This window comes from Pipistrellus hanaki, assembly GCF_964339955.1.
Source record: "Pipistrellus hanaki genome assembly, chromosome: 4".
In the NCBI taxonomy this organism is placed as follows: Eukaryota; Metazoa; Chordata; class Mammalia; order Chiroptera; family Vespertilionidae; genus Pipistrellus; species Pipistrellus hanaki.
In genome coordinates this window covers 67,750,419-67,811,366 of record NC_140506.1, presented here as the reverse complement: position 1 = coordinate 67,811,366, position 60,948 = coordinate 67,750,419, and the positions used below count along the sequence as shown (strand labels likewise).

General features: G+C 40.5%; 1 pseudogene across 1 annotated transcript; it reads right to left on the bottom strand.

The window, feature by feature from the left end:
- Window positions 1-379: 379 nt before the first annotated feature.
- LOC311621732 (lysine--tRNA ligase-like) lies at window positions 380-15,205 on the bottom strand (annotated as a pseudogene). Its single transcript has 4 exons — window positions 14,910-15,205; window positions 8,839-9,027; window positions 5,941-6,004; window positions 380-1,997 (listed from the first exon to the last, which is right to left on the bottom strand). The product of its transcript is annotated as a lysine--tRNA ligase-like (transcript).
- Window positions 15,206-60,948: the final 45,743 nt, after the last annotated feature.

Genomic DNA, 60,948 nt, shown 5'->3' with positions numbered 1-60,948 from the left:
GTTTCTTCTTCTTCGTCTTTGTCTTCGTCGTCTTCTCCTCCTCCTCCTGCTCTTTCTCCTCTTCCTCCTTTTTCTTCTTGTTCCTTTTTTTCTTCCTCTTCCTTTTCCTCCTCTCTTCCTACTCCTCCTGCTTCTCTTCTTTTTTTCTCCTCTTCCTCCTTTTTCTCCTCCTTGTTCTTTAGAGACAGTCTATTTAATAACAAGGAGTAAAACAGGAATTCTTAATTCTTTTTCCCTCTTTTGGTGACTGAACTACAATAGTCAAGTAGATAGCAGTATACAAGAATTCCCTGCAGTCCTTGATCTTTTGCAGAAATGCAAAGATGCCTGAATTATGTGATTTGCAATTATAATTTTCTAGATAGTGTGTCAGCAATTACTACTTTTCCTTCTTGTCTTTGGGTTTCATGGCAGGAAACAGAAGTACTTCCTTTATGTCATTGGCATCTCTGAGAAACATGGTAACTCAGTGGCTGCCCATGCCCGAGCCAGCTGTGGGGGGCAGCCCGTATTTCAGAGTGGAGCATAAGTTTTCATCTATAAACATGGCCTCATCATTGCCAGGGACCTTGGCCTGTTCTTCAAAAAGTTGTTGTTGCCACGTGGGATTATTCAGCTTGGTGTAGGCATTGCATATTTCCTTCATGACAAAGCATTCAGTCATATCCAGAGACCTATTTGGCCAAAGGTCTCATTATCTGTGAGTGATCACAGATGAATATAGGATTGATGTGTGCTACTTCCAGGAATCCTCAACAAGCTTATGAAGAATCCTGGCTACTGTCTTAGATGGGGGCATTCAACAGGTTTTTCCACACTGATATCATCAAGATTTTTGAGAGTTTCTTCAATTTTGAAGAAATTAGTGTCTGGTAGCTTCTCCCCCAAGGCTTTCTCAGGATCTTCTATCTTGCTGATTCTCTGGTGGGGTGGAGTGAATCAGTCTCATAGACTTGGCCTTCGGAGCCATCTGGATGGTAGGTGATTTAGTAACGGCTGTTAATGTGCTTCACCATCCCCGAAATAATTTCTCCATGATTTCTATGAGATTGTGATAGCTTGTATAGGCTATGTAGAACTCATAGGTGGTGAACTCAGGATTGGGAGTCAAATCAATTCCTTCATTTTGGAACTGGCATCCAGTTTCCTAAACCTGGTCAATGCCACCAGCCATCAGCATCTTATGGTAGAGTTCTGGAGCAACTCTCATAAATAAACTCACGTCCAGCTCATTGTGGTAGGTGATAAAGGGCTTGGCCACAGCTCCCCTGGGATGGTGTTCATTATGCGAGTTTCAATTTCTAGGAATCCCCACTCACCCAAGAAACGTCTTATAAATGTGATGATCTCAGAGCAGATGATTAATTTCTGCCTTACAAAACCATTCAGAATCAAGTCCAAGTATCAGATAATATTGTGTTTCCTTGTCTTTAAGGCCAAAGTGAAGATGAGATAACATATGCAAGCAAGGAGACAGCTGTGTGATCTCATTGGGAAGGATGTTCAGCTCACCCTTTTTGGTTTTCACAAGGTTCTCCCCACCCCAATTATGTCTCCCTGACATAGTTTGTTATTGACATGAATAAATTCTTCTTCTGATTTATAATTCCTGTAATTGGCCATAACTTGCAAGTTGACCCCCTCTCCTAAAAGGTCATAGAAGATGAGTTTTCCCCTAGAAGCTCTTTTGTCCTGGATCCCACCAGCCACCTTTAAGGTGATGTCCCTCAGGTGGCCCCTAGGCTGCAGTTGACTTTGTTCTTGGATGAAGTGAGTGAGCGAGACATCTACATGGAACTTGTGTGGGTACAGGCCTTCCCCAATGACCTTTAGTTGGTAGACTGCTTGGCTGCAGATCTTGTAGTATTGGTTGAGTCCAGGCTCTCCTCCTTGGCAGCCACATTGTTGTCTGTGGTGTGATTGGAGGCAGAAGCATTGCCCTGGCTTCGTTGTTTCTCATGAGCTCCTTCTTCTTGGCGTCCTTCTCTGCTTAATTTCTTCTCAATTTCAGGGTGTCTCTTTAGCTTATTTTTTGCTCAATTTTGGCTCACAACCATATATATTCACTTCAGATCTGTGTACCAGAGCCATTTCTCTGGAGGGCCTTACCTGAACGGTCTCTTTTATTTAAAAAAAGATTTGTCACTCTGCTATTATTTTACTCTTTTATTTATTTTCTTTGTTTCCTCCCGTGGTTTCTCCCAACTAGAATGCAGGTGCATGAAAGCGTCCATGTTATTGTTTTGCTCAATCCTGTATTTCCATGTTAGTATATAACACAGTACCTACTACCATACAGTTACTAAATAGATACTTGTAGGGTTAATAGAATAAATGCATTATTTGTCTTGCTGAGCTTTACTCCATTTCTGTTCAAAGCACATTTGCAAATAAAAAGTATTGAAATACATGCAAGGCTACATGTGAAGCAAATTTCAATCAAATGCATTCTTTAGAAAAATTTTGAAATGAGATTATCATTCACACAGGATTTTTTTTTAATGCGAAAGAAATCTGAGAAAGAAGAAAGGATAAAATTGTTAAAGAAGTTGTCAAATACTTTTGCACAAAAGCAGTGGGAGTTAGAAATAAGTAAACTGATGATTCTGGTATGTTTTTGAAGTCATGGTTTTGAATGGCTTTCAGGAACTTGTCATTTCATTCTCTCCTATCCAATCATTCATTGCTGACCAGGCACTATTCCCAGTGGATTTCCTTCTTTCTAACATTTGCAGCCAAAAAAGAAGATGCTATGGGCAGGAGTGCTGAAACACTGCCCTATAGTCCCTCAGAACAAGCTTGCCTGTCATAACCAAATTGATTTCAAGGAAAAACTGCCAAACTGATACTGAGTGACATGTTTATTTTGGTGTGACATAATCCTTTTCTAAAATTTTGGGTAGATGTGGAGAGAGAAAAAAGAAAATGAGTACACTGCATACTGAAAAGGAAATACATGTTCCAGAAAGTTCCATCTTTGATAACCTGGCACCACCTAGTGGTTAATGAATCTTGTTTTAGAGATCAGTCATTTTCTTAAATGATGGTTCTTAAACTTGCCTGGTTGTCTCAGAATCACTCAGTGACCTTGTACAAATACCCTACTCTTATAGATCCTGATTCTATAGATTTGATATAAGGCTTGGGCATCAGAGTTTTAAAAAACAAGTTTCATAGGAGATTGCTTTGGGTGATTTTAAAACTCAGAATTACATCTTTGGAGACTAGCCTTTTGTTTGTATGATTTCCTCTTCCCCTCCACCCCTTTTGAAAAATATTTATTACTAGGGGCCCGGTGTACAAAATTCATGCGGGGGTGGGTGGTGGATGGGGTGGTGGCTCAGCCTGGCCTGCACCCTCTTGCAATCTGGGCCTAAACTGGCAGTTGGACATCCCTCTTGCAGTCCGGAACCACTGGCTCCTAACCATTTTGCCTGCCTGTTTGATTGCCCCTAACCACTCTGCCTGCCTGCGTGATTGCCCCTAACCACTCTGCCTGCCTGTCTGATCTCCCTTAACCACTCTGCCTGACTGTCTGATCACCACTAACCACTCTGCCTGCCTGCCTGGTAGCCCTTAACTGCTCGCCCCTTACTGCCTCTGCCTTGGCCATGACTTTGTCCAGAAGGATGTCTGGAAGGTTGTTCTCCCCCCAACCCCCACCTTTGACCTTCCACCCTGCTCCCATTCCCTTCTCAGGTCTTTGCTGCACTATCGTCTGTGTCTATGGGTTATGCATATAAGTTCTTTGGTGAATCTCTTTCCCCATTCCTATTTCCCTCTGAGATTTATCAGTCTGTTCCATGATTCCATGTCTCTGGATCTGTTTTGTTTGTCAGTTTATTTTGTTCATTAGATTCAACATATGAGTGAGATCATGTGATACTTGTCTTTCTTTGTCTGGCTTATTTCACTTAGCATAATATTCTTCAGGTCATCCCATGCTGTCTCAAAGGGTAAGAGACTCTTCTTTTTTACATTTGCATAGTATTCCATTGTGTAAATGTACCACATCTTTTTAAATCCATTCATCTACTGATGGGCATTTAGGCTGTTTTCTGATCTAAGTTATTGTAAATAATGCTGCTATGAACATAGTAGGGGTGCATATATTCTTTCTGATTGGAATTATTAGGATATATTCCTAATCCTTTCATCTTGTAACAAATATTTATACAAGATATTTTACACTTAAATAAAAGTGAATTGTGACTAATAATATTTTGAAATTTCTTGAGAATTTTATGACATATAAGTCAAAACAAAAATGAGAAGGTTCATGTGTGTGGGAGGCGGGGTAGGGTGGCCCTAAATCAGTGTTGCAAATCATTGCTCTAATCAGCCAATAACCAACTAAATATGACAGATGGTATTTGTAATTTGTCTCATTTCAAGGGTACTCTTCAACTGTCCATCATCTTCCATTCTATTGACTTTAATAATGAAAACTTATTAACTTTTCACTTTGAAGACTTACAATAGTCATTTCAGATTTACAAAGTAGTCGCAAACATACCAAGAATTTTCATGTGTCCTTCATCCAGTTCCCCAAATGATGAAATCTTACATAACCATAACACAATTATCAAAATCTGAAAGCCAACATTGACACAATACTATTACCTGATACATAGACTTTATTTGAATTTTTTAGTTGTTCCACTAATGCTCTTTTCCTGGCCTGCAACTGAATCCAACCCAAAATTTCATAATTGTCTATCTTCTCTGTTTCCAATCTGTGACATCTCCTAGCCTTCCTTTGTTTTTCAATAGACTTGACTTGACTCTTTTGCAAAGGTCTGAACCATTATTTTTAGAATGTCCTTTACTTTGGGTTTTTTGATGTTCCTTCTTGATTAAAGTGAGGTTTATGATTTTAGTGAGAAGTGATGTCTGTGTTCTTCTCAGCACATCAGATCAAGAAACACGATGCCAATTGTCCCATTACTAAGGACGATGATTTTGATCATTGAGGGTTATAGGAAGTTCCTTTGGTTGTCTTTTTAAAATAAAATTATGCATCAGGTGGCTCTAGAGGAGAAATTTCTGGTTGTCTTGCAGTAAGTTTGTCCTAGAAAGAACGCCCTGGCCACATGTAAGTCTAGTTGAGATAACATTGTCTGAAAGGAGAACATCACTTAATTCATGCATAACCATCTCAGGGATGCCTGGCACTTCAGACATTTCATGCAAGATTTCCTGAGGCTTCTTCAAATATGACCTCAGGCCTGGATCAGCAGGTACTGCTGCCACATCGCTGCACATGAGCGTGGCTGCCCTCTGCTTTCAGCTGGGGCTGCTCTGGAAGCGGTGCAGGCTTCACTCATTTTAAGTTGGCACTGTATCCCATTAGGTGCTTCATCTAATGTCTCTAGTGCTGCAGATGCTGTAAGGGACTTTCTAGGTCATGTGATAATGTCCAGTTTGGAAGCAGAGGGGAGGTTGACACTTCTGTGGGAAAAGGCCCATGGCTAAATACTCTTGCCTCTTCTACTTCCGGCAGTGCCTCATCATGAAGGGGTCTGAGGGCTAGGCTCAGGATTTTATCCCGCAGGCAGAGTGTGCTTGAGGGAAAGAGTGATGGCAGGGAGAATTTTAACCTATCCTTGATACTTTGGTGGCAACATGGAGGTTCACTTGGCATGGGAAGCAGTGGGGCAGGGACAGATTTCAGGAGTCACTTACAGTTGTTCTGATTAGAAATAAATTTGGCCTAAACTGGGCAGAAAAGTGCTGTAGAAGTTTAAAATTTGAGACCTGACAGTAAAACCCCACTGTTCTTACTGAATTGGTATATTACATAACCAAATGGGTTCTGGGTGTCCATCTCATTTACTTCTTGCTGCATTAACAAACCGTCCTCAACTTAGTGCCTTACATCAACCATTTGTTCATAAAATTGGGCTGGGATCAGCTGGGCAGTGCTTTTGCTTCTCTTACCTGAGGTACATTCATGTTGTTTTTATCTTCTTGGGGTTTGCTCGTCATTATATTAGCCAGGGTTCTCCAGAGAAACAGAACCCAATAGGATATAGATGATATAGATATACAATAGATATAGATATAGATATAGATATAGATATAGATGATAGATATAGATGATAGATATAGATCTAGACCTAGACATAGACACAGACAGATATAGAGATAGAGATAGACATAGATATATCTGCCTATCTACCTACTTGCCTATATATAATAGGAATTGGGTCACACAGTTATGGAGTCTAAAGGTCTCACCAACTGCTGTCTGCAAGCTGGAGAGGCAGGAAAACCTGTGGTACAATTCAGTCCAAGTGTGATGGCTCTGATGCCCAAGAGCAGGAGAACATGGACATCCCAGCTCAAAAAGGAGAGAGAAGCTGCCCTTCATTCACCTTTTTGTCCCAATAGATAGGATGATGCCTGCTCACATTGGTGAGCTCAGATCTCTTCACTTAGTCCACTGAACCCAATGCTAACCTCTTCCATAAATACCCTCAGAGACACCCAGAAATGATGTTCACCAGCTATCTGGCATCCTTAGGCCAGTCAGGTTGACACGGGAAATGAGTCGTCACAGTCAGAAACTCCAGCAAAGACGGCTTGTCTTTGCTCCACGAAGTGTCCTCCTCCAGAAGTCTAGCTCACCCATTTGCCACGGAGGCAGCAGGTCCCAGAGTCCCCGTGAAGCCAGGGATCAGTCGCACATCACTCCACCGCCTTCTACTGGCCAGAGTGACTCACGTGGTGGGTGAATGCACTCAATTTCTCAAAGGAGGAGCCAAAATAATTTTGACCACTTTCAATTTATAAGAGTATATTTTAGTGCAGTGAATGTTGGGTTTGGTTGTAAAACTAGAATTCAACTTTCTATGCGCTGGCCAGACCACTCCTACTCTCTCTTACTAATACCCCTGGTAAATATTCCCACACCTCTATTCTTGTTTCTGATGAATACCGAAATTTTAAGCCAGGATCCTGGAAATCTGTGATAGTTTAGTGAACCTTCTGAAAATAGAAAGATGTAAGAAAAAGCTTAGAGTCACAGAATATATTTTTTCCCAAAAATTAACTGGAATCAATATCTTTTAAAAACTGTAGTAAATGACTTTGAATGAGGTTTTTTTTTTTTTTTTTTTTTTTTTTTTTTTTTTTTTTTTTTTTTTTTTTTAGAAGTGAAACGTTTGTGTGAAAATTTTTTAAGAGGGAAAGAAAGGGATAGTTTTATTTTCATGACATGGCATCCATCAATATTTCTAGGTCCATTTTGATAATTGCTCTAATAAAAATCTTCATAATAAAATGAAAGTAAGTTATGTTTTAAATGCAGGTAGTTTTCTGAAGCACTAGTAAAAATTCAGTATCTTAAGTATCAGAACCAGCTGGTAACAACCATTTTGTAAGTTACAAACTTTCACAAAGTGATAGTTCACAGTAATGGAAATATCGAAAGCACACAAAGAGAGCTTTTGATATTCTGTGTTTTTAAAAGGCAGGAAGAGAATGCAAACGCCTTGTTAGACGAGGAATTATTCAGTCAAACTTCGTGGATTGTGTGAGGAGGTGTGGCAAGACCTGCTCCCTCGCAGATCTGCTGCCTTCAGACCACCGGCCTTTGAGGGCAGAACTTCACAGGCAGAGAAAGGAAGATTTTGCTAAAGAGAGCAAAGCCAGCCTGAATCAAACCTTTTCAGAAGGCCAAACTTTCTTTTCTTTTGAACCAAGGTCCCCGACTCAGTTCTGGGCATTTCTTTCCAAGACTGTTTTTCTGGCTTATCGCACAGAGCTCTTTTTACTATTCCATTTCTTCCCTCAAACAGCTGCTTCTGAGCAATTGATTTCAGGCTATTTCAAAAGGTCATCTTATTCACTGTTCCCTCTTTTGACTAAAGCCTTTATATTCTAACACTGGGATCCATGTGCCTCAACCTGCTTTCCTCCCAGCAATTGTTTGTCTAGCTGCTCCTGGAACAAATAAACAAACAAACAAAGGCATTTCTTATATAGTATTGACAGTGAACCGTTGCCTCATGAGAAAACGAAGATAAATCCCACCGGTAATTTGGAGCAAAAGAAACCAGACAAAAGAGCACACACTGCAGGAATCCGTTTATGTGAAGTTGGAAAATAGCAAAGCTAATCTAGAGTTTGGCCAGGTAGGAGTTTCTTAGGGGGGACAGGCTGGGCGTGAACACAAATGGAGCTTTGGGGTGCTGCTTATGAGCTGGATACGGGTGTCATTGGTAGGCTTGATGTGTGAAACGGTTTGGAGCTGTCAGTTGTGATTTGAGCACTTTTTGATTTCTTTGTTCCAGTTCCTTTAAGAAGTGGGACAGTAAAGGAAAAATGGTTCTCTTTGACTTTCAAGGGAAGACTGAGATCTCTATCTTCAGTGGTTTGTTAAGGAAAGAATTTTTAAGTTGGCAATGTTTCCTTTTTTTTTTTTTTTTTGGTTTAGGTCTACTTTATTGCAGTGTTGATTTTGATTTGATTGGGTTTCGGTCTCCATGATTTTGATTTGATTGGGTTTCGGTCTCAAACTCTTAGGAGCTGAGTTTGAGAACCACTGAACCCGAATCTGTGCTCCCCAGGGCCAGGAGAGATTACTGTGGCCTGGGGTATTTTGAGGACAATCAAGACCCTTGTTAAGAGGATATTTTGCTTTTCCACATTACATTTTCAGCTGGTTTTCTTAAAAAGAAAAATTTGTGTTAATGTGGTCATTAGTCATTCTTGTATTGGGTAAAATGAAGTGTAGCTATCAGAATAAGAAAAACCCTTTTCCTTATCTGCTCTGTCGTGCTGAGTGGTGTTTTGAAAATGGCCCAGCATCTCCATACCTCACGCTCCCCTCACTTTTTCACAAAGGTGCTGTGAAGACCTCTGAGTGGGATGTACGCTGCTTTGAGGTTCTGGGAGGAAAGAGGGAGCTGGTACTTGCCCTTTAAAGAGGCGTCTTTGTACTTGATGGAGCGAAGGTTTAAGCTCCTCTGCACCTTGATGTCCCTGAGTATCTCTGGGAGAATGCTCTTAGCCACTTTCCTTCTAAGGGCATGAGTAAAGAGAATGATTATTACATCTTTTGTGGGAAGCATTTTATGCTGCCATTTGGTCTTCCCTTCTGAACATAGTGTATGAAAGCCATGTAGAATTATTCTCTTTTTTTAAGGCAAAAAAAAAAAAAAAATCATGTCGTTGTTCTGTTGCTGTATCGGAGATGCAAGTCGTTTCCGATGGATGGCCCTGCCTTGACCCTCCAAGGCTGCTGGTGAGCATGGGTGCAGGGAGCTTGGAGGAATACTTTAAGGGGATTGATTCACGGCAGCAGAATCCTCTTCTGGCTACAACCTTGCTGACCTTTCTTGGGATTCATGCAGAACCTGTCTCTGGGACCTCTATTTTGTGGCCTTTGAAGTAATATATCTTCATTAGGACTTAGAAGTAAATATTCTTTTTAAAGCTCTAAGAAGGAAGCAATTTGTCTTGAACACAGTGGATTTGATCTTTAGAGAGAGGTGAACAGCTAACTTTTTTTTTTTTCCAGTGAAAGCTAAGGATGATGAATGAAATGCCTAGGGCTGAGGGGGCCTCTGCACAGCAGAGAGGTTATCTTTGGAAGGATTTTAAATCAACACACAGGTAGTTACTTGGCGAAGGAGCACTTGCACAGCTCTGATCGGTGACTTTTTCATAGGAGGTTTCAGAAGGGAAATAACCTCCAACATTGTATCTTGCAACCCTGAGAGTCAGAATCCAAAATATCAAAGGAATAGATCCTGCAAATTATAATTCCTTAGGGTCTTTGTCAAAAGGGTAATCCCTCCTCTTGACTTTTCCTTTATGTGGGTCTTTTTATATTTAGACCCTTTGTACATATAGGCATTACTATCTAGTGAGAATGGGTAGTGGAGAAAGATTTCTTAAGATGAAGCTTTCAGAAATAGAGATTTGGTTGGTGTACTAATATGGAATCTGAATCATATTACTATTTTGATTAACTACATTGTTTTACATTGGCCCTGTTTTTGTTTCTATAGAATTTTGCTGGTTTAGCAACTAGTCATTGGATGCCAGTCTTTGTGGAAACAAGGAAACAAAAACAAAAAATCCTCCCAAACAAACAAAAACAACAATTATATAAGTATGTAGTACTCTTTTTTAAAAAACATATTTTTTATTGATTTTAAGGAGAGGAAGGGAAAGGGAGAAATATTGATGAGAGAGAACCATCAATAGGCTGCCTCCTGCATGCCCCCTACTGGATCTACCCTGAAAACCAGGTATGTGCCCAGATCCGAATTGACCAGGTGACCTCATCTAACTGATCCACAAACAGCCAAGGCAAGTATATAGTAGTACTCTTATAAAATAACGAGAAAAAAATGATTCACTTTAAATGTATAGCTGAAGCCGGTTTGGCTCAGTGGATAGAGAGTCAGCCTGCGGACTGAAGGGTCCCAGGTTCGATTCTGGTCAAGGGCATGTACCTTGGTTGCAGGCACATCCCCAGCAGGAGGTGTGCAAGAGGCTGCTGATCAGTGTTTCTCTCTCATTGATGTTTCTAACTCTCTATCCCTATCCCTTCCTCTCTGTAAAAAAATCAATAAAATATATTTAAAATAAATAAATAAATAAATAAATAAATAAATAAATAAATAAATAAATAAAATATATTTCTATTGATTTCAGAGAGGAAGGGGAAGAGAGTCTAGGAACATAGGAGAAAAATCAATTGAGGCCCACAAATATAAGGAACATATACTGATAGTAATATATGTTTGAGTTAAAAGTGCTCAGACTTACAAAGGAACAAGTTCAATGTCCCTTTTTAAAAAGCCCTATTGAAGCAAAACTTGAGTCTATTATTAATCTTGTTTATCTAGGACAGGGCGGAGTTTTTCCCTCCACACATGTGGCAGTTTTCTCTGGACCAGGGCAGGGGTGAGCATGTGAAAATAAATAGTTTCTTTTTCCCAGGCTAAAGCTTTGGGAGCCGGTTTTTAGAAATCTATTGAATGCCTTATGATCTCACTTGGATATATATCATTATCAGCTTTATATGAAGAGTTTACATATGAAGAATCACTTCAGTAGAAGGACAGAAGGAGGTGCAGGGATGGGTAGGTAGAAGCAGGGGATGGGAGGAGAGACTCTGATTCCCAGTTGTCTGGTGATCAGTGTTTTAAGCCTTACAGTTGAGATATGATTTGGGTTTCATTTCCAGACTACAGGGAGGTACAATTCCTGGATTTTAAAAGAGATTCTTTGCTTATTATCTAACTTGTCTCCTGAGCTATCTGGGATTCCAGGACATAAGCCTTAACCATCTAGGATTTCTCTTACAAAATGAAGCATTGATCAGGCCCAGAAGCACATAAAATAAATCTATATCTATATCTATATCTATATCTATATCTATATCTATATCTATATCTATATCTATATCTATCTATATCTATCTATATCTAAAGCCTAAGCGATGCCGAAGCCAGTTTGGCTCAGTGGATAGAGCATTGGCCTGTGGACTGAAGGGTCCCAGGTTCGATTTCGGTCAAGGGCATGTACTGGGTTGTGGGCACATCCCCAGTAGGGGGTGTGCAGGAGGCAGCTGATTGATGTTTCTCTCTCATCGATGTTTCTAACTCTCTATCCCTCTCTCTTCCTCTCTGTAAAAAATTAATAAAATATATTTAAAAAAAGCCTAAGTGACCATTTGACCGTTTGACTGGTTGCTATGATGTTCACTGACCATTGGACAGATGAAAAGAAAAACAGGGAATTGAGTCTATGAAAGATCGCAAGCAGATGGGGCTGAGCTGCAGTTCGCATTGGGAGGCTGGGCCATGGGCCCAAATTCTGCTGCTTCCCAGGCACTGCTCCGGAGGCACAGTGCCCCTGACCCCATTAACCGATTGGCCGCATCCTCCCTGGGGCAGGCAGGATGGAGGGATGGAGGGAGGGAAAAAAGAGACTGTGAACTCCATCCCTAGTGCCTACTTCCTCCTATCAGACCAGAGCCACCCCAAGACTTGCAGGATGGCCACGACTCTCCTATCTACCCTGGGCACCCCTCGGGCACTCACCCCACTTCTCCGAGCCTCAATCTGCACCCCTAGTGAGGTCATGGGAACTCTGCCTTAGGGACCCACTTCTCCATAGCTGGGTGCTACAGACCAGGAGATGTGAGGGCAGTGGTGGAAGACGATGGGGGTGAGGGGGCAGAAGCTCAGCTGACCAGGATGAGCGGGGCCGGGATGAGTGGGAGTGGCTTCTCCCCAGCCGCTTCCTGCACTACTACATCCCTTGGGGGATGTGGGATGCTGATTTCAGCCTGATCCCTGCAGGCCACACCTACGGACTGCACCAGTGCACGAATCTGTGCACCAGGCCTCTCAGTGGATTAATAATAAGCAAGGACACTACTTAAAAAGGTCATTATTAGGCTAAGTGAAATAAGCCAGTCAGACAAAGACAAATACCTTATGATCTCACTTACCTGTGGAATCTAATGAACAAAATAAACTGATGAACAAAATAGAAACAGAGGCATACTAGTAGATACAGGGAATAGACTGACAGCTGTCAGTGGGAGTGGGGGTGAGGGACTGGATGAAAAAGGAGAAGGGATTAGTCAGAACTTATATGCATAACTCACAGACACAGACAACAGCGTGGTGATGGCCAGAAGGAGGAGGGGCAGGAGAAGATAGACAGAGATGGGGAAAATGGGGACATCTGTAATAGCATCAACAATAAAAATAAAGTTAAGGAAATGTCATTAAGGCCTGGCTGGTGTGGCTCAGTGGTTGAGCGTTGACCCATGAACCAGGAGGTCACAATTCAATTCCTGGTCAGGGCATGTAATAGGCTCCATCCCCAGTAGGGAGTGTGCAGGAGGTGATGGATGGTTTTCATCATTGATGTTTCTATCTCTTCTACCTTTCCCTTCCTCTTTCTGAAATCTTTATTGATTTTAAAAACATGTCTTTAAAAAAAGAAAAAAAGAAAAATGTCATTAAAATTTTTCCTAATGCAATTTTAAACCACTTAACTCCAAAGGTATTGGTTACTCAGAACATTGCAATAATAATAGATTTAAAGTAATAATAATAGATTAAAAAATAAAGTTGAAAGACATTAATCAGCTAAGAAGAGAGCTAGAAGAAATGTAGGTTGATTTGATACTGTGCCAAGACAATTCTTTAAAATAAAAATACTTCCAAGTTCTGAGCTTCTTTAATGATGTAATGCTGCCACCTGGTGTTGATGCTCTTTCACTGCAGTAGGATTTGTGGCGTTGACAAATACTGTTTCAGTGAGAGATTATAATTTCCTAGGCCATAATTATTTGCAATTTTACCTGAGAATAAATTGAGTGCATTTTCTCTCAAACACAAATTTTAATGACACGCAGAAGCCTTAAATTCCCTTTATGGCTGCGTTCTTTTCGTAGAGTCACAAATGATCCAGGAGAGATGGGCATCTGTCCATTATCATTGGCCCAGTATGATAACTTCTTTTTCTGTTTCAGTTAATAGAAACAAAGTCACTTTCACAATCATGGCCTTATCTAATTATCAGCATTTCAAGGTAGATCATGTCTGGAGCCCAGAAGGAGAATTCGGAAATATAAGCTTAAATTTACGGGAGAGCAGTATGGGAGTGTGGAGGAAGGTCGGGGGTCACTTCAAAGGACAGAGTTTGAGGGCTTCAGGTGGTTAGTTATAATCTGTCTGAAGCAATCTAGGTCATGTTCTGCCGTGGGATGAATTTTGCTCTAAGTCCCACTGTTTACGTTTGCAATCTCTATTTTACAATTTCTAGCTTTTAGTGGGAGGAAAAGGAAATTAAAGTTTTAGAGTTGGAAGAGGGATCTGAGTACATCTAGTCTAGCCCATTTCTTTTCAAAAAGTGAAAGCGAAAGCTGGGCTTGCCCAGGGTCTTTCTGGAGCTCTGAGTATTTACCTGGGGGTGGGTTCAGTTTTGGGTGACGTGATGCAAGTTATTTAGCCACAAGGTGCCTCCCCCCATTCACATAATGGGTTCAGAATGGCTTTTAACTGTCTTAGAAAAATATTTGATTTAGCTTTGAACATCCCACATTCATGGAACATATGGGTGCTGCGGGGCATACAAGCAATACAGAGTTCAAATAAATAGAACAAGGGATTTTTTTGGAGAGTGTATATCTATGTCAATATGATATCTACTACCCACATTTGGATAATTTTTGGTGAATTCTACCAGGTAATCTAAACCAATATGATGTTGTTACTTGGATGTCATGAGGGATGGAAATGGGTATGTAAGGTAAGAGAGAAAAGAGGGAGTTTTCCAGGAGCAAAACCAGAGGATGAAAATGAAGGAAACCAAAATCACCCAGGGACTTGGAGTAGGTCATAAGGAATTTGTACTCGATGAGCTGCTGTGAGAGAGGAAAAGACTTCCTCTCCATTCACAAATGTCCACATTAGGTGCCCTGACTAGGGAGGCAAATGACTGCCCCACACTTCGTGGCCAATGTGGTCTCCCTACCACCGGGACCATGCTTTCATTTTTACTGCTCTCCCTGTGGTCTGGGCCCTTATCTTCTCACACCCAGAGTGGTCCTGCGCCAGCCTGATGGCCTTCCCTTCAGTCTGAGCCTTTTGTAAGTTCACATAGACACCCCCTCGACTTAGCTACCTCTTCCCCGTGTTTGCTTATAATTTTAAAGCACGTCATTACCCATGCTCTCTGGGAAGCTCAGTGTTTGTAAGGCTACTTTGGAGCATTAAGCAAACCAGGTAGTAGGAATGTACGTTCCTGCCCTCGGGGTTGAGGTTGTTGGCTGAAAAGGGTGGAGCCTGGGCCTGCAGTTTAAAACCAAACCTGGATATAGGGAATGGGAGCTCTTCAAGAAGGCTTTGGATCCACTAGTGACCAACCCTCTGCTTGGCTGGGTGTGTTTGTTTATTTTCCAGAAGGCCTTCACAGTCTTTTCTGGATTCCGTAAGCTCTCCAGACTTCGCTGTGTTTTGTTGTTGACTGCCAGCGTATGTCTAATGTGGGCAGAGGGGTCTGCAGCGGCCTTGGCTGCACAGTTCCCATAAGCTTTCCAGTGGCTGCAGCCGGGGTTTCTGCGTTTACTCCGAGGGCCGTGGAGTGTCCCCTTAGGAGCGGCTCTCAGAGGGGAAACCTCCACATTCACAGCACAGCGGGGCCAGGCCAGGACACGCCTCATTTACTTGAAATGCTGCTCAAACTACAGTGGCTTTTAGGGAGTGTTGACAAGTATGAGCCCATTCATAAGGAGTTTTTGTGGGTTAAAAATGTTGTATGGTCATCTCATTTTATTTATAATAACCAGCTTTTCCTTTCTGGTCAAGACTTTTACCATTCGCCTCACCAATGTGAGCATTGGTTTTTAAGCCCAAGCCGTACTGTTATGCTTTTGTAGCTGTTTTTTTTTTTTTTTTTTTTTTTTTTTTTTACTACATTGTGACTCGTTCGCTTTACTAATTTTGAGGACTAAACCAGGCAAATGCGTTTCAACCTGCGCGTTATGAATCAGTAGCTAAACTCAAATCAAGGTCATGACACATCAATAAATATATAAATCAATAAAAGCGGGAGGCTGTTGGTGCAGGGCCACAGGATGATTGTTATAATCTCCTCATTACTTGAGTTTTCTAATATGAGAGTGTTACCCCCTAATAATTTACCTGATAATGTAATATTTTTTAAAAATATATATTTTATTGATTCTGTACAGAGAGAAAGGGAGAGAGATAGAGAGCTAGAAACATCGATGAGAGAGAATCATCGATCAGCTGCCTCCTGCACACCCCCTACTGGGGATATGCCGCAACCAAGGTACATGCCCTTGACCGGAATCAAACCCGGGTCCCTCAGTCCTCAAGCCGAGGCTCTATCCATTGAGCCAAACCGGTTTCGGCTGATAATGTAATATTTTGAGAGCCTAACATCCATATGTGTGCTTCAGTTCTAATTGCTACTTGGCTAAAGAGGAAATAAAACTGATAAACACAGTGCAGGGCAGAAGCCCTGATTCCATGACAGAGAACCACCCCGCAGGGCCATAATGTTCATGTCCACGGATGAAGACAACGGCCTTCCCGGGCCCAGCGCTTCTCCTGCAGTGGGCTGTATTTCTCAGACCTGGGAGCAGCACGCAGCCGATCACAGACTGTGGTTGTATTAGTAATCCTTGGTGCTGAGAACATCTAATGGCATTGGACAAGGACAGCTGCACTGTAATGTAATGTTCCTGTCCTCCATTTCATGCTGTACCTCGTTTTTTTTTTTTTTTTTTTTTTTTTCCTCCCTCCCTGTAACATTGATTGATTCGGTAATGTAGAATGTTTGCTTTCCAGCTGGCAGATCTAATTGTAAATAAACAGCTGCTAGCCGCATTTAGACAGTGGATGATGTTGGCAGGTACAAGAGCAGGGTGTGTGGGATGATTTAAGGCCTGTGCACTGGAGTGTGTGGGAGGCCGGGCAGCAGACGCGGAATCTCAAGGCTAGGTCTTTTAATTCTCATGTGAAATGAGGGCTGGTATGTGGGCTGCGAGGGCCTGTGGTGGCCAAGGTTATGAACAAAATACAAGGAAAGTGTAGGCCCTCTAATACCAAGTCTTTGAAGAATGGGATCAGGCATTCGACCAAGTCCTGAGGATTGTTTCCTTGAAAAGGGAGATGAAAAATTCTGGATGAAAACGGCAAGAACGTGAATGTGTAGAGGGGAATTCTTCCTCATTCTTTGAGATGATGCGAGTACAGTAACAACAGCCTTATGGACTCTCGCCGCTGTAACAAAAATGCCAGACCTTGGTATTTGCCACTGCCCTAGTTATTTCCATGTCATTGCCTAGGTCCATGGTCAGCAAACTGCGCCTCATGAGCCACATGCGGCTCTTTGGCCCCTTGAGTGTGGCTCTTCCACAAAATACCACGGCCTGGGTGAGTCTATTTTGAAGAAGTGGCGTTAGAAGAAGTTTAAGTTTAAAAAATTTGTTCTCAAAAGAAATTTCAATTGTTGTACTGTTGATATTTGGCTCTGTTGACTAATGAGTTTGCCAACCACCGGTCTAGTTCAACCCTGACACCCTTAGTTTTGGGACGTTTAGCGCAGGGGACAGCTTAGTGTTTTAGCGTTTGAACAACCCTCGAGAGCTCAGGGAGGAGCATTGCAAGGATCCGCCATTGTCATTGGTGTTAGCCAAAGCTGTGGCACTCGTGTCACCTGAGCCAAAGATCTGCAGGGATTGTCCTTTTCTTTGCTCTCATGTGAGCCTCTCCCATGGCCACTGCCTGCCCGTCACAATTGACATCCATCTTTCCCCCATCTTCTTGGAGTGGAGATGTCCCTTCCCATGGCTCAGAATAATCTTGAGAATGAGTCCTTTGACTTCCCCTTACACCCAGACTGGAAGATCACGATGCGTATTAGTGTGCAAGGGGAATTTCCCATGGCTAGCCAAGGAGGGACCAAGGGGCACTGGATAGAGCCAGGTCAGATGTCCCTCTGGCCCTGGACAATGGTGGGACACCCTTCCCCGTTGCAGAGCTAAGATGGTACAGTCTTCTCAGAACAAGGAAAACCTGGAGGCTGGACCAGCTGCAGAAATGAGCAAATGAGTGGAGAGGGGCATAGGCTCACGGTACCTGGTGGCATCAGAAAGGCTTGCAGCGCCTCCCAATACCGACTTCCAGTGGCTCCCTATCCCTCTGGTGTGAGGACCGGCTCTGGGTGGAGGAGGGCAGCAGCAAAGTCATGGGTAAATGCGGAAGTGTGGCCTGCAGACTAGAGGTGAATTAGGAGAGGTCCTGTGTTTGGTCTGGATTCTCCCTGGTTTTTGTGATAGACTCTTCTAGAAGTTGTAACACATTATCTCAGTTTTATGTTTCATTTCTCCTTCTTCCTTCTACTACTGCTCTATCTATCTATCTATCTATCTATCTATCTATCTATCTATCTATCTATCATCACATATCTATTGCCACAATGTTTAAGTCTTTACCACCTTTTCTCTAGATTTTTATTCTTACCTGTCTCAACGGAGGCCCCATCCTTTTTCAAGTCCATTTTCCTGTTCGTATCCCCTCTCAGCCATGCACATGTTGACATGTTGACAGTCAACCACCTCCAACTGTCCCTGCTGGAAATGGTTTTCCTCTGTAAAACATTTTACAGGAGAAGGGTGGCCAGGGAGCTCATTGGTTATTTCACTTCGTAAGCAAAACCCCCAAATGGAATATTTCCTTTTACCTGCATTCAACAGCAGGACAGTCCAGGCTGGGAGAGAGACTTAGAAACTGGCCAGTGGCTACAGAGCTAAATATGAACAGCCGGGTGGATTTCTTCCCGTTGGGATCCAAAGGCCCCCTGCACGCCACTGCGCCTGGGGGGGTGGTTCTGACACTTTCGAGAGGCGGAATATCTTGCCACGTCCTGTCTCCTCAGAGTCCAGAGAAGCAGCATACACGGTGGGGAGAAGGAGGGCAGCTTACACTGTAAACTGTGTCATGCTCTAGTTTATGAAAGGCTGAAGGCCCGGCCTCTATTTATTCTCCTTCTGAAGCAGCACAGCGATCTGTAATGACGAGGATTTGAATTCATAATCAGAATTTACTTAACAGGATAATTAAATATTTAAAGTCAGTTCATTTAGAGGCTAGAAGGGATTACAGATAGCACACTCACGGATTTCCATCCCTGCATTAGCATGCACAGCAGCGCATTCTTAATTTTGGTTAGAGCTGTTTTTCAGTCCTCGTATCCCTGCATTTGCCATGGCAATTAGGACTGGAGGGAGCTTGTGGTGTCCTTGGAACGGAGAGAGAAGAGAAATTATGACACTAAATAATACAAAATGGGCCTCATCCTCATTGCCGTAGAAACCACTCAGAAAAGTTAATTAAACTCAGGAAATAGGCTGCAAGATAATTAAGTTCAGGCCTAATTTTACACCGCAGGCGTGCTATATTGTTTTTGCAAGGGTCCAAAGGAACACGAGATCGAAAATCTCCAGGTTGTGGGCTTGATTCATAAAGGATCATTATCTGTAGTTAAACGGCCAGATAACAGGGTAATGTGCTATACGTATAAGACATTTCTAATTTCTTTTCATCATCATTGGGAGTGAGAGTTGTCAGAAGATCTGGCATAGGAAATAATAAGTGTATAAATCCCAAATCCAAGACATAAGAGATGGTATTTTCTGAAATAATAGTTGATAATCAATTCCTCACTGTGCTGTGTGAGCTTAGGTATATTTTAAACCCCATGGCTGGAGGCAGCTCCGCTTACTACCTCATTAGCTTGTATGTGACAGGATAAAAACAACAACACACTTGTCACAAGCCAACAGCAAACCCATCATCTCTCCTTGCCCTGTCTCTATTAGAGGAGGGGATACTTGCACTTTGACTGGACTTACTTGTACAAAGTCCTGCTGGCTGTTACTCAGTGCCCTTGGACACTGGCAATTGATTAAATTTTAAGTTGTCTAGTGTTCATCCTGGGTTTCTTATGCCTGGTGTGAACTTGGTCCTGCTTTTGGACCAAACAGACAAATTAGTTAAAAACTGATCTGGGATTTACCCTGTTCCTTCCATCTATTTTTTTTTCCTCATTGCTTAAACACACACACACACACACACACACATATTATTCTGTAGGACAGAAGGAAAAGAGTCCAGAATCTAACTGTTGGCTGCCAAAATGAATTGAGTCAGTTTTATTTTTCATTTACTCTTTGTGGGAAGTTCTGAGTTCAGACAACTTGCCTTTGGTTAAATTTGATGGGTGGACTTCTTCACGCTCCATGCAATGCCATTTCCCCTGCTAGCTGACCCAAAAGAGACTTTTCAGGGTTCTTCCTTTCATTGTGTATAGTTTTACAATGTGTAGATGACCTGCCTGGGATTTCCAAATACATTGGAAGGTAAAGAAGCCGCCAGGACAAAGCAGGTGTGAACACTGGTATAATAGGATGTCACATGGGAAGTTTCCTGTTGTCTCATAATTTTGGTCTGAAAGCCCAAGGCTGAGGGCAATTGGCAGGGAGTGCCCCCATGTTCCACAGAGAATGACAGATAATGGCCAGACTACAATTCCTTCCAGCACATAGTAAGAAAGAGGGGGCTTTGACTGCTGCCCAGCCAGGCTCTGGAAGTGAAAATCATTCATGGAAAGAGGGAGTTTGCTTTATCTGTATCATGGGCTACCCCATCCATCCGAACCTCTGATCTGGATAATGGGAGCAAAGGGGAATGGTCAAATTTCCCATTCATATCTGGGAGAGATGTCCAATATGCCCTGTAATGTTTAATAACAGTTGGCTGGTGCTTTTATATATATCTAATAAAAGAGCAATATGCAAATTGACAATACCTCTGCTATACCCACCAGCCATGCCCATCAGCCATGCCTACCAGCCAATCAGAGCAAATATGCAAATAAACCCAACCAAGGTGGCTGTGGCCACAGAGAGCAGGAGGCTTTGGTTTCCCCAGGAATGTTTCCAGGCTACAAAGTTTCAATGATAGAAGATATATAAATCAAAACGGAAATGGCGGCAGCCACGGAGTTGGAGAGAGCAGGAGGGAGGCTTGGGTTTCCCTGGCAATGGAGGAAGCCAAGCTTTTAGCCTGCCCTTACCGGAGCAGGCCTCCACTCAATGCTACAAAGTTTCAGTTATAGAAGGTAAACAAATTCCAACAGGAATGGCTGCAGCCAGGGAACAAACAAGAGGCTTGGCTTTGCTCCAGGCCACAAAGTTTTAATTGTAGAAGATAAATATATCCCAGATACCAGGGCCTCCGCTTGGGTCACCAGGAGGTGTGGCCAGCCTGCAAACCACCACAGGCCCTTCGCCCAGGCCACCTCACACTACAAGGGAACCCCCACCCTGATCCGGGACACCCTTCAGGGCAAACCAGCTGGCTGCCACCCATGCACCAAGAGTAATATGCAGATTGACCATCACTCTAACACACAAGATGGCTGCCCCCATGTGGTCAAAGTTCCTGATCCCATGTGGACACAAGATGGCGAGCAAGGGAGGGCACTTGGGAGGGAACAGTCCTGCAAGGGAGGGCAGTTTGGGGCAATCAAGCCCACAGGGGAGGGCTGTTAGGGCTAACCAGGTTGGCAGAGGAGGGAAATTGGGAGTGACTAGGCCTGCAGGGAAGGGAAGTTGGGCAGGACCCAGGCCTGCCTAAATTCATGCCTTACAGTTGTCGTGTGACATAATAAATATTTACTGAAATTGTTTAATTTGGGGAAGAATTGTTGTAGAGGGGTTTTATTTTATTTTACTTTATTTTATTTTTTATGCAGTTGTCAATGGAATTATTTTCTTAAGTCTCTTTCTGATAGCTTGCTGTTAGGTATAGAAATGTAGCTGATTAAAAAATATATATATTTTACTGATTTTTTACAGAGAGGAAGTGAGAGGGATAGAGAGCTAGAAACATTGATGAGAGAGAAACACCGATCAGCTACCTCCTGCCCACCCTCCACTGGTAATGTGCCCGCAACCAAGGTACATGCCCTTGACTGGAATCGAACCTGGGATCTTTCAGTCCGCAGGCTGATGCTCTATCCACTGAGCCAAATCAGTTTTGGCTGATTTTTTTTTGAAACTAATTTTGTAATATTGATTTTAGATCCTGCAACTTTATGAATTTGTTTATTAGTTCTAACAGTTTTTGATGGTGTCCTTAGCATTTTCTACATTTATTATGTCATGTACAAATAGATAATTTTACCCCTCCCTCTTTCTCTCCCTCTCTCCTTCTCTCCCTCTCTCCCTTCCTCCCTCCCTTCTTTCCTTCTTCTTTATTTCTAATTTGAATGCCTTTTGTTTCATTTTCTTGTTTAATTGCTCTGGCCAGGACTTCAGTACTATGTTGGCTAGAAGTGACAAGAGTGGGCACCCTGGGTTTGTTTCTGATCTTAAAGGGAAGGCTTTTAAACTTTTCACCATTGAATATGATGTTAGCTGTAGGCTTATCATATATGGCCTTTATTATGTTGAGGTACATACCTTTTATAAATGTTCACATATTAATAGCTTTTTCAAGAAAATATTTTTGAGTTCTCATATATACAATCATATGTTTTGCATATAATTAGATATTGCCTCTAAATGTTTTCTAATATTAAAATATCCTTTTATTCCTGATAAGAATCTTATTTGGTCATGGCATAATCTTCTATTAAAACTTCTTGAGTCCATATGCTAATATTTAATTTAGCACCTGTACGTACATAGTCATTAAAGATTGGTTGGAAGTTTATTTTTATTCTCTATTTATTAAGTTTAATAAAATAGCCCCATAAAATATTTTATGGCTTAGAAAAGTATAAACAGGATAAAAAATATCTTTTTTTTAAAGGTTTGACAAAATCATTCATGAAACCATTTTTAAAGATCCCTTTAATGACTATTTTTAGTTGTTTTTCAATGCTTGCATTTCTGTTTTCATTTATGTAAAGAATATGGTTCAGTTTATGCCTTTGCAAACTTATTTGATGAAGCCACATCATATTTAAATATTGATTATCTAATAGAACTGAAATGCTAGTAATTGTTTATCAAATCTTGCTTTTCATTGAAGACAACAGACTATAAAGAATTTGAAAATTGTAACAGTGGGAAAAAGCTTTCTGGCAGATGTTATTTCCTTGACTGAAAACTAGGGACCATTAATAAAGTGAAATGTTTGCTAGGTTTCTGAAAATTTAGAACAATATTGGAGCTAAATAAAAGGAAAGGGTATTTATTTCTAAGTTAAAACAGAAACTGGAATCAGATCATGGAAAAATTATACTACTTTAAAAGTGAAGTATTATAGTTATATGTCAAGTATACCTTAATTTAAAAAATTGCAGAATTTTATTTAAAGTATACATGTAATTACTTTCCTTATTTAATGTATTTTAAAGCATATTGTTATTTTATTATCGGTGTTATACTTTATAATGCAAAATGCAAACCCTCTTTGAAGTCCTTATTTGAACATTTAAAGCTGCTTTCAATGTTTTCCCTATTGCAGATAAAATGTTAAAATGAACAAGATAGTGCATTTATTATTTTCTTTGGGAGAAGTTTTATTCATTTCTATATTCACTCAATGCACAAATGGTCTCAAATGGGTTAATATCCTAACATATGGCCAGATGACAATGAGTAAATGTGGCTTGGTCTTCGTAAATGGTAAACCTATTATATTTGGAGAGCCCCTCAAATGATATATGTGTGCATATATTATACTAACAAACCAAGACTTTTCCTTTCCTTCTCTTTATTTCTTAAAAACACATTTCTTTGAAAAATAGTCTCTAAGCTGTTTTAATGGATCTCAGAATATCTATGTAGGACACTTGAGAGACTGGAATCCTATTAATTGATTATGAATATAGTAGAACTAATAAAAATGGGAAAACACCCTTTGTTCTTTGTTCTGTTATTTTGTTCTTTGTTTTTACACAGCTATTGCGACCTTAGGAAATCTTTAGATGCTTTTGCAATCTCTGACATATAATAAACCATTTATATTTCCTCCTGTTTCAGAACCCGAAAGCTTATACTTTGAGATTTTGAGTGGACAATTTCTGCACCAGCAACTTTTTTTTTCTTCCTGAACTAATTAGATTGAAAGCGGACTTTTCTCTATCCTCAGAAGAATTGGTACTAAACTTTATGAATTAAATTTAATACTACAAGCCCAAATACACGTTTTCCTATTTTCTGCAACCATAAAAATATTGCTAGTGGTATTATTTTGTGAGTCAAGCCTTAGGCTCTGAATGTCATGGTGTTTCTCCAACTTAGAGATTTTTCATTTTCAATTAGACTGAAGCAGAGATATAATGCAGGTGGAAGAGCTTATTCAAAAGTAAAAAAATATAACCACAATCTCTCTCCAAGGTGAAAAACTGTCTTTGCTGAGCTTTTCCATTAACAATTGCTTTATACAAGGAATTGGAAAGGCTCCTCATTTTATTATTATTATTTTTTAAATTTACTTTCAAATAAAATATGTCTCATGTATTCTATAGGACCTTTAATTCTCTGTGCGCCATTATGGTGTCCAACATGTCAAGACACTGAACGTGCAAAAGCCTTGGGCTTTCTTTTGCTATTTGTCTTACTGCTACCACACTGCCTTATGTAGGAAATGGAAATTCATTTTATTTCTTTTACATTCAAATCTCTGTTTTACAGAATGGGAAAGTTCACCTCAGGGAAGAATTCTTCACAAAGAACGATAGTGATATTTATGAATTGTAAGAGCTTTGAATTCTTATGTATGACGGTGCATATGTGGGAATAGTAATTATAAGTTTTTGCAATTCAACATCAGGCACTCTGGCCTTGACATGAAGAACTTTGATAAACTTAGAAAGTACAGGTAGTAAGTTTATTAAGAAGGCTGGGGTATGAGGAGAGTGGTGAAGGGTTTAACATGTTAACTAGTAGGACAAGGATGCACATTGAGCCTAGAAGTTGGTTATTCAGAAAATTTGGATTGTATTGGTAAAATTTTTTTTCTTTACTGCGGATGTAAGCTGATATGCTAGTACAAACCCATTTTACATATTTCCTGAAAGGAAACACATTAGACATTTTTAAAAGGTGTTTATCAAAATCAGTCTTAACTCATGATACTGATCAAAAAATCATTTCAATGGACAGTTGAAAGAGGAGAACTGTGTTCTTCATGCATCTTAGCAGGGATATTTAAGTAGATTAAGGTAATCAAAGGGAATTAAGAGGAACATACTGATAACAGAGATACATGTAGTGATTAGGGTACTTCAATATTCTAATGTGAATATTGAAAAACGATTTCATTTAAAAATGTATAACATGTGTCCATATATTAAAAGTCAGGGTTTTGATTTGTGGACTAAATATAGTATTTTACTTTATTCAGTGCTGCCTTTCAATCATGATTGTGAGATATATATATATATATATATATATATATATATATATACACACACACACACACACACACACACACACAGTGTATATATATATCTTTATTGTTCAGATTATTACAGTTGTTTATATTCCCCCCCCCCCATAGCTCCCCTCCAACTGGTTCCCACCCCACCCTCTGCCCTTACCCTCCCCACCACTAATCCATAGGTGTACGATTTTTGTCCAGTCTCTTCTCACACCCACTACACCCCTTTCCCCCGAGAATTGTCAGTCCACTCCCTTTCTATGCCCCTCATCCTATTATATTCACCAGTTTATTCTGTTCATCAGACTTTTTATTCACTTGATTTTTAGATTCACTTGTTGATAGATATGCATTTGTTGTCACTTTGTTGTTCATAGTTTTTTGTCTTTACCTTTTTCTTCTTTTTCCTCTTCTTAAAGAATACCCTTCAGCATTTCATATAATACTGGTTTGATAGTGATGAACTCCTTTAGCTTTTTCTTGTCTGTGAGGCTCTTTATCTGATGTTCAATTCTGAATGATAGCTTTTCTGGGTAGAGTAATCTTGGTTGTAAGTTCTTGCTGTTCATCACTTTGAATATTTCTTGCCACTCTCTTCTGGCCTGCATAGTTTCTGTTGAGAAATCATCTGACAGTCATATGGGTACTCCCTTGTAGGCAACTAACTGTTTTTCTCTTGCTGCTTTTAATATTCTCTCTTTGTTTTTTGCCCTTGGCATTTTAATTATGATTGTGTCTTAGTGTGGTCCTCTTTGGGGTTCTGTGCCCTTCCTGTTTTTTTCACCAGATAGGGGAAGTTTTCTGTCATTATTTCTTCAAATAGGTTTTCAATATCTTGCTCTCTCTCTTCTTCTGGAACCCCAATAATTCAGATGTTGGTACGCTTGAAGTTGTCTCAGAAACTCCTTACACTATCTTCAACTTTTTGGATTCTTTTTTCTTTTTTCTTTTCTGGTTGGGTCTTTTTTGCTTTTTTGTATTTCAAATCTTTGACTTGATTCTTGTGATCCTTTAGTCTGCTGCTGGATCTCTGTATATTATTCTTTATTTCAGTCAGTGAATGCTTAATTTCTAGTTGGTCCTTTTTCATATCTTTGAGGGTCTCACTAAATTTATCAGTGGTTTCTAGAAGATTCTTGAGTAACCTTATAACACTGGATATAGCGTTCATGGTTTTGAACACTATATCCAGTAGTTTGCTTTCCTCCATTTCTTTTATTTGTGACCTGTTTCTTTGTCTCTGCATTTTGGCTGCTTCCCTGTGTTGACAGATTGGCTTTGTGTGTTAGGTGTCCTATAGGGCCCAGTGGCTCAGCCTTCCTAATTACCTGGCATGGACACTCATGGTGCACCCCTTTGTGGACTGTGTGCACAGTCTTATTGTAGTTAACCTGGATATGTGCTCCAACCAAAAATCAAACCCATTACCTTTCAGTGCATAGAAGGATGCTCCAACCAGCTGAGCCACACCAGTCATGGATAGTGTTTATTTTAAAAGCATCAAAATTAGCTCTAGCTCAATGAACAGAGCCACTTTGGATCTCAGTGTGTTCCTAAGACTCCTTCATCTAAGCCCTATGAAATGGATCTGATCTTGGTTGTTCAGTGTGGGATTTTGCTTGGTGCAGTTAGAGTGAACATGGGCTCTATATTCTCTGCATGGGATAAGGCCTGTGTTCTGTGATATGTAAGAGATTCTGCTTCTCCCCCAGCCACAACTGTGCACATGAGGCAGAGGTGGTTTTGTTCAAGCAGTTTCCAGCTTTAATAATAGAGCCTGGTTTGAGCCACCTGCCTTGTAGGGGGTACATTTGATAGCAATCCCATGAGACCATTGAGGCTATAGTCTCAACATTCCAAATCCAGACCCAAATTCCTTGAGTCATGAGGCATAAATATTTATTTTTTATTAATTTCCTTTTTATTTTTAACCCATGATGATTTTATTTTCTTGTCTTCGACTACAAAATACCTATGTTTACTTTTCGATGTTTATATCCATTGAATTTAATCTATCATTTAAAGTGCTCGCTGCTGAGAGGAGGAGAATTTAATATACTCTCAATAAGCCATCTTGATCTGGATACTCTCTATTAATGTGGGCAAAATGAGTTCCATTTTCCTGTAGTAGTACTGTTTGTTAAAAAAGAAAAAAAGAAAGGAAAAGAAGAAAAGAAAAAAAAAGAAAAAAGAAAAAAAAGAAAGGCTTTTCCTGATGTAAGTTAACTTCTTAGGAGGCATAGGATTTAAATTCAGATAATAAAATAGACCTATTTTTCTTTTTTTTTTTTTTATTTATTTATTTTTTTAAAATATATTTTATTGATTTTTTTTTTTTACCCCCTCCCTCCCTCCCACACATCCCCTCCCTCCCCAGAGTTTTGTGTCCATTGGTTGCACTTATATGCATGTATACAAGTCCTTCGGTTGATCTATTATCTCCCCCAGATCTTCCTCCCGTCCCCACTGTAACTTGACAGTCTACTTGTTCATATACTGTCTCTATATCTATCTTATGGTTCACCAGTTTATAATGTTCTTTATTATCCACAAATGAGTGAGGTCATGTGGTGTTTCTCTTTCATTGATTGGCTTATTTCACTCAGCATGATGTTCTCCAATTCCATCCAGGATGCTGCAAATGATGAGAAATCCTTCTTTTTTATGGCAGCATAGTATTCCATTGTGTAGATGTACCATAGTTTTTGGATCCAATCATCTGCTGACGGACACTTAGGCTGTTTCCAAATTCTGGCTATTGTAGATTGTGCTGCTATGAACATAGGGGTGCATATATCCTTTCTGATTGGTGTTTCAAGTTTCTTGGGATATATTCCTAGAAGTGGGATTACTGGGTCAAATGGGAGTTCCATTTTCAGTTTTTTGAGGAAACTCCACACTGTTCTCCACAGTGGTTGCACCAGTCTACATTCCCACCAGCAGTGCGCGAGGGTTCCTTTTTCTCCGCAACCTCGCCAACACTTGTCGTTTGTTGATTTGTTGATGTTGGCCATTCTGACAGGTGTGAGATGGTACCGCATTGTTGTTTTGATTTGCATCTCTCGGATAATTAGTGACTTTGAGCATGTTTTCATGTGCTTTTTGGCCTTCCTTCTGTCTTCTTTTGAAAATATTCTATTTAGGTCCATTGCCCATTTTTTAATTGGATCATTCATCTTCCTTTTATTTAGTTGTATAAGCTGTTTGTAGATGTTGGAGATTAAACCTTTATCAGTGGTAACATTTGCAAATATGTTCTCCCACACAGTGGGCTTTCTTGTTGTTTTGTTGATGGTTTCTTTTGCTGTAAAAAAGCTTTTTATTTTGATGTAGTCCCATTTGTTTATTTTCTCTTTAGCTTCCATTGCACTAGGGGCAGTATCAGTGAAGAAGTTCTTTTGGCATACGTCTGAGATTTTGTTGCCTGTGGATGCTTCAAGTATTTTTATGGTTTCCCGTCTGATGTTTAAGTCCTGTATCCATTTTGAGTTTATTTTTGTGTATGGTGTAAGTTGGTGATCTAGTTTCATTCTTTTGCATGTATCTGTCCAATTTTCCCAACACCATTTATTGAAGAGACTGTCTTGACTCCATTGTATATTAGTGCCTCCTTTGTCAAATATTAATTGAGCATAGTGATTTGGGTTGATATCTGGGTTCTCGATTTGATTCCATTGATCTATATGTCTGTTTTTGTGCCAGTACCAGGCTGTTTTGAGAACAGTGGCTTTGTAATACAGTTTGAAGTCTGGTATTGAGATACCTCCTACTTTACTCTTCTTTCTCAGGATTGCTGTGGCTATTCGGGGTCTTTTATTGTTCCAAATGAACTTTTGGAGAGTTCTTTCTAGGTCAGTGAAATATGCCGTTGGTATTTTAATGGGGAGTGCATTGAACTTATAGATTGCTTTAGGAAGTATGGACATTTTGATGATGTTGATTCTACCAATCCATGAACATGGTATGTTCTTCCATCTGTTTACATCTTCCTCTATTTCTTTTTTCAGTGTCGTGTAGTTTTCCGCAAATAGGTCCTTTACTTCCTTAGTTAAGTTTATTCCTAGGTATCTTAATTTTTTTGGTGCGATCGTAAATGGAATTGCTTTTTTAGTCTCTGTTTCTATAAACTCACTGTTGGTGTATAGAAATGCCATAGATTTCTTGGTGTTAATTTTGTATCCTGCTACATTGCCAAATTCATTTATTAAGCCAATTAGTTTTTTAATGGAGTCTTTTGGGTTTTTTATATACAATATCATGTCGTCTGCAAATAAGGATAACTTTACTTCTTCTTTTCCAATTTGGATGCCTTTTATTTCCTCCTCTTGTCTAATTGCAATGGCTAGTACTTCCAGTACTATGTCAAAGAGGAGTGGCGATAGTGGGCATCCCTGTCTTGTTCCTGTTCTTAGAGGGAATGGTTTTAGTTTTTGCCCATTGAGTATGATGTTTGCTGTGGGTTTATCATATATAGCTTTTATTACGTTGAGGTATGATCCTTGTACTCCCACCTTGTTAAGAGTTTTTATCAGGAAAGGGTGTTGGATTTTATCAAATGCTTTTTCTGCATCAATTGATATGACTATATGATTTTTATCTTTCAACTTGTTTATGTGATGTATCACGTTTATTGATTTGCGGATATTGTACCAACCTTGCATTCCTGGTATAAATCCTACTTGGTCATGGTGTATGATCTTTGTGATGCTCTGCTGGAGCCGATTTGCTAGAATTTTGTTGAGGATTTTGGCATCTATGTTCATGAGGGATATTGGCCTGTAATTCTCTTTCATTGAGTTGTCTTTATCGGGTTTTGGTATTAGGGTGATGCTGGCTTCATAGAAGGAGTTTGGAAGTGTTCCTTCCTCTTGAATTTTTTGGAATAGTCTGAGGAGGATAGGTTTTAGTTCTTCCTTGAATGTTTGGTAAAACTCTCCTGTGAAGCCATCTGGCCCTGGGCTTTTGTTTGCTGGAAGCTTTTTGATGACTGTTTCAATTTCTTCCCAAGTCACTGGTCTATTGAGATTTTTAGATTCTTCCTGATTGAGTTTTGGAAGTTTGTATTTTTCTAGGAATATGTCCATTTCCTCCAGGTTGTTCAGTTTGTTGGAATAGAGTTGTTCGTAGTATTTTGTAACAATCCGTTGTATTTCGGTGGGGTCTGTTGTTATTTCACCTCTTTCATTTCTGATTTTGTTTATTTGGGTCCTCTCTCTTTGTTTCTTGGTTAGCCTGGCTAGAGGTCCATCTATCTTGTTTATTCTTTCAAAGAACCAGCTCTTGGTTTTGTTGATCTTATGTATTGTTTTTTTGGTCTCTATGTCGTTTATCTCTGCTCTGATTTTTGTTATTTCCTTCCTTCTGCTTACACTGGGTTTTTCTTGTTGCTCCTTTTCTAACTCTTTGAGTTGTAGAGTTAGATTATCTGTTACTATTTTTTCTAGTTTTTTGCAATAGGCTTGTAAGGATATGAACTTCCCTCTCAAAACTGCTTTTGCTGTGTCCCAAAGATTTTGGATTGTTGTGTTTTCATTGTCATTTGTTTCCAGGATGTTTTTAATTTCTTCCTTGATTTCTCTGGTAACCCAGTCCTTGTTTAATAGCAAGCTGTTTAGTCTCCATGTGTTTGATTTCTTTGGATTATTTTTATTGTAGTTAATTTCCAGTTTTATGCCATTATGGTCTGAGAAGATACTTGATATGATTTCTATCTTCTTGAATTTGAAGAGACTTTGCCTATGTCCCAAAATGTGGTCTATCTTTGAGAATGTCCCATGTGCACTTGAGAAGAATGTATATTCTGTGGCTTTGGGGTGGAGTGTCCTGAAGATGTCAATTAATTCCATCTGGTCTAGTGAGTCATTTAGGATTGATATTTCTTTGCTGATTTTTTGTTTAGATGATTTGTCGAAGGGTGACAGTGGGGTATTAAAATCTCCTACTATGATTGTATTGCTATTAATCTCTCCCTTAATGTCCTCTAGCAGTTTTTTAATGTATTTGGTTGCTCCTGTATTGGGTGCATATATATTTACCAGGGTTATTTCTTCTTGTTGGATTGTTCCCTTTAGTATTATGAAGTGGCCTTCATTATCTCTTGTTATGTCCTTCACTCTGAGATCTAATTTGTCAGATATAAGTATTGCTACCCCAGCTTTTTTTTCATTTCCATTTGCCTGGAAAACTTTTTTCCATCCCTTCGCCCTCAGTCTGTGTGCATCTCTTTTTCTGAGGTGGGTTTCTTGTAGACAACAGATGTATGGGTCTTGTTTTCTTATCCAATCTGTTACCCTATGTCTTTTGATTGGAGCATTTAATCCATTTACATTTAAGGTTATTATTGATAGGTACTCATTTGACGCCATTTTTATTCTATACCCGTGTTCCTTCTTCACTTCTTATTTCTTTATTTTTACAGTAGACCCTTTAGCATTTCTTGCATTGCTGGTTTGGTGGAGATAAATTCCTTCAGTCTTTTTTTGTCTGTGAAGCTCCTGATTTCCCCTTCAATTTTGATTGATAGCCTTGCTGGGTACAGTATTCTTGGATTCAGACCCTTCCTTTGCATGACTTTGTATATTTCATCCCATTCCCTTCTGGCCTGATAAGTTTCTGTTGAGAAATCAGTTGCTAGTCTGATGGGGGTTCCTTTGTATGTAACTTTCTGTCTCTCTCTGGCTGCTTTTAAGATTCTTACTTTGTCGTTGTTGTTTGCCAATTTAATTATAATGTGCCTTGGAGTCTGTCTTCTGGGATTCATTTTGCTTGGGACTCTGCGGGCATCTTGGATTTGTGTGGGTTTTTTCTTTTCTATTTCAGGAAAGTTTTCTGTCATTATTTCTTGAAATACTTTTTCCATGTCTACCTCAGTTTCCTTTCCTTCTGGAACCCCTATTATTCGAATATTATTTTGTTTTGTTTTGTCCCAAAGCTCCCGTAGGCTCTCCTCCTGCTTTTTAATCTTTTTTTCTAGAAGTTGCTCTACTTGGGTATTTTTTTCCATCTTATCTTCTAGCTCACTGATGCGGTCCTCTGCTTCATCTAGTCTACTCTTGATGCTTTCTATTGAGTTCTTCATGGTAGCGATGTCAGTTTTCATTTCTTCTTGGTTCTTCTTCAGTTCCTCATGGCTCTCCTTCATTTCCTCATGGTTCTTTCTCATTTCTTCTTGGCTTTTGTCAAATTTCTCTTCCATTCTTTTTAGCCATGCTATGATCATTACTCTGAATTCTTGCTCTGGCAGGCTGCTTACCTCTGGCTCGTTTACTTCCTTTTCTGGTGATGCCTGCTTTTCTTTCAAGTGCGGACTATGTTTTTGTCTCCCCATGGCCTCTCTTTTCAGGATGTCTGGTTATGTGGTATTCCTTCTCCTGCGTTGATTTTGAGGTACAAAATACAACACTACCAGGTACAACACAAGCGGCACTTAACAGGAATGTATTTACAATATTAATAACCTCTAATAAAGGTGACCACTAGAGAAAGGCAACTTAGGGGATAGGAGAGAAGGAATAAAGGTAAAAATAAAATAAAGAAAAATTAAAAAAAATAAAATTAAAATTAAAAAAAAAAAATTAAGTAAATTAAAAAAAAAGAGGGATAAAGAGATAGAAAAAGAAGAAGAAGAAAAAAGTAATGACAAAATGAAGTTGGAAAACAGGGAAAAAAAGAAGAGGGAGAGAGAGAGAGAGAAAGAGAGAGAAGAAGCAAACTAAAAGAGAAATGGGAAACAAACTATATATATGTGGAGAAAATTGCCATAGAAAAACCTCTGGACCCAGCCAATGCCAGTAACAATACTTGGAGATTAATACAAACTACAATATCCACTATTATTAAGTAAGGCTATGATATACAGAAGTAAAATAAACAAACAAAAACAGAGGATTTAAAAAAAAATACAAAGCAACAATAACAATACAGGAATAAGCATAACAATTTCACTAAAAGGCATAAAAATTCACAATAATCAACCTTCACACATACAATGCGAAAAGGATAGAGGGGAGAATGGATTTTTTTTTTTTTTTTTTTAACTAGTTAATATAGTGCAGAGATTGGTATTTATACACTTGGATCAGGGGTTGGAACTTAGGTCTATAAGTATAGTGAGAGCTTTAGCAGGGGGTATAGAGAGAGAATAGAGGAAAAACTAAAGCCGGAAAGGGATAGGATAAACTGTAGACTAAAGGGTAAAGTTTAGTAAGAGAGTGATAGTGTAAAGGTTGAGTTGAGATAGGGTTGAATGATGCTATAGTAGAGATTAAAATAGAATGAAGGTTACTCCCAATGTAAAATAAAGAAAAAATAAAATGGTACTAGAGAGAGAAAAAAAAGAAAAGAAAGAAAGAAAAAATAAATAAATAAAATTTTTTTTTTAAAAAAATTGCAAAATAGCAGTAGTAATAGTGATAGAGATTGAAAAATGTAGTAATTGAAAAGGTAAAATCAAGTAAGGAAAAAAGAAAAAAAATTGTTTCTTAAGTAAAAGATATGAAAAATGAAAATTAAATAAAAGATGTAAAAAATGAAAATAAAATAAAGTATAGCAAAATTAGCATAAAAATGACCAGTACTGGTCACTCACTTCCTCAGTTAATGTATTTGGCACTTCTGATTCTCGGACCAGACAGTCTTGCAGTTCCCAGCTTTCCACTGCACCTCAGTTTTGTAAGGTAGTCCTTAATTTTTAGTAGACTATATCTTAGATATTTGTGTCCATTTATTTTTGATTAATTAAAAGACAAAAGAAAAGAAAGGAAAAAAAAAAAAAAAAAAAAAAGAGAAAAAAAAAAAAAAAAAAAAGAAGGGCAGTTTGTAATTCAGCTCTTAGGTGTCAGTGTTTCCGGTTTGACCTCCCAGTCTTTTTGGTTGCTCCGGCCTTCTTTCTCTATGGCTCTAGCTGGCAGGGTGCCAGCTGGCTCCCAGACTATCTCTTCTGGCTCCGATCCCTTGTTTCCAGGGAGGCACTTTCTCCCTGCAAATTCCCCGGATATGCCCAACTAGGCTGTTCTTCCCTAGTATTCTGAAGCTAGGGGGTGAAGGGGATCAGGCGCCGAGGTGTCCAGATGTTCCGCCCTTGGCGGGACAGCCGCGATTCTTAACACTCTGTCCCGTGTCCCCTGGCTTTTTAAAAAAAAAAAAAAAAAAAAAAAAAATTCCCGCTTCTGGGGAAGCTTATGCCAAACCCAGCACTAGATGTCGCTGCAGCCTTCTTAGGGCTCAGCTTTGCGGGCGCTCCATGGAGGCGGGGCCGGAACTCCCCGGCTACTGTGGCTGCCGGCACCGCGGGACCGCGATCTCTCAGGCTTTCCCCGCAAATTCTGACCTTTCCGTGGGTGACCGAAGAACTCCTTTGAATCCACGCGCCAGCGCCAAGTCGGGCGTCTCAGCTACTGGATGGACCTCTCCGCAGTGGGCTTTCCAGGCCTCAGAGAAGCCACTCCTTTCTCACAGCACCGCCGCCGCTGCTTCTGCCGCCGCCGCAGCCGCCGCCGACCGCCGCTGTGGCAGTGTTGGCCACCGGCTGGAAATCCTGTCCAGCGGATCGCTGCCTAGCTTCCTTGAAACCTCTGCTGCTCCTCAGCTGCCAATCAACCCTCCCTGAGCAACTCAGATGTTACTTTTATCTGTTCTGGGACCAGAGTCAGAACAAGTCCGACTGTTCGGTCGCCATCTTCAAGCTCCGCCCCCTAGACCTATTTTTCTTTGGAGATAGTCCAGTACTGCATGTCCTCTTAGTGTGGAGATTGTACTTGGCCACAATTGTTGACTCAGGGTGACTCTCAGCTGGCTGTTTTTAGGTTTGGCTCAAGAAATTGTTGGCCCCCAAGCCCTCTGAATGTGCATGTGTACATCACAAAATAGTCAGTGAAAGAGGTGAGCACTGGGACAGAGTATTTATATTTTTCATTAGTGGGGACTAATTCACTGGGAGTGGGACCGATTTACATTTTGCCCATTATGTAAGCGTTTCATGTGGAAACATGAATGAGTTAATTGGCACTATCTTTCTGATGTTTTCCAGCAGAGTTTAAGGGCCCTTTATAGATTGGATCCCTAGCAGCTGCCCTGTGACCCATCTTTTATATCTGGCTCTACTTTCTTCTTCTGGTTTTAAGTCATTTTGCTGTGAAGCCTACAGTGTAATGAAAGGAAAATATCCCAGTAACTTGTGTCAGAATGGATGTGAAGAGTCTTTGAACTGCTGGACTGTCCTTGTAGTTTTTTTTCCCCCCCATTGGGTAGCCGTTGGTGTAATGCAATCTTTTCATTCTATTAATAATCTGTTATGCATGGTCACATCCCTGGTTAATTAGACTTACAGTTTTCAATTAGCAGCATTTTTTGATGATACATTATTATCCTTATTAGAGAGGTCGTAGACTGTATTATAACAAAGACTGAAGACTCTATTGTCAGCATAATCTTGAAAGAACCATTTAACTTTATGAAATGTATCTGGCAAAGGAACTTCATACTTTATTTGATGTATAATTTGACCCCCATAAAGAACCAGATGATTCTCTTTTCCCTCCCTTTCTTAGAACAAAATATCCAGCACTTCAGATAGTATGAGTATTTCAGTTAAAATGAATAACATTGTCAGAAAATGAAATCTAAAATTTTAAAAATTGAGTAGATGAGTGGTCAGCTATTCTTATTCAGCAATTTATCATGTCTTTGAAATTTATAGTTCTATGTGCAACTGATTAACTCCATTAGATTTTAATTATTGTTCCAAAATCAATACTCTCAGGAGCTTCAGGCAATTCCACTCACTCATCTGAATAAGGAGGTGGATTTGGGGGTGGGCATAATCTCTTAGTTGACATTAAAACACTCTATTTAGTTTAGATGGTTGTAGCTCATTGTTTGTTTTTCCTTCTGTTCAAATACAAAGATATTAAAACCCATAGGGATCAGAGGAAATTTGTGATAGGTTTTTATCTAACCTGCCCAGCCTCTATTGAACGATTGATTTTGCCTCCTTTTGTCTTCCCAACTCCCGAGACTGTAATGAGATCTGATGCTCTGAGAGATTGGCCAATGCCCTCTGCAGTGTGGTGGGGAGGGTGGAGTCCAGTGTGGGTAGTTCTCTATAGGTTTGCTTGCTTCATCCTGACTTTTAAGTGACACGGTCAACTTTAGAGAGAGTGATCCGCTGCACCACTGCTCTTTCAAGTTATGCTTCCCTAAATGCAATCATGATTCTGACTCCTAGCACCAGTTCTGTCTGACTTCTACTAATTTTGCCTGTTCCTGTGTTTGAACTTTATATGAATTGAATCATAATACGCATTTTTTTCATGGCTGGCTTTTCCCTACCTGTTTTGTGTCTCTGAGTCCTTGTATACAGTAGAAGTGGCTCGTTCTTTTTCATTGTTGTATGGCAGAGGTTGACAAACTTTTCTGTAAAGGTCCAGACAGTAAAGCATTTCAGCTTTGGAGACCAGGTGATCTATGTGGCATCCCCTGAATTCTGCCATTGCTGTGCCAATGCAGCTATGGACATTACTGTCTATGGGCATAGTAGGATTTGACCCACAGGCTGTCATTTGCTTACCCTGCTATATAGTATTCTATTGAAAGACCACATGTATTTATCTATTCTATTGCTAATGGATATTTGTTTTTTTTAGTGTAGGGAAATGATGTTTTTTTTTTAGTGTGGGGAAATTATGCATAAGGCTGCTGTGAACATTTTAACATGTATCTTTTGTGCATATTTTTATGCTGTAAGAATTGATGGATTATAGGGATGCATGTGTTCAGCTTGGACAGATACCAACAAAATGATTTTTAACTACTACTGCTCCAGATGATACACCCAAAACAAACAAACATGCAAACAAAATTTGGCCATTCTAGGGCTTATATAGTAGTATCTCATTTCTTTATGATGAATAGTACTAAACATCTTTTCATACACATATTAGGCAATTTGATTTTTTTTTTTTCCATAAAATGCCTGTTCAGATTTTTTGGGGTCCAGTTTTTGAAAATTGAGTTGCCTATATTCTTCCTTATTGATTTGTAATATCTCTTTGTATATCATGGAAATGTGTTTTTGTTAAAAACACACATTGCAAATATCTTTTCCCATTCAGTGGCTTTTGTTTTTCACTCTTATAATGCTATCTTTTGATCTGTAGACTTTCTTAAATTATTTTGAAGTCCAGTTTATCAGTGTTTTTCTTCATGGTTAGCTCTTTCTGTGCCCTATATAAATCTTCTCCCTCTGCCCTTTCTGTGTAGAGCAATACCACAGATTTTCAGGCGATCGGATGTTTTTCTGGTTTTGGCGTTGTCATTCATTTCTGAGAAGACACTTGCTTTGCAGTTGTTCATCTTTCTCTTCTTCTTTTCTACTCATTCTATAATTTTAAACCCATATTTAGGAGTGATAGTAACTAATATTATGCAGTCCTTACAATTTACAAACCACATTGTAAGACACGATTGCTTTTGGTCCTCACAACAGTGCCCTGGGCAGTAGGTGATATTAGCATGTCTGTCTCTTTGGTACTCAAGTAGGCTAAGGGCTTTCCTCCCTTACATTGTCAGCAGGTAACAGACGAAGGGCTGAAATCCCTACCTTCCCCAGCATGCTTTCCCCATCCCGTCCTTATCCTGGTAATAACCAGGCAAGTGGCTAGAAAACAAAGCTACGAATATAATTAAAACTGTTTACTCTCAAACAGTCCCAAGTTTAGTGCATTATATAGCATTGCTTTCCAGGAAGCAGGGTTATTTTTCAAAAATACCAAAATGTTCTCAAGCTTTAGCAGAACCTGGAAAACAAAGATATGAGTAGCCCAGAAAAGAGTATTAATCAAATTTGGAAAATTTGGAGAAGGCAGAGCCAAGATTTACTCTATTTCCATTTTTATAGAATAATGATTTCTAGTTTGTCTCCAGGGGAAATAGGACCAGGAATATACACTCACAGGAAAACCCTCCTCTGTACAGCTCTTAGCGATTTCAGGAAACCTATATCATCCCGACATTTAAAAAAAATTTTAATAAGTATGTGTCTTTTCCTGTTAATTTATGTGCTCTGGGAGGAAAATTGTACTTAAGTGAGAATGAGTGACTCGGTGCTTTCATGAGGTGAGAAGCATCCAAGAAAAGTATGTTTAAACCAGATTAGAAACAGGCCCAGCCTCTGACCACAACGGACTTGCTCATGTGAATGTGCAGAGTGGCTTGAGGCTGGCCCGAGTCTCTCTTGGAGGCAGTATCGCCTTCCTCGTGTTGGGAAGCATGGGGACATTCTTTCAGTGGTCACAATGGCCTGGATGGGGTTCGCTTAGTTCCCCAGGGACCTTGAAGCGAAGGGACTTAAATGCCACAGTAGCGAGTTTTTTATTTTATCCTGCCTGCCAGGGTGTTTATTTGGAGGCTAAAATTATTGTTGGGAGAAGATTATTTGGCAAATATATGCAGAAGTAACAGTCTTCATTGTGGAATACAGCATATGTTATTTATGAACTGATACGTTTCTAATTCAGCCACACAAATATCTCTTAATTACATAAAATGATCTCTTATTTTAATCTGGATTTTGTTGTTGTTTTAATAGGTGTATTTCAGCAGGGCACAGGGTGTAGCAATTTGCATTACTGCCATATTCAGTATTTGTGGCCAAGGAGGCCCAACACCCTGAAAAAGGCTAGGGCTCACAGTACTTAGTTAGAAATCTCACTTAGAGAAGTATAATGTATACAAATTTCATGCTGCCAACAGAGGGTGGGCAGAACTGGGACCAGAGCTACGGTCAGCAGAAGCCCTTCATTTGCTTGTTGGTTGATCTCTCATTGCGAAGCTCTCCATTAACTTAGTGTGCATAGGTATATCTGTGAATGGCAAAGCATGTTTGGGTTTAGCCATTGCATGCATGATCAATGTGGCAAAACATGGTTGGGTTTACCAATTGCATGCATAGTCAATATGGCTTAATAATTTTGGGAATTCTTTAGTTCTATTACTGTTGCTAGCTTACAATATCATCACCAATTCCTACGTTTTCAGTGTCTATAGTAGAAATTCTTTTTTTTTTTAAAGATGCTCTTTTGAAAAAAAATATTTTTATTGATTTCAGAGAAGGAAGAGGGGGAGAGAGAGATATAAACATCAATGAGAGAGAATCATTAATCAGCTGCCTCCTGCATGCCCCCTACTGGGGATTGAGCCCACAACCTGGGCATGTGCCCTTGACTGGAATCAAACTTGGGCCTCTTCATTCTGTAGGATGACATTTTATTCACTAAGCCAAACCAGCCAGGGTTATAGTAGAAGTTCTTAACATAAACTGATATTTGTTGCATTACAGAAAACCTCACTATAGCTTTCTGTCAAGTTTCCTTCCTTGTGCTTGGGGGTTAAGGTCTGGAGTAGGGAGTTCCAGTGACCTGAGCTACCTGGATGCAATGGTGGAAGGTGGGGTGGGGACTGAAGTGCTGCTCTGGGCTTAGTAACATTGAGAGGTCAATGACACCTCTGAATGATCTTTGTCCTGATGAGGTGGACTTGGCTTCCAGAGTTCCAATTTTCAACAGTGCTATAAGAGCAGAGCTTGGACTTAACTTTTGGGTTGGCACAAGTTTCTAACATTGGTTATGTAGTCCCTGGGAATTGCCTCCTGCAAGCCCCATAAGAGCAAAGACTTTATAATTTTTTTAAAAACATATTTTTACTGATTTCAGAAAGGAAGGGAGAGAGAGTTAGAAACATCAATAGTGAGAGAGAACCATTGATCAGCTGCCTCCTGCACATCCCCACTGGGAACTGAACCCACAATCCTGGCCTATGCCCTTACCGAGAATTGAACTGGGACCTCCTGGTTCATAGGTGGATGTTCAACCACTGAATCACATCCAGAGGCAAATCTTGATGATTTAAATCTTCTCTCCACCATTGTGATACTGGGCAAGTTAAATAACCTTTTAAGCCTTGGTCTCCTCACCTTGGAAACAGGAGGTTAATAACAGTAGCTGCCAGAAGGTTAAATGATAGATTAAATTCTTGAGCAAACACTTAGCTTAGGATCTGGCAGTTAAATAATTGCTCAACAAATGCTAGTTATTATTTCTAGTATGTCTACTGGTTCTATGCCACTTATCCTCAATAGCAGAGATGTCAGATACTAACATAGATAGCGTTTTCAAGAGATAAATTGCATAGGGTTTGCTCATCCTTAAAAATGCTGTGCAAGACTTGACTGATCTCCCTTTTAAGCCAAGAACTAGTCCAAAGCATGTCACTGAGGGACACGTGGAATGTGGAATGCTATATTTCTCAATTAGAAGTTGAGACCCTTCTAAAGTGAGCAGAAAAGATAACTTGTGTGTTGATGAAGTGACATTGATTGAGTACAGATACCTGAACAGCTAGTAAATGTAATCAGGTCTTCAGTGCAGCTTGTTAATGATAACTCTCTTACCAGTAAACTTTATTTTAGGATCCTCTTTAATCTCACTTAATGAGCCCAAGGTCGTTTGCATTCCTCAAAAAGGGAAACTGTCAATAGGAACTCTGAGTCAATATTTCAGACAAATCTACATCTACATATATAAGAGGGCCCAGAGAGATTGTGAGTTTCAAATAATGAGTTACATGTTCCTCAACAGCCCTACCAGGTTTGGCTCAGTGGATAGAGCATCAGCCTGCGGACTCAAGGGTTCCAGGTTTGATTCTGGTCAAGGGCATGTACCTGGGTTGTGAGCACATCCCCAGTAAGAGGTGTGCAGGAGGCACCTGATCCATGTTTCTCTCCAATCGATGTTTCTAATTCTCTGTCCCTCTCCCTTCCTCTTTGCAAAAAAACCCCAATAAAATATATATTAAAAAATGTTCCTCAACAGGAGGAGAATCCAAGATGGCTGCTCGGGTAGGCAACTAGCCGCAGCCGCACACAACAATTTTAATAAAATACAACTAAAATATAAAATGGACATTACCCAGAACTACAGGAAAGTCGACTGACTGGAAATCCTACAACAAGAAGCAAGGAGAAAACCAGAAGGAAGCGCGGAGGAGCTGTAAAAGCCTAAGGTACGGAGACACGCGGCGCACGGAGAGGACGGAGCCGGAGAGGAGGGAGGCCGAGTGCCTGGCGGGCGTTCCCTAGCGGAAAGGAGATAAAACTCCGACTGTGCTGGGCCCCTGACTGCTCTGAACCCCAGTTCTGGGCCAGACCCCGGGGACTCAGGCTCAGCCATAGGGAGCTGGGCTGTAAGTCGGAACCCCGGGGTAGCGGAGAAAGGAGGTCCCGGAGGTGCGCACACAGCGCGCAGAGAAGGGACGGCCGACTGTGCCGCGGGATTGCCCTGACGGGAAGGAGACTGGGGCTCCAGACTGCTGTGAACGCCACCTCCAACTCCACTTCCAACTGAACTGAACCCCAATACCGGGCTCATTGTGGGAGAGCATAGACTGTTTGGCAGCAGGCGAAAATCGAGGGCACCTTTCTCTCAGAGGCGCCGGCAGCGAGCACTGAAGGACCCGCATAGGGCGGGGCTGACGGAAGCCAAAGCTGCAGGCTCCACCCTGAAACCCCGTCCCATCTGTAACTGTGAAATGCGACAACAAAATAGATCACAAATGAAAGAAATGGAGGACAAAAAGCGTCTGGATATAGAGTTCAAATCTACGCTTATAAGGTTTTTCAAGAATTTCCTAGAAAAGATGGATAAGGCCTATGAGGATATGAAAAGAGATCAACTAGAATTAATAAGGAGTCAACAAGAAATGATAAGGGATCAACAAGAAATAAAGAATACATTGTCTGAAATAAAAAATATTCTACAGAGTCCTAAAAACAGAAGGGAAGATCGCAAGAATCAAGTCAAAGATTTGGAACATAAAGAGCCAGAAGACACTCCTCCCCAGAAGCTAGAAGGCAAGAGAATCCAGAAAATTGAAGATAATGTTAGAAACCTCTGGGACAACTTCAAGCGAACCAACATCAGAATTATGGGGGTTCCAGAAGATGAGAGAGAGCAAGATATCGAAAACATACTGAAAGAAATAGTGACAGAAAACTTCCCCTACCTGGTGAAAGAATTTGACTTACAAGTCCAGGAAGCGCACAGAACTCCAAACAAAAGGAATCCAAAGAGGACCACACCGAGACACATCATTATTAAAATTCCAAGAGCAAAAGATAAAGAGAGAATATTAAAAGAAGCAAGAGCAAAGAAGGTAGTAACTTATAAAGGAGCACCTATACGATTGTCAGCTGACTTCTCAACAGAAACCATGCAGGCCAGAAGGGAATGGCAAGAAATATTCAAGGTGATGAATAGCAAGAACCTACAGCCAAAAATAAGCTACCCAGCAAAGCTATCACTCAGAATCGAAGGCCAGATAAAGAGCTTCACTAATAAAAAAAAGCTAAAGGAGTTCATCACCACCAAACCAGAATTATATGAATTGCTGAAGGGGGTTCTTTCAGAAGAGAAAGTAAACAAAGATAAAAATTATGAACAACAAATACGTAATTATCAACAAGTGAATCTAAAAACCAAGGAAATTAAAAAAATCTGATGAACAATATTAACTGTTGAATATAATAGAATCAGAGGTATGGAAGGGGAGTGAACTGACGATTCTTGGGGAAAAGGGGAGAGGGGGGCGTGGGAAGAGACTGAACATAAACTGTGCACCTATGGATGAGGACAATGGGGAGAGGGGAAAGGGCAGAGGGTGGGGTGGGAACCTGGTGGAGGAGAGCAATGGTGGGGGGGGGGGAAGGAACATTTGTAATAATATGAAAAATAAAAACTTATTAAAAAAAAAAAAATGTTCCTCAACAATTGCATAGGAATCACAGTTCAAACTCATTTGTAGAGAATGCTCCAGAAGAGGGCAAGGTGTTAGTGCTGATTTCCATGTGGAACTTAGAATTTCATTTGGCAATTTTAAAATAAAAAAAATGACAATTGAGTTGAAACCAAAAGTCTTTTGATTTTGTTTTGAACATGTAGCGATGTAAATTTTTTTTTATGATTCTTTGGGAACTTTATTTCTTTTTTTTTTTTTTTTTCCTTTTTATTGAATTTATCGGGTGAAACTGGTTAAACAAATTATACAGGTTTCAGGTGCACAATTCCACAGCAAATCATCTGTACACTGTACTATGTGTTTACCACCTGAAGTCTTAGGGAACTTGACAACATTTAAGTTCCCATCTCTTAGTTTTATTTAATGACCAGAAAGAGATAAAGGTTTACATCTGAGGCAGGAAGTTGGAGAAGTAATCCACACCGCATCTATTTCTTATTGGCTTAAAATGGAAATTTGAGTGGAACTTTACATTAAGAGACAGCAGGTACTAGCCAGGCATTGTAGCTCAGTGTCCATCTATAAACCGGGAGGTCATGGTTTGATTCCCAGTCAGAGCACGTGCCTGAGTTGTGGGCTTGATCCCCAGTAGGGGTGGCCAATAGATGATTCTCTCTCATCATTAATGTTTCTATCTCTTTCTCCCTCTCCTTTTCTCTCTGAAATCAGAGAGAGAGAGAGAGAGAGAGAGAGAGAGAGAGAGAGAGAGAGATATCAGGTAATGACTGCATAGAGAGCCTCTTTATATAAACACACTCTTCCCCATTTAGAAAATCTGTATTATTTTGACCACTTAAAATAAAAACTGGTTATTTTGATACAAAATTTTTAAATATAAACATTTATGCTTCAAGCAACTCTTTTGGACATTCTTAAATAAACTTTTTATAAATTACTTTGGAAAACGTAAGTTTTTCAGTGCGAGTAGGTGACTATTCTGATTATGCACACTGCAGAAATAATGCATTTAAATAAGAGAAAAATGAGTGACACTTTCCATTTCTTATGTGAGATTAGCCAAGGGTTAGTGTGAAAAATTGTTTCTGAGGAGTATTTTCATGGGAAGCAGAATAACTTGCTCTCTGAATATTCAAGGTGATACGCTGTAAAGCCAAAAAAGAATCTACCATTTCAGAGCAAATGTGTGCCAGGTCATTCTCTTAACCTTGGTGAACTCCGGCATACCGGGGGCAATATGATAATTAAAAACTCATTTCACAGCAGCTGATTAGGCTTTGATTCACAATTACACTGTCTTTCAAAAGTCTCCTCTATCTGAGCATTTTGAAAATATGATGGCTTCATTATTTGTTATATTTCCGAAGTTAGAGCTTCAAAGGAGCTGCAGAAACTTCCCAATCATCTAGAAAGTTATGAATAATACATGCATTCCCAGGATTTTAAATTAAAGTAATTAGACCACATTAGAATCTTAAAAAAAAAAATTAACATCCATGTCAATGTGGAGAAAGATGCCCTTCATTAAATTACATCTTCTTCCTGTTCAGCATTTTAAACGGCCACTTTTAATGTAACATTAAAAAAAAAATAATGACTGTGATTAAGATAATTTTAAAAAAGTAAATGTTAGAAAATTCAGACTATAACATTTCCAGAGTATCATTTTAATTATTTTTCAAACTCTTTGGAATTAACAAAGTAGTATTCTGAAATATATACCAACGTTTTGGGTCCTAGTTGACAAGTGTAAACAGGAGACTGATGCTTACCTGAGGACTTGATGACTTTGGTATGAGCAGCAGGCAAGTAAAATCTGCAAACCAGTGCTTCTTAGACTGTGAGATACAAACATCTAAGAATAGAGTGTGGGAACAGTATGGCTTCATGAGAAGCACCTTTCCAGATAAAGGTGAGAAGCTAAATATGAAATCTGGGCGTGCTCATGCAAAAGACCCCCAAATTCAGAAAAATAGTAGCAAACCAGGAAAGACGGAGGTGGGTCCCATGAAGGAAAATGGGGTTAGAGAGGAAGTCCTATGGCTTCAGTAGCACAAAGTCATATTTCTATTTTAATTAAGCATAGTCTATATACGCAGACTATATACATAGTCATACTAACTCTTTCTTTTTTAAAAAAACATATTTTTATTGATTTCAGAGAGGAAGGGAGAGGGAGAGAGAGAGAGAAACAGCAATGATGGGAGAGAATCATTGATCGGCTGCCTCCTGCACGGCCCCTACTGGGGATCGAGTCTGCAACCCGGGCATGTGCCCTGACCTGGAATAGAAATTCACCTCCTGGTTCATAGGTCGATGCTCAACCACTGAGCCATGTTGGCAGTGCTATACTAAATCTTTCTTGCATGAACTCTGCCTCTTGGGTAATTATCCCAAAGAGATACCTCTATGGTTGTAATTGGAGGTCAAGGGAAATACAGAACTGATTTTATGCTGTAGTGTAATTTTACCTGTTAACATGAAAACAAACTGCCAGTGATGCTGGTACAGGGACAGCATTCTGAGTGTCACCAGGCTAGAGCAACGGGTTTTAACTCTAGAGTCACCTGTGCTTCAACTCAGGCCATTTTGATTTAATTGGGCTTTAATAGGATTGAGAACTACTGAGCCTGAGGATCACATATAATCAGGCCTAAATGAATTGAGAAGAAACCAACTCACTAGGTTTGATGCTCCAGGTTAGTGGTCGGCAAACTCATTAGTCAACAGAGCCAAATATCAACAGTACATTGAAATTTGTTTTGAGAGCTGAAAACCGACTTCTGCGCATGGGCCACGAAGTTTCAATCGCACTGTACGTGCGCGCCAGCAGGTGGTATTTTGTGGAAGAGGGGCCAAAGAGCTGCATGCGGCTCATGAGCCGCAGGTTGCCGACCACTGCTCTAGGTGATGTCTGCCTCTGGCCTGCCCCTGCACACGTGGGCTATGCAGGATGCTTCCGGGTGGTAGTCTGGTCATCTGGAGTAGATGGTCTTGGATGGCCCGTTTATGCCAAATGGTGGTTGTTAGCACTTGTCTGGATGTACAGGATTATGGGCATTGGGTCTGTGTGTGTTTTAGAGCTGTCAGGGTTTCCAGAAGGGTTAGGCCTTCCCTTGATGGGTCTGAGGGGGTTTGGTGACCTGGTAATCAGGCCCTTGGGTAAAATGTTGTATTTCTTCAGCATCTTGCAACTCTGCGAAGACCTGCATTTTGTTCTGTTTCTCCCGTGGAGAGTGAGAGTGGAGGCATCTAGTTGGTACCTGCTCCCCCATCAAAGTCCTCAAAACTTGGGGGTGAGCCCCCTGAGAAAGCCAGTTAAGTTCGGGGGAAGGATGCCCCCCAGGGGTAGATGAGGGGAGATTTTCTCCAGCCCACACCTCGGTTTGCGTTCCTTCCCTCCTCCCCTCCTCTTAGCAGCTCACCCGGACCCAGCTGTGGAGGGCGTGTGTGTGGGAGGGGAGCTCCTGACTGCTGGGCAGGACAGCCACTCTCCCACCTGAGCCGGATGTAAAGAACGTTCCGAGGATGTTCGTGAGGAAGCACAGGTTGCACCGGTTCTGTAACCAGCCATCCCATTTTGCTCAGGACGGTCCCAGGTTTAGCACTGAAGGTCCTGTATCTTAGAGTCTGAGTCCTCATCCCAGGCAAAGCAGGGCTGTTGGTCACCCCATAGGCAAGCCTCCACCGGGACCTCACCTTGCGTTTAGCCTTCCTTCATCTGTGAAATGGGAGTAATAAGATGGGTTACTGTGATGATTAAATTACAACATGCAGAGAGTTACTAGTTCCCCGCACAGTTACCACTTAGCAAATGGTGTTTTCTAGTTCCATTTACAAGGCACATCCCCACTGCCTGAACATACAGTACAATGAGATATTTTGAAAGAGAGAGAGACCATAGTCATATAACTTTTATTGCAGTGTATTATAATCATTGTTTTATTTTATTATTAGCTGCTATCACTAATATCTTACTGTTACTAATGTATATATTAAACTTTATCATAGTTCCAAAAACAGTATGTATAGGAAAAAACATAGTACATACATAGAGAATTCAGTATTATCCAGTGTCAGGCATCCGCTGGGGGTCTTAGAAAGTATTCCCCATGGGGGTGGGGGGGTTATTGTAGTCTGTTTTCTTCATTCTTCTACCTCATTTGAATACCTAGAATTTGACTAAGCACATATATTGACATGCAAATTGCTCCCACAGTAAATGTATCAGGCTGTCTTTATTTTGATCACAAATATATAAACCACAAGATGCCTCTTAAAGTTCATCTTGGGGAACAATATAACACAGTCTATGAGCAATTTAGAGGGATTTACAATCATTTCTTTTAAAGCAGATCTAAGGGAAGTAAAAAAAAAATAGCTTTTTGGTGGAGTTTAAATGAGCTATTTACTTTTTTTTTTTTTTTTTTTTTTTTATTAGCACCACGCTCTAACCAACTGAGCTAACCGGCCCCACTTTTTTTTTTTTTTTTTTTTTTTTAAATAACTAACTCAGGTGGCTAATTTGCACAGATTTGAAAGCTGGCTTCTTGCCCATTAACTTTTGAAAAATTTCAACTGGGATATAAAATTTAGTTTACTTAAGATTAATTTTAAAAAGGAGGAAAATCTTCTTTTGATGTAATTTTTGGAATAACTTGAAATTAGAGAATGTTTTTTAGAGCTCTTTAAAACATAAAGCTTTGAGAAAACACCTAGCAGTTTCTCATGTTAGGAAAGTAAAAGCATGTGCAAAGTGCTTCCAGTCAATTATTGGTAAGTGTCATAAGGTCAGCCAAGCTCTGTGGTCCTGTTTCTGCCCTTGAGGAGTTTTCAATAAAGTTGTGATGATTTATATGCATAAAAAATAAATGATCGGGCAGCCTCTGGAAAGTAAGTGCTCAATAACTGGAAAAGAAAGTAAATGCATTAATGATTATTAGAGTGTGCTTTTTAATTATTAAGTTCAAATGACACTTCACATCTAATATATACTAGTCATAAGTCACCAAGGTTCTATTTTAGAGTTGACAAAGACTAGCAGAGAGGGAAATCCTTCTATAGTTATAATGACTGGTGGGTATTTTTACTGAAAGAGCTTGGGTGGATTTCAGTTAAGAAAGTGTTTCACTGCAAACAGAAGCAAACTACACTGCAGCCAGATGAACAGAAACTGATTTTAATTGTGTGTGTGTGTGTGTGTGTATGTGTGTGTGTGTGTGTGTGTGTGTGTGTGTTGTACATGATCAGAGGGTTAGACAGAGGCAGGCAAGGCTGGTGCAGCTGCTTCATGATATCAAAAATATCATCAAACACATCTTTATATCTATATATCTATATATCTATATATCTATATATCTATATATCTATATATCTATATATCTATATATATATATATATATATATATATAATTGACTTTTTACAGAGAGGAAGGGAGAGGAATAGAGAGCTAGAAACATCGATGAGAGAGAAACATCGATCAGCTGCCTCCTGCACACCCCCTACTGGGGATGTGCCTGCAACCAAGGGTCATGCCCTTGACTGGAATCGAACCTGGGACCCTTTAGTCCGCAGGCTGACACTCTATCCACGGAGCCAAACCGGTTCTGACTGTTATTCCTTTTATTCAAACTTTCAGCTTCATTTGTTCTTTTATTTTCTAGTTCCTTGAGGTGCAACATTAGGTTACTTGACATATTTCTTGATGTAGGTATTTATATTATGAACTTCTTCCAAGTATTCTTAAATTTAGTGACTATTTGGACATACAGGCTGTAGAGAAAGGTGGGTGTGCCTAGGGGTTTGTATGTGGGGTGCCCTGGGTAGAAGGAGTTCCTAGGAGCCAAGCTGTTGAGTGGCTCTCTTAAGGTCATAAACAACCTTGTGTATGGCTCAGCATTAGCCGGAGAAATTAACATTCATCGCCAGCACCCTTTTACCAAGAGGACTCCTGGCTGGCCCTATGGGGGAGATCAGATATATGTCCTATGTTCTTAATGACAAAGAAACCATGATCTTATTCCATGGTCTGTCCCTTCCCTCTTTCAAGTGTGTGTTCATTCATCCCAGCAATTGGTCTTATATTCTACTTTGAAACTTGCTGCCCAATTCTCAGTGAAGTTCTACTGCCAGGAGCCTGCATGAGGCAGGATGTTGATTTAGCTCCTAGGATGCATTGAGCCACATTGCCATGGTAACCAGCAGACAAACCCAAGAGAAACAAGGCTGCAGCCACCACCAAACAGCAAATCAAAGGGAAGTGTCTCAGGAGAGATTTCAAATGATCACACATTTGTTGTCCTTGCAGCCAAACCAGACTGCAAGGAAAATGGTACCATGGGCACTGGCATCTTTAGGTCACAGAGTGATGGAAACTTGCCTGTGCCCCTTTGGGAACTCCCTGGAGCCACCTGCTGCCTTAAGTTATCTTGAAATAGATTCTGAAATAGACCTTTTCCTTAGAGTTATCACCAAATCCTTAGTAGTGGTAAACTATATATATAGCTTAAGGTATTTTACAGATAGCAAGGCAATATCTTGAAGGGATTGCCTCTACTTATTTAGTTTTCTTTTTTGCACCCTCTTTAATATAAGCAGACCTATTTCAGCAATCCTTAACGCAAGTGGAGCATAATGTTTATATGCAAACATATGCAAATCATGTTACAGTAAACAGGGTTCCTAGAGTCACAGCTGGTAACGTTTGTTTGCTTGTGAGGAAAGTGCTCAAGGTTACAAAGCTATTACTTCAGTTTGCTGGGGAAATCATTGTAGAAATCCTTTTCTACTTTTCAATATGCTGAGATGAAGGTTGCTCTGTTCTTGAGACAGGGAGACAGGGAGAGAGATGATGAGTGAAGACACAGCACCATGCGAATAAAATCCCAGTTGCCTTTGTGAAGAGAGCAGCTCGACCTTCTTTTTGCCATTGGTCCAATCTGCAGAGGTGTCTGCATTCGTATTTTTTTTTTTTTTTAAATCATATCTGTTCTGCATTAATTCATATTTCTGAATGCCACGTGCTGGAGGCTGGCCCGAGTCACCTTTGTTTTATTAAAGGTGTATTTAAGGTCAACTACCACTAACTGCATTGTTACATATTGATTTAGCCATTTGAATTAATGTAATTTTCAGTTCTTTCCCTACTTAATGTACACTAGCACCCCTGTGACCCAGCCAGACAGGAGATCAATATGCGGGCACTCAGCTCATACTGAAGCGGGGCTGCCTGCCGTCTGTGCTTGCTTGTTATCCTGTGGAAGCTGAAGTCTTCAGGATAATGGCCCATTGGCTTACCTACCAACCTCCTACAAAACTTCTGAATGCTTTTATCTCTTGCAGAATGTTTCTGACCTACTACTTAGTGATCAGTGTTTCTCAGTGTTCTAAATGATAGGTTTCCCTTGTGGAGGAAAAAGCAGTATCAAGAAAGAAAAAAAAAAAAAAAAAAAAAAAAAAGCAAAAAAAAAAGAAAAAGAAAAAAAAGAAAAGAAATAGAAAAAAAGAGAAAGAAACCAAAACCCTGCAACATTCTAACAGCAAGGTCAACACTGTATGGATTCCTGACATTTCAGAACTTGAAACAAGCTTTAAAATAACTTCACTCTCATTTTATTGATGATAAAACTGAGAGTTTAAATGACTTTTCAGACTTCTAGGGTCAGAACTAAAATCTTGGTCTTCCAAGTATTCTTGTTTTCACTGTACTTACTGACCTCTAGTCTCGTGTCTTCCTGCAAACTGGGGTACAGAAAAGGACTTTTGTGACCATATTTATTAAAAATGTCATTGCATCAGGCCAAAGGGAGGTTGGTATTAAAATAATTGATTTTGGCAGAGATCAAGTGGAGGAGACATGATCTCTAAAGAGCTCCCACACTGAGACTATACCGCCTTCAGAAATGTTCAGCACGGCTCTCTAATCACTAGGTAGCACTAATTGGCTTCAGTTATTCTAATTTTATATTGATGAGGCTCAAGGCAGGTCACACCAAAATATGCCACTTAGGCATGTTGTTTATTTTGAATTAAAGTTATTTGAGAAATAGTTGGTACTAGAAGAACACTCTGAGTCTCCTTTTAAAGCAGGAATCAACCCTGGCTGGTTTGGCTCAGTGGATAGAGCATCAGCCTGCAGACTGAAGGGTCCTAGGTTCGATTCCGGCTAAGGGCACATGCCCGGGTTGTGGTCTCAATCCCCAGTAAGGGGCATGCAGAAGGCCGCCGATCAATGATTCTCTCTCATCATTGATGTTTCTATCTCTCTATCCCTCTCCCTTCCTCTCTGAAGTCAATAAAGAATTTTTTTTTTAATATTAAAGCAGGAATTAAATCTCCCACGGGAAGGTACCTCTCTCCAGGAAGACCAATAGCCAGAGGTAGGAAATTCAGGTCTGAAGAAGCTGTGTAAACAAACTTTGTTACTTCATTAATTTGCTATTCAAAACTCAGATCCCTTTAGACTGTCAAATTTTCACAAATAATTGTTATTTCATTTAAAAGGACATATATAGAGCCTCTCTAGGTCACTTCTTTTTTTAAAAAAAATATATTTTATTGATATTTTACAGAGAGGAGGAAGGGAGAGAGATAGAGAGCTAGAAACGTCGATGAGAGAGAAACATGGACCAGCTGCCTCTTGCACACCCCCTCCCGGGGATGTGCCCACAACCAATGTACATGCCCTTGACCGGAATCGAACCTGGGACCTTTCAGTCCGCAGACCAACGCTCTACCACTGAGCCAAACCAGTTTCAGCTCTAGGTCACTTCTTAGGTCCCATACCTGTAGAGCCTCTGTATGTCTGAAATGAAATTTGTTTTTCTCTTGTTAACCGGTCTTAGGTCAATTTAATTCTTAGACCAGCCAGAAGAAGCTAGAGGAGTAGAGAAAATTTTTTTTTCCTTCTCAACAACATAAAGATAGAAGAAAACACTATGATATTGAGATCATAATCAGCCTTCATTCAAACCAAGAGATGCGAGAGGACTGTGTTTGCCACCATATCCACAAGGCCTGCCCAAGAACACAGCACACATTTGAGGAAACAGAACCAAAAGATGAAAAGACAGGGACTAAGCTCTGGCATCAGGACGTGTCTGGATTAAGCCATGCCTGAAGCGCACGCTAACCCTGAGAACTCAGCTTATATAAGTCAAGAAATTTCCCTATTTACTTTTGTTTGTTTGTTTTGCTTTTGAATACCACAACCAAGAATCTCAGCTTCCTGGCTAATCCATAAGCTGAGTTGGGTATTTGAGAAATACCTGGACCTTGCTGGTTGTAGTGTCAAGCTTCTAAGTCATAACATAGTTTCATAGAAATTTTTTATGGCACTTCTACCTGTGTTATAAAAGGCCAGGTAATAGGTATCCAGTAAACATCTATATTTAATTCTCTCTCTCTCTCTCTCTCTCTCTCTCTCTCTCTCTCTCTCTCTCTCTCTCTCTCTCTCCCTTCTCAGTTTGGATGTAGACAAACACAGGTCTGCAGTATAAACATTACAAATTAGCATTTTATTTTCAAAGCCCATAGGTAATGTGAATACTTTTTAGTGTTTAAAAATACCTTAATGATTGTAGGTAGTTCCTTCATGTAAAAGCCATAGTTAACAAAGGTTTTTTTTTGTTTGTTTTTTTTGCCAAAATGTTAACTTTACAAAAAGTTGTTCTAATCCAACATGGAAATGAATTCTGCATTTAGAAAAGAAAGCACAGAGACTGAAATAAATTCTAGCACTGAAAGAGGAGCCTTACAGGAGGGTCCGTGACTCTCAGTTCCCAAAGGGTCTGGGTGATGGGGCCTTAGCTGTCCAGCTTGTCCAGCCGTGGAGCTGACACGGCACTACATCTCCAGCGGTGCATGTTCCCTGCTTTTCTCATGCCCTTGAACTTGCTAGTCTTCCTCCTCCTCCTTGGCAGCCTGCTGGGAGACGCTTTCCACTCCTGGGCAGTCTGAGGTCAGAAACCTATGTTTCCATGACAGTAGCACTATTTATAGACAACCACAGAGGTAATGTAGCTGATGCCCACCTTCTCTAAGTGCAAGCGCTCCAGTCTTGGTGGAGCTCAGGGATGTAATTAGAAAATAGAAGTTTAAACCAGGCAAGAAGAATTTAATTAACCGGAACAAACACAGTAAACAGAATCACATCTTTTGTCTCAGCACCTGGTTACACAGTGGAGCACCAGGATCAATGACAAAAGCCACGCAGCTCTTTGGTGGCATCTGTGCCTCTTTAAGGTCATATTGGCAGCAGATTTGAGCATCCCATTCCTCCAGATGTATTTTTATTCACATCACATAGGCCTCTGTGCCAACACTCTGCCTTTATGTGCAGTTAAATGAACTCACTCATGGACATAAAGGAGGTTTAATATACAAAAATAAAAGGTATTCATGATTTTTTGCCTCTTTTTATATTGGCTAACGTGTACACACAGCCTATGTCTATAAGAACTAAAGCATCAAAATTATACAGTATCTGGATGTGAAGTTTATAAAGCCGAAATGACTTTCCTTAAACAAAGGCAGATGCTTTGTGTAGATGGATATCTCTTTTCTGTGTTCTAGGCATTTACTTTCATTTTTGAAATCCTTTTAAGTGCTACACGAGGCACCTGGCCCCGGAGTGAAAAGAGATTAAAAACACCTTGGGGAATCTTAATTCCCTCTAAATCACCTTTCCCCCCTAAAAGAGAGAAAGAAAGAGAGAGGAGTGTGAGAGAGAGAGGGAGTTGGTCTCGAGTGAAATATGGAACCTTATCTACCTTATGAATAATCTCCTCTTTTCTTCTCTCCCACTGCCCCCGAGTCCCAGGGCTTGCTGATAGATAGGCGGTTATTAAAAATTCTCATCGTGCCCAGGTGCCTGGTGCCCTCTCCTTTGTCATTCAGCAGTTGAGGATCAAAGCCGTAGCATCTATGTTCTTTGAAGGCTAAGCAGGTTGGACATGCAATTTAGATGAAAAACAATTACTCTGTGTTAGCTTGCTTTTGGCAAGAGTGCATTAAGGCTCATCTCACTGATGGGAAACAAAAGCTGCACTTCGTCTTCATGAATTTCAAATGAGTGGGAGAGAGAGGGAGGGGACGCGAGGCTTCTGGCAGGAGCTTCTCTGCATAACTTTTCTCTGACGCGTTGCTTCCTTTCCTGATAGAACACCCTTAGCCTCAGCCTGGGTAATGACGCGTTTCTCTCCCAAGCACACATGGCCCAGACAGCCGGTTCTACGGGCGGGGAGGCTTTGAAACACATAAAAGGGCTGAGCAGCACATGCCGTGGCATTTTAGGGAACTTAGGAAAGGAAAACAATGAATGGGCGCATTGCAGGGATGCCTTTTGTTCTAAATGTGTTTGTTTTGAGAAAGCAAGCAAACCAAGGGCGTCCTTGTGAGTCAGCGATATTTCAGGTTAGTATTAAGGTGACCAGACGTCCCGCTTTTGGGACGTCTGGCCACCTTACGTTAGGTGGGCCTTAAGGAATACCATGTGGGCTGCAGGGGCTCATTGAAAACTCTCAGTTTGGAGAGTGACATCGGACCATGGACTTCTGGGTAAGGTGACGCCCAGGGCTTGTGATGCCAGCAGGCCGTGGCCGCGTGCACAGGAGACCCCTCTGACACAGCGGTCTGTGGCCGAGTGAGGACCAAACCTGCCCCCAGGAGGCCCATGCTCGCCAACGCTGGCACTCAGTTAAAATCCACTAAAGAAAGACCAAAGTGAGGATGGGAAGGGAGCAGAAGTCACGCAGCGGGCATCGTGTGCGCCTGTAGCATGTGGGTTAGGGAGGAGCAGGGCTTCCCGGAAGCCACCGGTGCGGTCAGCCAGGGCCTGTGCCCAGACTCTTCTGCGCCTCCTTTAAGGCTTGGCTGTCGCTCTCTTGAGAGTCTTTGTCCTTTTTGAACACGAAACCCTTTGTTTTTACTTTGCACTGGACCCCGCATGTTTTTTAGCTGGTCCTAAGGAAGAGAAAGACTTCATCAGGAGGAGGAGGAGGATGGAGGGGTGTTTCTAGATGGGGGCTGAGGCTGCCTGCTGTCAATTTTCCAGGCACAACCCTGGGCACGACTCCCCTGGTGTCACCAGGTGAGCCAGCTGCTCCTACAGAGCAGGCCCGTGACTTGGCCTCTTCTGGAGGCAGCTCTGAGGGGAAGGTAGCTTGCTCCTGTGAGTGATGTCTCTTCTCGTACTCACTTCGGCCTGTCACCTTCTTAGGGTCAAACCCTGTACTGTTCCTGAGGTTGATATTCCCTGAGTGACTTCAAAATAAGACGGGGAATGCTGACTCATGGCTAACGTGGACATATCCCCCCTGCCCCATCCCCTAGAAAGCAATGTCTAGATTTCAGTTTAGGCTGTGAACAGGTATTTATTTGTGTGTGGCATTTATGGTTTAAAATTAAGCCACAGTTTTTCCTTATAGCTTATGGACGAATTCTAGTCTCTAAACTGGCTAATCTTGGAGATTTAGTAAAAGCCTACCAAATTCCTCCAATGTAAACATTTCATGTAAGTGAACAAGGGACAAGGGGCCTGATGACCTACAACTTAGGATATTTTTGAGAAGTGATAGGGCACAGAACAAAGGCTCCGCAGGGAGAGTACTAAATTCTGAATTCTGACCCTGCCACCTAAGAGCTGCATGCTTTTAGGGAAATCCTTTCATTTCATTGAGACTCAGTTTTCTCAACAGTGAAATAGGGATAAGGCTTTCAGGGATCAAGTTGAGTATTAAATGAAATAAATATAAAGTGATTAGAACAGTTCATAGCAAGTGGTGTAGTTATATATGCATATTATATACATAATACATATCCTATATAATACAAGCCTAATAATATGCAAATCAATCAAACAGCAAATGACTAGCAGAATGACCAGTTGCTGTAACATGTATTGACCACCAGGGGGCAGATGCTCAAAGCAGGAGCTGCCCCCATTCTGCAGGCCCCAGGTGCCCCCCCTTCTCCCCCCAATTGCCCCGCTGGTCACCCTGCAGATCAGCCTGATCACCAGCTAGGCCTAAGGACTCTAGCCATGCACAAATTTTGTGCACTGAGCTTCTAGTTATATATAAAATATACATGGAATTATTCAGAGTAACTGGCTATTATTCTCTCTTCCTAATCTTTACCCTCTTATGTGGAATAAACTCACTATTCAAAGCCCATGTTCAAATGAGATTTCTTAAATGCATTTAGGAAAGACAAAAATCAGGAAAGTATAAACTAACTTAATTTGAAAGGATATTTCTTGATAAAATGTTTATAACTTTCCTTTATAGAGTGTGTAACTTCCTACGCAAGGGAGTCAGATCTGTATAGGGTGTATATCTAAACTTTTCTGAGTCTGCATCTGAATGTTTCCCTTGATATTATACGGCCTCCCAGATGTCCACATAGTGCCAACTCCTAGCCCAAATTACAAAAATAGGTTATTATTTTAAAAGGTAACAAGAAAGTGCTCAAGCTAATTTAAAACCTACAGCAACATAACAAAAAATAGTCCCCATGTGTTGGGCATTTTGTTTCCTCCTAAATCGTAAGCCTGCCCGTCTTAACTCTACTGCCTTGTGGTTCCCTGGGAGGAGGTTAGCATCACAGCTGTGAAATCAAAGCCATGGGGTTTCATCTGAGGAGTGATGTTTTGAGGGTGTTTGGTGGGGTTTTTACCAATACTGGATGTTTACAAATTCCTTAGGCAGTTTTAAAGTTTGATAACTTGTACATCACAGAAGCAGCTGTAAACATCGCATGCACACCTGATTTGTGGAATGTTTAACACCACCCAACTCAAATATGTGGTCTTTAGCACAGCCGCCCTCTTCCTGGAGTCTAGGTAATGCATTATTCATTGTGACTTTCTAAGCCATTGAAAACATTCTCCATTTGGTGCTGAGTGATTTCATGAACTGCCTCTGTGAGAACAATCCTACAATCCTAAAAACTGCCTCTCTGAGCACAATCCTAAATGTATGCTAAGTGTGTGGTGTGGATGAGGAGGCAGGTTTACATAGGTCCTGCAAAGAAAAAAAAAAGGCCTGAAAAGGCCAGGTGTAATAGAAGGTAGGCAGGTAATTTGTCCAGGTTTGCTGATACATTTTCTTAAAAAGACTTACATTTTCTTTAACCATTTGAATTACAATTATTCAGGAAGATAGTACAATGAAAAATAATGGAATTGTCACTATGTAGGGGAACATTTCATAATATCTCAAAGTAACTCCGTATAAACCATGTATATATTTTATACAAGTGGATCAATAACTCACACTTTCCTGAGAGCAAATATTAAATAAAATTAACATCACTATTAAAAACCTTCCATTACTAAATTTTCAGATTATCTATAATAATCCTATATAATAAAAGGCTAGTATGCAAATTGTCCCCTTGACTGAGAGTTCTACCGGAAGTTCAACCAGAGGGCGGGGGCAACTGGCCAACTGCCTGTAGCCCCTCCCCTGGCTGGCCCTGACCCCAGTCAGCCCCCTACCCCAATTGAGGGCAGGACCAGCCATGCAACTGCCTGCAGCCCCTCCCCTGGGCCAGCCGGATCCCACCTGTGCATGAATTTGTGCCTGTATCTACTTTTCTCTAAATCTTGAGCTTCAAAGAAGCTGAAAAAATTTTTTTTGTATCAGTTTTTCCTGGTTGATTTTGTTAAACAAAACTAATGTGCAGTTGTTGAGAATGAGCATAGAAAGGAGCATTGGAAACATGTCACATTTGTCTAATTTCCAGGACAATAGGGTAATACCTCTGAAAAGAAAACTGACTCAAAATATGATATGCAACATATGCGGTAAACCTTGGAGACTGAATTCATCTCAAGCATGAAATGTTAGAATCTCTGAGAGTGTTCACTGGAAATCCAGGAACACTGTCTGGTTCTGACACATTTCTTCTTCTTTCAATAAAATCCAGATCTGGGCTGGTGCTAGCGTTAAGCCCCGGGGCAGCTAGAATGAAGCTGACATTGGTGAAATTCCACTATTTACTCTACAAACTACATGGGTAACTTAAGTACTCTACCCCCAACATTTTGACATATGCAATTATTTTGCTTTTAAGAGACAGCATTTGTTTGTTTGAAAAGGTTATTGCTAAAAGTACCATCTTCGGGTAAATGTAGTCAGATTTGTATTTCACGGCTATACTTTTATAAATCAGTTGGAAAATAGCTAAGAACTGATGTATGGTTGACAGTTAGTTTTAGTGCTATTCAGAATTTCTGCAAGGATACTTTGACATGTTCCCTTGAGTCTTCACAGCTCATGAAAACTCCAAATAGCATTCAAGACAGGAGGGGGGAAAAAACTTTAACACATGTTTAAACCTCAGTGAATTTTATTTTGCTCCAGATTTTCCAAACTAGCTTCAGTTTGGAACTATTTGTTTTTCAGTTGTTTTAAACAATTATTGCAGTGTTTTGATGTGTCCGGTGAATAATAAAAGGTCCACTAGGTGCTTGCTGAATTCAGACATGAAAATGCCCAGGTCAAAGTGCTGCACCTGTGGGTAATGTGCATTTGTATGTGTCTGTGTTTCTGTTGGTTAAGACCATGGGTTCTGAGTCCAGCTGCTTATCTTCCAGATGGGCTCTGTGGGGAATGTTACACAGGCCACTGAACTTCTTTTATTTTGGCTTCCTTGTTGGTATAAATATGGATGCTAATAGTACCTATTGTATGGGAGTTATGAGGATGAAATAAATTAATACATTTAAAGAATTTAGAAATGCTTGACTAATAGGAGATCTGTAATAAACATTAACTTCTATGTGTACAAATATACGGTATATGTGTGTACATACATGTGTGTATAAATAATATATAATAGACATAGACATTGATAAGCCTAAGATATACTTAATGTTCCCTCTTATATTTTACCCCTGCTCCCAACAGCCTATATAATATAGAAGTAATATGCAAATTGACCCTCATGCCTTCACATCATAAGATGGCCGCCCCTACATTGTCACAAGATTGCCACCCCATGACATCACAAAATGACTGCCACAAAGATGGCCACCGCCACATTGTTGTCACAAGATGACCTGCAGGGGAGGGCAGTTGGGGGTGATCAGGCTGGCAGGGGAGCAGTTAGGTGTCAATTATGCTGGCAGGGGAATGGTTAGGGGCAATCATGCAGCCAGGCAGGCAAGTGCTTAGGAGCCAGCATTCCTATGGGATTAAGCCTAAACTGGCAGTTTGACATTCCCCGAGGCGTCCCAGATTGGAGAGGGTGCAGGCTGGGCTAAGGACACCCTCCACCCCCCAGTGCATGATGTGCACAGGGCCTCTAGTTGTCATACAAACGTTATTGTAGAACCAAATATGTGTTGAGTATCTCATAAATTAGATTCCTTTTCAAAAGAAATATGTTACCAAATGCTTTAAAACTTGTTGACTATCCCTTTTCTTTCATTTTATCCTCAAATATTTTCTTTTTTAAAAAAAATATATTTTATTGATTTTTTACAAAAAGGAAGGGAGAGAGATAGAGAGCTAGAAATGTCGATGAGAGAGAAACATTGACCAGCTGCCTCTTGCACACCCCCTACCGGGGATGTGCCCGCAACCAATGTACATGCCCTTGACTGGAATCAAACCTGGGACCTTTCAGTCCACAGACCGACGCTCTATCACTGAACCAAACCGGTTTTGGCTATCCTCAAATATTTTCTAAGTGTACTGTAGAGAGTATTTAAGCTACAGGAATAATCCATTGGTAATCTTTCAGGTGTGTTTCTGTAATTGATGGAGTGTGGGCATTTATCATGAGTCTGTGTATGGACATTAGGGTGAGCAAACAACACAGCAAAGGATGAACATGACATCTTTGTTCTTTCTCCTTGTGTGTGGTTTTTTTTTCCTACCTGATAACTTGCTTCTTCAGTGTTCTTTGGTGACTTCAATAAACAATTCTTTCCCATGCCAAGTGGTTTACCACCATTTCGCTAAGGTTCTTGTCTTTCTGTTTGACAGCTGAGGTTTGGCTTGGTGCACTGTTACAGACATGGCGTGGCTGAAGGGTAGACAGGATTGATGCAGGAAGGTCTGGGAGCTCTTTCCTCACGAGCATGAAAAATTTCCTGGACATTTCCCCTGAAAAACCTTAAGATCGTCTCTTCTTAATTGAGGGTGTGTGTTCCACTTCCCTTTTCTCTATGAGTGGGCCATATCTTCTCTTCCTGTTTTACATTTTCTTTTCTTCAATACATTTTTATTGATTTTAGAGAGGAAGGGACAGGGATATCTATCTATCTATCTATCTATCTATCTATCTATCTATCTATCAATGGTGAGGCTTCTGTGATTGGGTTTGACACTCGGAAGGGTGGTTTTGGTAGGCAGAGCCACTGTAGAGCAGGGTAGAGGGATAAGAAGCCAGTATGCAGTGAGTTGAAGAGTAGATGGGAGTTGAGGATATGAACTTGCTGAGTGAAGACCATGCTCTCCAAACATATGATGGTGAAGGAAGAGAGGTAAGTACAATGGTAGCTGGAGAGGACAATACACTTAAGAGAACAGACCATTTTGTTGTTAGAAGAAAGGGAAACCAAAGCATGCTTTACAGTCATGGGATAGACCTGGAGCAGAGGCACAGTTTAAAAAGAAAAATAACCAATGTGTTTTATACATGGTGGTTTGGGAACCTTGATCTGGCAATGGAATGCAGACGAGACTGCAGTTTGGAAGTGAGCAGGGGCCAGGAGACCATTCGGGGAGATGCTGAAGGTAGCAGGGATGTCAGAGAACCACAGGCTGGACAGAAATCAAACAAAGGGGTAGAGATCGTTATCCATGAACCTCCAGGAAAGGAAGGACAGGGTTTGGTATGAATTAGAGATGGATGAGTAAATAACATGCAAGAGGTCCCCGGTTTCGCTTGGGTGATCTGGTGCATTTAACATACGGGGGCCACCTCTGCCACTCTCCCTAACAGTCCAGGCCCGCCATGACAGCCTTGTCGGGGCCTCTGACAGCGACCCCGGAGAAACACCAGACTTCTGTTTTTCTTTGAACTGCGTCCTTTTGCATTAGGATCAATCTTATGTGATCTTCTAAAACTACTTGCTCTGATTACTGTGCATGTCCTCTGTCTCTTTCTCCCTATGAGTGTGCGGCCACTGAAAGTAGGCTGAATCATTAGGGGATGAAA